The sequence below is a fragment of the Erpetoichthys calabaricus genome, chromosome 5, assembly GCF_900747795.2.
Source record: "Erpetoichthys calabaricus chromosome 5, fErpCal1.3, whole genome shotgun sequence".
NCBI classification, from domain to species: domain Eukaryota; kingdom Metazoa; phylum Chordata; class Cladistia; order Polypteriformes; family Polypteridae; genus Erpetoichthys; species Erpetoichthys calabaricus.
The window spans coordinates 61,287,750-61,348,697 of NC_041398.2; the positions used below are offsets into that span (position 1 = coordinate 61,287,750).

Genomic DNA, 60,948 nt, shown 5'->3' on the forward strand with positions numbered 1-60,948 from the left:
TTTGAGGTTTTTTTCAAGCGGCACTTTTTTATATACTGTAGGCGATACGGAGAATCTATCTAAAAGTGCAGTTTGCCAGGCAATTCGTAAAGTCTATTTGGCTCTGAAATATTTCCTTCGGGTTTTCATAGTGTTTCCTGGGCACCTGCGTGTGCAGACAAAAGATGCGTTTCATGCCACTGCAGGTAGGTAATACACAGGCTAAAACACCCACAGTTCCATAAAGAATCTCACAATCAGCCTAACATTCTCATTACCCAGGATTTCCAAATGTGATTGGGGCACATGGGACTGATCACAGTGGAGTTTGATCAAACATTATTTGGAAAATGTACCTCTCCTCCTGATGAATAATCAGACACAGTGTCTTCATCAAATATTTGACCTTTGTCAATATGTCGTTGGTCAGACACAGGTTCTAGGACCGCATGGACCTGTTTTTTGCTTGTCTGCCTTCTTATTGTGAAAAAAAAAATGCACCCGTTCTTTCATCATTTTGTTAGAGCCTATCAAAGACTTGCTGATCATGTTTTCTAGACTCAATATATATGGGTTTTTCAATCAGCGCGGGCGCGCGCATTCATCTTGGATGATTAGATCCGGCTAGACTAATCTACGACACGGCTGCGTTTGAAAAACCGACCTATCCCGGATGAGTGTCACCGGCATTAACTCATTCAAGATGAGGCATCTGATCTCGGATGATTTAAGCGACATACGAAAAATACCCCCCAGGTCATTCCGAGTCCAAGACACAAACTCAATGTGTTGAAAGGAATTGCTAATATCAGTCACATATGTTGCATACAGACATTTATTTGTTGATATCCACACTGATCCTGCAGAGGACGTTGTGCCATTTTATAATGGATCACGTCGGTGACATCACAATGTGCAACCTCGATAGCGTCTGTGAAACAAAATGGGATTGTAGTAAAGTGAAAACATAACAAAATAATACAAAATTCTAGAGATAAATTATGACAAAAGACCATTACAGAATCAACCACTGATGGTTGTTAAACTCCAAAAAAAATGTTAAAACTATTTAGAGCAAAATACATTTTTAATGTCTGTTTCATAAAAAGTACAATAAAAAAAATGTTTCTTAATGTGTGTTAGACTGCTGATTTTATTTTGAGTTGTAGAGATTAACTAACCAAGACAACAGGCCAAACTGCCCTTGAAATTCCACTGCTTGGACTGTACCAGTCAATTCTTCAAGTTACTCATGTAGTTTGCTAATCAGAAATCAACAGAATGAAGAGTCAATGTGTTTTGGTTTATCTGTGACTATTTCTCTGGTCTTAGTTTCTTGTTTATTGTTATTTAATGTAAATTATTTTGTTAATTAAAATGCTTTTAGTAGTTTCATTTCTTTAATATTTAATTGTTTTTCATGGAGCATTTTCTTGTCTGTTAATTACTTTGTAATAATTTTATTCAGCTTTAATTATGTTAATTTACTTGATTTTCCCCTTCCTCTTTATATTGAGTCTTGGGGGGGCTCGGCCTCCCGGTGGTGTAGCTGCACACAGTAATGGGGCTGCCAAAAAAAAAAACATTTAAAGGTGCACAGTCCCCATGATAATCTCTGAGTCGATGAGTTATTCCCTGCCTCTGTGGCTTCCCTTTCCTATGTTAAAACTCTGAATTCTTAAAATAAACAAAACTTTAAGCAGCAGCTAGCAATTTAAAACCTTCTAGTTAGAAAGGACTTTTGACTCTGATTTTTTGGTTTACTCTGGGCAGAGATGATCAGTTGATTTTTTTACTTTTGCTTTTGTTTCCTCTCTTGGTCCACACTCTGAACTAAAATTCTGCCCCATCAAAACTGGTAGGACACAATGAATTTTTTCCAAGCCCTGCGTATGTGAGAGGTGTTACCCAAAACTATCTATATTAGAAAGGATGACAACAAAGTCAGACAGCCAAAATCCAACATAAGCAGGCCTTCCCAGACTCTTAATCAGTGTTGCTGTGAAATATTGTGCTGGAGTTCTTTGCTGGCAAACACTCCGGAGCGAACTGAACTGCATACCGAGCACATGCCCAAGCCCCTCCGTACCTCTGTTACAGCATAGCAGATTTTGAAGACTTTTTCTGAGGTACTGTTTCTGAGTAATGAATCATCTAGATTCAAAACGTATTATTATTAGTCTGGGTTCTTTATTTCTTAGGAGCTATTCAGAATTTCATTGACATCGCTTATGGGAAGTTCGAATGCACACAGGGCAGCACTCTGTCGTTAGCCTACTTGAAGCCAATGTCAAATGAATGTGGACTCTCAACTGTGGGATTGCAACATGGCTGAATAAGATTTCTTTGGGCAGAATGAGTGAAACCTGTTAAAATTCACCAAAGGATGTTGGCTTGTTTAGATCAGTAAGCTGTTTGGGTATCCATCTCATGTAAAGTTTACAGTGCCGCAAATTATTATGGTATGTACTATGGGGACGTGCAGATCCAACAGTGCAGCAACAACCCAATATTGCTTCACTCACTCAGAATATGAAACCAATGTGGGAAGTATTTTAAGACAGAGAAGCTTTTATCTGTGGCACGTCTGCACGAGAACCACCTTTTTCCACCCTCACCAACATATGCAGTTTTTAATGTCTGGAAAACATTTGAGATTAAATCACTTAGAGATCTGTACATAGACAACATCTTTGCATCCTGCAAACAAATTACACTCCAAATGTACTTTTCCAGCAACACATTTCTTTCACTACCTTCAAATTAGAAACTTTGCTAAACAAAATCTGCCCAACTTTCCTCACCTCCCACCTACCTTTATTCCAGTCTTGAGGACTCAGACAGCATTTCTGTAATATATACATTTTATATTTTATATTTTATTTTATAGGTTTTAAAGTTCCTTTCTTTCAAAGATCCAAAAGTACAGTGGGAAAAAGATCTCTCACTCAACATCTCAGAAAAGGAGTGGAAGGTAGCTATGCACAGAATTCACTCGAGCTCCATATGTGCAAAGTGTACAATTATTCAATTGAAAATTAAATATCGAGCACTTCTGTCTTGTTTAAAATTGTCCAAAATATTTCCAGGGCAAGATCCAACCTGCAAATGCTGCAATCGAGCTCCAGCCTCACTGGGCCACATGTTCTGCAACAAATGAACATCATTTTGGACCAAAATCTTTAAATGCCTTTCAGACAGCCTTGGTGTCCCAATCCCTCCTAACCCACTAACAGCTGTGTTTGGTGTACTTCCAGATGGACTTAAAGTGGAGAAGGACAAACAAACTGTAATTGCCTTCACTACACTATTGGCACGTAGACATATCTTGTTCAAATGGAAGAATCCTAACTCTCCGCTTTTAAGTCAGTGGGTAACTGATGTTTTATATTATTTGAAATTGGAAAAAATCAAATTCTCACTTAGAGGATCTGTGCAGAACTTTTTCAAAACCTGGCAGGATCTAATCAATAACATTTTAGAATAAGCACTTAAATTGAGGAAGGGGATTCTCTCCCCTCTTTTTTATTCTATTTATTTTTTTAATTTATCTATTTACTTATTTTTACTTGTTTAAAGTTTTACTCTGCTGGCCTAGCTATCTTTCTCATGGGTGGGGGATGATTTCTTTCAAACCAAGTTTCGTTAAACTTGACTTGCTTGTATGGAATGTTATTTGATTTTAATAAAATCAATAAAATGCTTAAAAAAAAAGTGCAGCAGCAACAGACAACGTAATCCACTGGTCTTCACTGATGAAGCCATTCGCCCTGTCAATGTGGGCTTGTGTGCACGATGTTGATGTTTGACCAGATTGAGCTTTGCTGGTTTCATTTACTCTTCCACTTTAAAACTTTCAAGCTGTTCAGAAACTTTTTCGTTGAGTTATATTTTCACTTCTGTACTAAGCCAACATCCTTTGTTGAATTTCAGCAGGTTTCATTTCCTCTGACCAATTAATCTCACTATGGCATGTTGTTCAACAATAGTGCTGTCCTCTCAGTGGAGAGTCCATGTTCATTTGACCTTGGCTTCAACAAGACTAATGGCAGAATGCTGTGCTGTGCGTGTTTGAACTACCCATAAGCCATCCTGAACATGATGTATTGCGTCACCTTCTATCTGTTGCAGTTATCATGTAATTTTCAAATTGCCTTTACTATTTCGTTTACTTATATTACATGTACAAAATTAAAATGTTAGAATTATAAACAGCATTTGAAACTTGAAAGTACACCTTATGAGAAGGACCTAAGAGTTGTAGTGGACTCATCAGTAAATACATCCAGACAGAGTACAGACGCCAGAGAAACTAACAATGTTAGGTTAAAAAGCATAATGCTAATCATGCAAGGGGATTTATGCCTAAGCTTTATAACGCACTGGTGAGGCCTCATCTGGAGTATTGTGTGCAGGTTTGGTCTCAGAGCTACAAAAGTGACATCGCAGCGCTACAGGAAGTCCAGAGAAGAGCAACTAGGCTGATTCTGGGAATGAGAGGTAAGAGTTATGAGAAGAGATTAAAGGAGATGAACTTTTTCACTTTAAGCAAATGGAGACCAAGAGGTGATATACTGTACAGTAATTGAAGTTTCTTAAATTATTAATGGAATTAGAATGGTGGATCCCAGTAATTTATTCCAGTTAAGTATAGATTTCCCACAAGCATTATGACACCTTTTATTGGCTAATTAAAAAGATTACAATATGCAAGCTTTCGAGGCAACTCAGGCCCCTTCTTCAGGCAAGATCTTGCCTGAAGAAGGGGCCTGAGTTGCCTCGAAAGCTTGCATATTGTAATCTTTTTAGTTAGCCAATAAAACGTATCATTTTGCTTGGCTTTTCTCTACATTCATAATGGCTAACACGGTACAACACCCTAGTACCACAAGCATTACAAAATTTTCCTTCAGGCAGAGAACCATAGACACCTGGAATAAGGTACCAAGTAATGCAGTAGAGAGTAGGGATGTTAAAATCAAAGAAATGTGTAAAATATTTTTTGTAATGAATCAGAAGCATGTAAACATTTACAATTCTGAACTTAATGTCACATTACATTAGCTCCAACTTGGCAGACTTGCTTTTCAGTGTATTTTGTATATTGTCTCCAGCACTGGAAGGTCACATGGACTGCCCTGTGCCTCTGGTATGTCTGCTAACATGACAGCAAGGCTTCGCTAGTTAGTCCGTCTTTTATGCTTGTGTAGCTGGTTGATATTTAAACATTGCGGGCTGGGGCTTGAATTGTGTAGCATGCATTTTCATGTTTACTATTTGGATGTCTTTCTGTTTTTTTCTGATCTTGCCCTTCGCCTGTGCATTCCCTTACTCACTTCATGCTGGAACTGGCGTCACGGAAGGTGTGAAGGTGGCTATAAAGCGGCAAGTGACATGCAGCCGACTTTGGCAGTGTGTTTTCTGTTTGTTTTTTAGCCTTTCTGCCTCGTTTTAACTTGTGAAAACAGGAATAAAGTAAAAAATCATTTGAACTAAATAACACCTATTTGCTCCACACGGTTCTTAGTTTACACATGTACACTTAGTCACTTTCCATTATACAAACAGCAGGAAGGACGTTTGACATGTAAGTAAAAGCTGCCTTTAGAAATATCATTCCAAAGCTAATTCATGGAGAGAAAGAATATACAGTCCACAAACAGGAGATTGTGTCCACTACCAGCCTACCAGTACACCTGAAAGCAGATGGAGCAGCCCAGCTGCTAGCAACACCACCAGTGCTTGTAATGGTGAAAGCATCAACTGCCACCTGTCACGGCCAAAGACCACTGTTATACAGTATATTGATTATTACACTCCTTGTATTGTGTCTTGAGTCTGAAAAAGTCTTATTGTGCCCAAAGCACCCACTCCTGTATTTCAGTCTCACTTGTTTGCTCACTACTTGACAATAACCTCACTGTACATCCTCCTCGTGCTTCCTTGCCTGTGTATGATTTGATTTGATTTGATTTGCACAGACTTGTTTCATAAGACCAACATGCAATATGACAAGGAAACTGTACTGAAATCTTGTTTTCTGTGTAAAGCCAATTATGATTGTGGGGTTTGGCTGGGGATCAGGAGCTAATGTTTTGAATTTCTAAAATGGTTCGCATCTTCAAAACCTCTTAGTATTTAAATGGATTTTATTCACATCCCTAGCAGAGATTGATACTATAGGGACTTTCAAAACGCAACTCAATTGGATTTTGGAAAAAGTAAGCAAATAAGATGAGCTTATTTGGGCTATTTGGGCTACTGTCTAAATTGTTCTAATGTTCTATATCTCTTACTACACAATTCATCTTTATGACATTATTAATCATTTTAACAGGTTGTTTCCATCTTTCTAATTCACTGTTGATAGATCTGCTTTCAACCTACTGTTTAAACTCATGTCTTTACAATGACTGTCCATTTTATTTCTGTCTCGCACAGTTATTTTCTCTTCTGCTCCTTCTATCCCAGACACACTAAAAATTCTTTTCTACATCACATTTACATTTTGTTGCTTTAGCCTCGATTAAACTGAAACCCATAATAAGATACTCAGGAAGAGAAGCTTTTTCATCAACAAAGTAACTGCTTTGCATTGTTGGCATTGCCCTCAACCAAGGAAGAAGCAGTGTAGTCTTGGCAAGACAAGTCCCCAAAACCCAAAATAAACTTCCCTTCCCACCAGTACACTTTGACTCTACTTTTTATTTTGAAATTGTATTATTTTTTACTAAACCATCTAGAGAAAAAAACTATTTCTGTGTGCATGTTAGTGGTGAGTGTCAGGAGTGATTTGTGACAGATGGTTTTCAGCAAGAGTGAAAGAGAAGGTCTACAGGATGGTAGTGAGATCAGCTAAGTTATATGGGTTGGAGACGGTGGCACTGACCAGAAAGCAGGAGACAGAGCTGGAGGTAGCAGAGTTAAAGATGCTAAGATTTGCATTGGGTGTGATGAGGATGGATAGGATTAGAAATGAGTACATTAGAGGGTCAGATCAAGTTGGACGGTTGGGAGACAAAGTCAGAGAGGCGAGATTGCATTGGTTTGGACATGTGCAGAGGAGAGATGCTGAGTATATTGGGAGAAGGATGCTAAGGATAGAGCTGCCAGGGAAGAGAAAAAGAGGAAGATCTAAGCAAAGGTTTATGGATGTGGTGAGAGAGGACATGCGGGTAATGGGTGTAACAGAACAAGATGCAGAAGACAGAAAAAATATGGAAGAAGATAATCCGCTGTGGTAACACCTAACAGGAGCAGCCGAAAGAAGAAAAATAATAAGATAAATATACAGTATACACTGAATCAGTTACCTGCAATAACTTTTGCAGGCCTGAGTCATAGCTCTGGTTCATTGTAGCCTATACATTTAAACAAATACTGGCCCCTTCACTTGTTCAGCACAAGTACAAGAAAACAAAACATAAAACCAACAGTTATTCTCCTGGGCAAATATCTGCTTATGGTTCCCCTTTTTAAAAGGCATTTGCTTCTTGCAGAAATCCTCAGCAAAGTCTGTCTCTAGATGAAGTTGGTGATCATCCTCTCGCAGTAGCATTCACTGCCTGCCACATTTTTAACAGGCAATAAGGTTCAGCCCCAGGTTTTAATTATTGCGAGTACTTACCACTCCATTGGTTACCTGCTCCATTTATAGAGGGGACTAAAGCCGGGTTTATACTTCACGCGAAGCATGCTGCAGAGGACACTCCTGCTCCGCAAGCGTTTTACTATTTATACTTGTGCGCGTACTTTACGTACATCTGGAGGAATCCAGCAGGTGGCAGTGCGAGATATTATCACTGTGAGAACAGGTTCAGCTTCTCTGTGTTGTGAATTGCCTGGAACACCCATTAAATTCCGATGACACCTTACCACAATATCTCTGAACAGAATGTTTAATGATTAAACCCATCAATCCAGGAATGTGTCCATTCCAGCAAGTATTTGGCGAGAGGCAGAAACAATCCCTAGACAAGGCATCAGCTCATCGCAAGGTGAATACAAGCACTCACATACACACTAGCATCATTTTAGTGTCACCAAATCTGCATATCTTTGGAAAGAAACTGGAGCACATTGTGGAAACCCATCAGGAAAACACGCAAACTCCAGGCAGAGAATACCAGCGACGTGACTCCCTGCAAGACAGCAGCAGTACCGCTCCGCCACTGTGTCACCACCATGTGTGTAATTATTAACAGTATTCATTATTTAAACAAAATTACAGATTTATCTGTAAAATGTAACATACATACTTTAATGCATTTCATCATGAAAGTGATATCAAGTATAAATCTAAAGATTCTAAATTTGCAGAGAGTTGGAGTATCATACATTTAATGTGTTCTATGTGGTGATTTATTGCTGCTTGCTGATGCTGTCAGGTCAGGAGGAAATCCCAGAAGCTCGTAGCGATTAAAAACGACGGTCTGCTTTAATGATAAAGTTAAAGTGGACATTTCGAGATTAAAGACAAAATTTCCACTTTAATCACAAAATACACGTTTTCACCATGTCCTTAATTTTTTTTTCTCTGTGGCTCAAATACAGCACTGTACATTATGTTGCTTTTTATGAAGTTGCAAAAAAAAGACGGCACAAAAGATGGTATGTGAGACTTTTAAAATGTATCGTGTCATAACGATCGGGAATATGCGACACTTGAATATAAAAGCACCACGAATGGATCTGTATGTCGGCATTTTGCTTCACCACATCAAACCATTCATCAAACATCAAAGCGCGCACATCGATCTCGTAGGAGCCGTATAGAGGTAGTAAACAGAGACTCTGACGTCACATTCCAACTTCTATCTCACTGCCCCTCAGACTTTTTGCTGGTACTGCAACTCGTGCATGCGTCGCGTTAATTTCTGAGGACCTGCTCAGAGGATGCGTCAAATGAACGCTGGGATGGGAACGTGTGGCAGCCATGATGCGTGTGCGTACGCGTTCTGAGCGTGAAGTATAAATGAGCCCTTACTCCTATGTAACTCCAACAGGCTGTGTATTTCTGCCCTTATACCCCGTCAGGATATTCTGCTTTTCTTGTTCTTTTCCAGCAAAATGGTGTCTAGGTAGTTTGCTGGAAAGTTGATGCAGCCTGAGGGAAGCAAATACTTCAGCAAGTCCTGCATGTTCACCTCAAGTAAAAAAAAATGTAAGAAATCTCTTTTCACCTGTCAGCAACTTCTGTGTCCCTCTAACAGCATTCTTGTGGTGCATCATGACAAGAAGCTCATTCGTCTCCTTTTCCAAAGAGAAATCTTCTCAGCTTTCTTGTGACGGCTCAATTCAAACACTCAAGGAACTAAGGAACTCCCATGCATCCCCCTAATCACACATTACTCCCATCAGCCCAGGTTTCACCAGCGGAAAAGAGCCACCTGAGACAAGGGGCTCCAAACAGGCCCAGTTATCGCGATTCTGCAGAATCCTAACCCTTTGAGGAGCCAGTGGGTGACATGGACCATTCAACAAGTGGGCTATAAAGGCAGGGCACCTGAGCATCTCATGTAAGGTGGGGGGGGGGGGGGGGAATAAATGAAAACAGGCTGAGCCAGTGAAAGCTGTTACTGTCTTAAAAACATTTCTTGCAGTCTGAATGGTAGTTTAGCACTTCACATTACTGCTTTTTCTTTTCTACTGCTGAGGTTGTCGCTTCAGGGTGTATGGAGCAATCAAGATGAGGCTGTGAGTCAGAAAGTAACCTCCTGAGAACAAATCCATCTCCACTGAATAAGAATAACTCTGCCAATCTATATATTGGTTATTTTGGAAATAAATTCCAACTGGCTGGATTTACTGGTGTAAATAAAAACACATTTTGAAATTAGATGAACAATCCATGTTTATCTTACGCTGCACCTTTCTGTAGTGATCACCATCTTAAGGCTGAAGGTGAAGAGCCACAGTACAATTGTTCCAATGTATGTTTTATCATTGGAGCCCAGGCTGGTCAAGTGGATAATTTGGGGTCATGGTACCAAACTGTATAGTGGGAGTGGTAGAAAATTAGAAAAAAACAAATCAAAATCATTAGAAGTTTGTTTTAATGGGGTAGAAACGCAACAGACATTATGACTATTTCAAAATTGGGGTTTCATTGGGGAAACTGGCACGAGATTGCGGAGACTTGTCAAGCAGGAGGGTCCACGTCTTCGATATTTATTTAGTGGCTGCTTGATTTTTTATTCTTGTTTGCATCAGGGTTTAAAAATGCCTCTGATAGAAACAACTGATATCTTGGGACATTTTTAAATTTCCATGCGATTCTCAGTGAAGCCTGATGGGTTAAAGGTCGATAAAATCTTACAACAATGCCATTGCCCCCACACTCCACAAGGTGGCATTGCTAGCCTCTTTAGCTGAATTTTTCAGTCTTACTGATTATTACTTCAACCACTTTATGAACAAGAGCACCATTCATGCTTTTTAAGCGAATTCATTTTTAAGTCACATGGATGGCTCTTCACTATAAGTAAAGCTCTCCTTCCCAGTGTTTAACGCTTTGCTTTTCTAAAGAACTTTATGAATATGCTCCTGAAAAAGATACTTAATGTTTAATTATTACCTTTCAATTAAAGAATATATGGTGAAGAGCATGAGGCCCATTACTACTGCTGCTTTAGGCCGCTGAAGACCAGGGTTCGTTTCTCTGCGTTGCACATGTGTGTGTGTGTGTGTGTGTGTGTGTGTGGAAGTGGCTTGTTCTCCTCACGTTTTTGTCGGTTTTCTTTACATATTGATTCCCTTCTGCTTTGGAAAGACAGGAATATTTACATTTAAATGTATATGCTCAGCAGACGTGTTTACAAAAAGCGACTTACAAAAGAGGTCAACATCATCGGGGGAAACGTCAGTCTGGGGGACTGTTTGGGAACAAGTGTTAAAGGACAAGGTTACAAGATTGATAACCGTATGTGAAGAAAAATACCAGAGAGTTTCAATCCCTGTGTTACAAGACCTAATGGCTAATATCAGTAAGACAGAAAGTCACCAAACAAGAGTCCTTTTGAACACATTGAGGGAGTCAGCATTTCACATGGAGGTGGGCAGCTCATTCCACCACCTAGGAGATACACATGAAAACGGTTTGGACTGAGATTTGATATCACGCATTACTAGACAGCACTCATCAGCAGACCAGACCTGAATGATCAAGAAGGAGCATAGGACTTCACTAGTGTCTCTGTATACAAGCGATGACCCATTGTCTGCTCTGTAAGCAAGCATCAAGGATTTGAACTTTGAACTTGATACGTGTTGCTGCAGAGAGCCAACGCAGTGATCTAAAGACAGGAATGACATGTGCCCGTCTTGACTGGTTGAACACCAGATGTACTGCTTCATTTTGGACAATCTGCAGCAGCTTGGTGACACATGCTGGTACTCCTGCCAGGAAAGTGTTGCAGTAGTCCAGACGTGACAAGACTAAAGCCTGGACCAGGAGTTGTGCTGCATACTCTGTCAGATACAATTATTGTATAGAGTGAATCTGTTATACCAAGAGACCATTGCAACATAGTCAGTGAAAGACAGCTGGCCAACGATCACCACCCCAAGGTTACATACCAACAGGGTGGGAGTACAGTAAGTGATAATGAGTCAAGATGGGCGAGCTGGGATTGATAACAAGAAGGTCTTTGTCACGTGGAGCTGGACATGGTGTTCCTTCATCTGGTTTGCAGTATCAGTGAGACATGCAGAAATTGTAGCAGATACCATGTGGTGCTCTGGAGGGAACAACAGGTACAGGTACATATCATGAGCACACCACTGATAAGAGAAACCATGGGACAGGATGATAGGGCCAAGTGAGGATGTGTTTAGTGAGAAGAGAAGAAGGATTTATAACAGTGACTGGGGACACTAATTCAGCTTATGAGCACATGTGTCTTGTGATAGCATCCCATACGGATGTTCTGGGGAACGGCTCAGTCTAGTAGTTGATCTGCATTTGGAATAAATAGGTTCAAAAATGAATGAATAGATGGACGAAGGGTTCGTGTAAGTGTGACAAATACAACATCAGTGGCTATTGTTATTTGCTTGCAAATCTGGTTAAGTTATTAAAATAACAATGGGTTTGGATCTAGCAAGCAGAAAAATTCAATTTCTCGTAAGCAATTATATCAGTTACCAAGTGATCTTATTATGGCACCCACAACCAACACTGGATCTTTCATGAAGGACTAAACCACCGCCTTATGGCACCCTTTAAATGAAGGAGTGTTAAAGCAGCCATCTATGGATTAGCAAGATCCAACTTAAGTGGAAGAATTCAACTGCACTTCAGCAGTTCAGATCACATCACAGATGACCAAGATGGATAACCCACCTTGTGCGCAAAGGGGTGTTTCTGATGGCAATTGTGATGGCTGTGAACGAAGGTCTGAAAAAGTGATGCCAACTGGCTTTAGAGAATTGTGACTTGAAGAAGAAATAGGCCATTCCATATTTTAACCTTCTGTTAGAAAGGTGTCATTCACTGAAATACAATTTCAGTTTCAAAGGACTTGAGTGCTCTGATGTGCAATCATTTTAGACCTTGAAAGACTTCTCGGTGAGGAAAAAAAAATCTGAAGAGAATTTATTATTTTGATAATGTCTTTAGCAGCACATTTATTTGTTTTAATGGCTTACATAAGTGAGCACATTCTGACTGCCTTAAAAAATCTGTGAGCCTGGCTGCTGTTTGCAGTGTGGCCTACTTTAAAGTGGTGCACATTATGTTGTAAAACAGCACCCTCTAGCAGTCGCAGGACAGTATAGCAGGTCAGGCTTACACATTGTCATGGGGGGAAACCCTTTCAGCCCTTGAAGTGAAGACTTGTGAGCAGTAGTACATCACCCAGCACACCGTTACTGTCTATTTATGGTTATTACAGGTTATACATTTTCTTCATGCCAGCCTTTCTCTCTGGGATATTCCAGTTGGAGGAGGTGATGGGGATTTTCCTAGGTGGTGCATGGGGTTCAGTTTGGCACAATCCTCCCTGTTCATCAGCATTGTGTGAAGAAAGGTGTTAATGTCTTCCCTGACTCATGAGTAACTGGTAAGGAATAATAATAAAGCATTTTATTTATATGGCACCTTTCCCATGCTCAAAGCACTTCACAAATATTCAAGCAGGTACAAAAGGAGTTATAGCACAGAAAAACACTGAACACAAACTAATATACAGTATCATCAATCAAACACCAAGCCACAGATTATTATAAGAAACACGACATTGTGAATTAGAATAAGAATCAAGCTACTATCAGGATAGGCTTGGGCCCTCCATGTTTGAGAATATTACATTTTATTATGTAAAATCTTTACCTTTTTGATTTACCTTCGTAATTGCTTACATAGAAACTCTCCAGGCTCTCTGAGAAGGTCACCTAATGTATTCTTATTTTGTAATTCCTTGTCCACACTCACATACCCTATTCTCACTTCACTGATTTAAAGGTTACACCACATGAGATTTTTATTACTTCTCTGATTCCATAATCACGTCTGGATCTCTCATTGCTGTCAGCCCTAACGTTATTAAGTCCACCAAGAACTGACAATTGTTATCTCTTAATTTCCTTGGCTATTCTGGACTCTTTTTTCTAAAATTCCAATACCTCTCTTATTGCAGTCTTTTTACATTTTTCCTTAGAAATGCTGAAAAAGGTGTTTAGTTTGGGCCACCTGGTGACTTTAAATTGGCCCCACATAAATGAGGGAGTGTGCCCTGTCATACTCATCCATGTCTGCCATGTGCCAAAAACTGCTGGATAAAAACACTCCCTGACCCCCCACACCTCTGGAATATCTGAAAATGGAGTTATGCCCTCATCACCCAGCGCTAGCTGTTTCACTTTGGGATTACGCTGGGATCGCCTGCTGTGTCCCACTTCGTTTAGCTGCCAGGCAGCGCACTGTTGCCACCGTTTTCTTACATTTAATCCTGCATGTGCTGAGGGGTAAACGTAATCTGCCCAGGGAGCCAATGAGTGTAAGGCAAGAAGCGAATGTGGTGGACGGCACAGCATAGGGTACAAGTGCACAGCCAATCAGAGAGGGGTGTGCTGTGTGCAATCCAGTAACAGACTATACCAATAAATAAAATATTATTTAGTTTTAATTAGGTTATTTGCTGTAGATATTTTGAAAAAGTGTGATCCGGTGGCATTGTGGCCAGTGTTCATATCTTAAATCTTCAGGGGCTCGAGTTGGAGATGGAAAAAAATATATTGATGTTATTTATTTCACTGCACATAAAGGACTTAAAGTATTTTCTTAATTGAGAAATATTATTGACACATTTCCGGTATACAGTGATAAACCAGGTAGTCATACACAGATAAGCACACTTAGTGATACCAACCAGTCTACCAGTGCATGAGGACAACATGCCAACCCCTTGTAGACCCTGGCTATGTGAGTGAGGCAGGAAGGACAGCAATATGTTAAAACATCTGCACTACGCTTACTAAACTTTAAACTGATTAATACAAAAAGTGAAAGCCAAACGCGTACTTAACCTCCCCCTAAAATAGTATTAAAAGTAAGTAGGAGAGTGAATCGCACACGTGCCTCATGTTACCAGCAGCAACAGGCAATATCTTTACAAAATAACACAGTCATTATTGTGAAATAATGCCGTATTGTTTGCAAAATAACACCATCCATCCATCCATCCATTACCCAACCCGCTATATCCTAACAGGGTCACGGGGGTCTGTCGGAGCCAATCCCAGCCAACACAGGGCACAAGGCAGGAATCAAACCCTGGGTGGGGCGCCAGCCCGCTGCAGAATAACACCATAAATTTGTAAAATAATGCAATAAATGTTAATTTTATTTGTGTGGCAGGAATAAGCTTCTCACATTGGAGTAGAAAGACATAGGACACCGCTCCAATAAAAAACTCTGCTTGTCTAATTATATCAGTTTGCTTTTGCCCAAACTGGATCACAATATACCTTTATTTATTGATTAACCGATTGATTGTATTATTTGTCCTGTGAGTCTATGTCTTTGTTATGTTTCTGCTGGTATAGTTATCTAATTTTACCTTTAGGATTAATAAAGTTTATCCAATCTCATTTAATTCATTCATTTCCCACCACTTATCCAAGGGCAGCAGTCTTACAAATGGGGTCTCCACATTCCCTTCCAACTCATACTGTAGGATCCCAACGTGTTCACAGGCCATCTGAGAGATCTAATCCTTTTCAGCGAGCTCTGGGTCTTCCCAAGGGTCTCCTCTTAGCTGGCCGTGCCTGTAAAACCTCCACAGGGAGGCGTCCAGGAGGAGGATGCCCAAACCACCTCAAATGGCTCCTCAGCAGCTCTACTCCGACCCTCTCCCAGATGTCTATGCATCTCTCCCTATCTTTAAAGGAGAGCCCAGCCATCCTGCGAAGAGTCGGCCACTTGTACCCACGACTTCATTCTTTCGGTCACTACCTAAAGCTCATGACCACAGGTGAGGGTAGGGATGAGGATCGACTGGTAAATCAAGAGCTTTGCCTTCTGGCTCACCTCATTCTTCATGACTATGGATTGGTACAGAGAATGCATTGCCACAATCAATCTGTCAATCTCACCATCCTTCTTCCCCTCCGTCATGAACAAGGCCCCATGATACTTAAACTCCACCACTTGAGGTGGTAACTCACCTCCCACTCTGGGTGGTCAATCAACCTTTTTTCTTACTGAGGACCACGGCCTCATCCCTGCCATTCCACACTCAGCATCCCAATGCAGCCTGAGGAAGCCAACAGGGCCACATTGTTCGCACAAAGCAGTGATGCAGTTCTAAGTCCACCAAACTGGACCCCCTCACCTCCGTGGCTGCGCCTTGATATCCTGTCAATGGAAATCACAAACAGGATCGGAGATAAAGGCTCAGCCCTGCTTGCAGACTTACCTGCTGGGTGATATGGAGGAAAGTCCAACTATTACACTAAAATAATTTGTAATGCTATTGGCTTCCTGGTGACCAACCAAACGAGCAGAAAACGATACCAAGGAGAGTAAAAGTATTAGAAAAAAAAATAAACTACACAGGAGGGGATGAACATGGAGAACACAACATGAACAGGACAGAAAATGAAATCCTGTCGTCTACCCATGCCTCTCTTTACAAGTCCCTGCCTCTGTGGGGAGTTTCTTGGTGTCACAGCCATGAAAATCTTATGAGTGTGGCAATCATACAAGGAGTGGCACAAGTAGTTCAACATGTCAGTTGGCACACAATATATAAATGTTTCACTTTAAATGTTTAACTGATTCTTGTGGCACTTCTTTAGTTATTTCTAAATCTGCAGTTACTAAGAAGGAGCAGGCATACGAAAAATGAGTTTGACATTAAAGGAACCCACAGTCTACAGTAACTTCCAAACAACTTTTAGTAAAATATTTAAAATGAAAGATGTTAAAACAGGTATAAACATAATATTAAAAACCAGAAAACACTTTAGTATAAATTTGTCTGCATCATTTTGATTGTTTTGGTAGTTATAATTTTCTGGATCCATTTTGATTATTTCAGAATGAAAATTGCTTTGCACCATACATAACTATAACTCAGTAATGGAGTAACTCAAAGACCGACATCTGAGCAACATGTTGGAATATTCCACTTAACAAAGAAGGGTGAATCATCCACAGTAATAAAAGGGTAAGTGTCTGTGTATCTCTTTGTCTGTCTAGTTACTTTTTGGTATTTAGTACACTGTATTATTCCCTACAATGTCTTTATCAATCCAACAGATGGTGCATCACAAACATTTTTAGTAATTAAAGGAATTGCTTTTGTCATTCCAACAGGTGGTGCATCACCAACTTTTTATATACTTTATTAATCGCATGACCTTTAGAGGCCAGAGCACAGGGTCAGCCATTGTTCAGTGCCCCTGGAGCTTTGTAGTAATAAAATGCATTTCAGATTGATGCATCACAAACATTTGTAGTAATACAGTGCATGGTATTTGTCATCCAAAAGATAGAGCCCCGCAAACACTAACACTGCTTTTTACTAATCCCATACCAAAAAACATATAACACACGGACAGTGCATCAGAAAAGGCACGTTTTATTACTACAAATGTGCCATCTGTTGGAATGACAAATGCTAATGCATTACAATAGATGGTACACTGCAGACATTAACACTATGTTGATTCAACCCATCTTAGTCAGGTAGCTCAGCTAGTGCTAAAGAAAACTTTATAAAGTTATTGACTATAACACTGCGGTGGGCTGGCGCCCTGCCCGGGGTTTGTTTCCTGCCTGTGTAGGCTGGGATTGGCTCCAGCAGACCTCCATGACCCTGTAGTTAGGATATAGCGGGTTGGATACTGACTGACTGACTATAACAAATAATGAATATAATTTGGTAAACTACATAATCTATAATCCAGCATTTCAGGAGAAAAACTGTCAACACTGATGAAGCAAAAGTTGAATGCAGAACTGGCAATATGAAATTACAGGACTGTCTTTACCAGGGTAGGCTCTCCAGGCAGACACCCAGGTAGATTTAAAAATAGCTTCATGAAGTGATGTGGACTATCTGGACGGGGGAGAGGGACTGGGTATATAGAAGTGTCTAAAGAGAGTAGGGATGGAGAGATTGGAACAAGTGAACAGGACTCAAGTGGGACGTAGTGAAACAGAAATAAGGACTGGTATTGTGTTATTGTCCACTAGAAAGATCAAAACTGTGCTCATGATGGTTGTTTCAGAGACATTGCCCATGGCGCTAAAAGTAGAGCAGACTGACTGGTTTAAATAAATAGATAAGATAGTACATAATGACCTAACATATTAAATTGTTTTATATGTCACTTTTCTCAACTACAAAGACTGCCACCGTAAGGACCTTTTAGCTTAAAAGTGTTTACCATATTAAGAGAACCACGATATTAGAGGATCTAATCTCAAAATACACCTTTTAGCTGTCCATTGACTCAATGGGCCAATACACGGCTTCTCACTAATGGATGAGTAGGAGGACGCTGGCCTCCAGTGATGTCTCGCTGGTCTTGGTCTGACTCGAGTTTTCCCAAGTCCTTCTTTCCACTTAGTGGCTACTGTCTGACAGCCAGGAGGTCTTGTGGTCTCATTCTTGCCTTCCCTGGTCTCAATCTTTTTATTATTTTTTCAGTTCAGAAACATTCAGATGTGTTTGGCACTGCTGAGTTATCTGCTCTGTAGTATTCTGTAGCTCTCAGTTACTTCAAAATGCTGCTGAAAGCAGGCCACATTAGAAAGTAACACAACATTTATTTATTTATTTCTCTCTATATTTTAATAAAAAAATCTTGGGAAGAGAGACGAGACGTGACTTTCTCAGAGACATACTTTCACGTCCCGCGAGACGAGACTTTGTGCCAAGAGATTTAACCACACCAGGGGCCGAAAATAAAAGACACATCGTAACAAATTCAAAAACGTTGGCATGATACACATGCAGAGCAGGTTAGAAAGAATGGAAGTATGAAAATTCAAAAGTCTTAAAAAATGATAGTAAAGATCGCATTAGCACAAACAAATGAAAATTATTATTCAGTGAAATAACGGAACAGCGAAAAGAGATCGAATATATTGTTCAGATTTAAAATTTAAGTCGGAGACTTGTAGATCGTCTAATTCGTGTTGCCATCAGGGAAAAGTAGTGTTACTTCCCAAAGACGAGGCTTTTCCGCGAGAATTAAAAGATTTGTTGTTTGGTGAAAGTCAAATCCCGCGAGAGAAAATTTCAAACCCCGCGAGACAAGACTTTATGCAAAGAGATTTGGAAAAGTCCTGACCACATCTAAAACATTTCCAACAATGCACACAGTTCAATCATTTCTCTTTTGTGTGAATGCTATTGTCAGACACAGTTCGTGCAGAGAGAAAGAAACGATATTCACTCACGGGCAGTGATACGTTGCGAATCACGATATAATTCCAAACACGGAATAAAAATTCAATGTGATATTGACGAAAAGGTAAAAGTGAAAAGAGATCCAATATATGGACATAGGTGATATGACAGAAGTATGTAGATATTGTTTGGCTTTAAGCTTTAAGTCGGAGATTTGTAGATCGTCTAATTAGTGTTGCCATCAGGAAAAAGTAGAGTTTCTTCCCAATGAAGAGGCCTATCCGCGAGAATTAAAAGATTTGTTCTTTGGTGAAAGTGAAATCCACATATGCAAGCAGCAGAGACGCGAAGTGGTTAGCGCATAGCCAGGCAGGAGAGTTGATGAGCAAAGGAAGCAGGGGGCAAAGCCCCCTAGTATTTTTAAATTCTTCAGGTACTATATTTTGCAGAACGTGTGACCACATAACTACTGTCCTTGAGTCTTTACACTGGCTTCCAGTTAAGTTTAGAAATGATATCAAAATTCTTCTTACATATAAAGCTTCGAATGAAGCAGTTCTCGTCTCTGGGAACCTACTAAAGCTGGGTAACTTTTCATACCACTAACTTACAAATACAAAATAAAGCATCTTCACATTTGACAATATCCTAGTGCATGTTGGCCGGTTCCTGTATATACTCATGATGAGAATTTTGGTTTTATCAGGAATGTCTAATGTGAGTGAAAATGTTAACAAGTATTTTAAGTGAAAGGGATTTTATGTTGAGATGGTCACCTTCAATTTGTGATATCATTTTTAACAGTGAATGTCAGGTGTGTACCCTATAAAGTAGAGTTCAAGTGTCATGTGAGTTATCAAAGGTGCCTGCATCAGCTGTCTTCCGATACATTCTCTGTCGTGTTCAACTGGGATACATCTGATGGGACATTCAAGGTGTGAATTGTTTTTTAGTCTCGTTACTTAGCTGGCATGTGGTTTCTTTCATGTCATACCAAGTGCTGTGAGTTTATGATGGTTGTCTCTCTCTTATGGTCATCTGCTGCCCATCATTTGTTTATCACTCACATCAAACTCCAATCCAACTTCCTCCTGATCCAAGCACCACTGAAGACCTTGACACTGATGAGTATGAGAGGCAAACAGTTCACCAGGACTGAAGATCGGTGTGCTGCTGCCAGCAGATGATTTTAAACCATAGGTAGATAATGGGGACTACAACGTTACTGCGACTATTGGCCACACAATGCCTTTTATTTGGGTTTCTTGAAGGTCCTCCTCCTGGCCTTTGAAGGTATGGGTCTCTTCTTCCCTTTTTGTCCCAAAGTGATGCCATGTAGAAAGTTCTTGTCCAACTCATTCAAGAATATTAAGGAATGCTTCTCCACATTCACATAGGCTGTTTATATATCAAAGTCAATACAATCAAAGTTTATGAGCTGAACATGTAACATTGTTTGTCTTCTTCTCTGCTTTATTTTAAGAATTTAATTCATTTTAATTAATACATTTTAGATTTTTTTTTTCTTTTACATGCAGGGGGTACCGGAAATACATGCCCTGCTCTAAACTGTTCTGCATATACAATGCTGAGTATCTGAGATGCTGTTTCGCTAAACAATCTTTTTATCCTGGAAATACATTGCCAGCTCCAGTAAACAACAGAAATATCTAACATTTAACTGTAAGAACACTTTTTGTGATAATTAGCTTAAAGATATAGAATTTTAATGAATAAAGGGAAGATGTGAATGAGATTCCAAAGTAATTTACATTAAAAATTAACACAGTTAATGAAGACATGCTGAATGGATCAAACTCATCTGACGCTGCTTATATGCTGGTTTGGCGCCGCTCCATTTAGTGATTGACAAACATCTGCAAGACATGTTTCAAGCTTTTCAAGATAAGGATGAAAATCCTGATAATCCTGTTCCTCGCTCCTGATCCTCTTCCAATGAAAATACAGGACACCAGAATGCCTCCAGCCATAACAAGCAAGACTCTTGTTGTCTCAAGATAAGACAAATTCCCTCATTAACTGTAATAAATTACCTGCCATTTATTTATTTACCAAGCCATTATATTGTAATAAATGTGAATGTTAGTTAAAAAACTGAAATAAGTGGAAAATTAGCAACACTTAGTCAACCTAAACAAGTTTTTCCTTTCATTTTTATGCCAGGAAAATGCTCCTCTACATATTGTTTTGCTATATGGTGAGTCAGGATAGTTACTCACATTTACTTCTCTCAAACTGTGATGGCATTACTTCACTTATTACTTCTTAAAAAAAATAAATCTCATAACTAATTACTTTTACGTTACTCTCTAAACCCATGCTATTGTTGTGATCCATTTACTGATATTAAACCAGGACCCTTCATCAGTGACGTTACCTGGTCATTGAATGTTTCTTTGCAGCCTCTGAACCAGGCTATCTATCTATCTATCTATCTATCTATCTATCTATCTATCTATCTATCTATCTATCTATCTATCTATCTATCTATCTATCTATCTATCTGTCTATCTGTCTGTCTGTCTGTCTGTCTGTCTACACATTTATACCCACCAATACAGGTTCAAATAAAGGTTGTTTATTTGCACAGTGATCTTCAATAACAGACAATCACATTACAATATTAGAACACTGGAACAATCTTGACGAGAACAGGCCAATCAGCCCAACAAAGGACGCCAGTCCTATCCATTTAATTCTTCTAAAAAAATATCATCTAGTTTTGGAAGTTCCTAAAGTCTTACTGTCTATCCTGCAGCTTGGTAACTTATTCCAAGTGTCTATGGTTCTCTGTATAAAGAAAAACTTCCTAACTATTAGATTAAAGTTTCTTTCCTCTTCTTCCACTCCTCCAATGAGTTTCGTCCTCTTCCTCCCACCGGGAATACTTACGATGTCACAGCATGGCATGGTGATAGCACTTCCAGGTTATGCAAAAGCTCCTCAAAGTAGGGAGACCTCCTGACAGTGCCCTCCGGTAGCACCCAGGGATCAATCTAATCAATTCATCCAAACATTTACTCTTTATGTCTCTCTCTCTCTCTCATATATATATACATACATACATATGGGTCATATATATGCAGTGGCCCAATCATATCACTGCTACCTTGCAATAAAAAGACCATGGGTTCATCTACGGCACAAAGCATTTTAAGTAGTGAGAAAAGCTCCCAGTAAGTGTAAAGAATTATTATTATTATTATATTACCAAAAATGCATTTTATTTCAAAAGGGAAACAAATGTTATTGCTAATACTGTGGACTATTTTGTTTTTATGCACTTTGAGATGTGCACTAGGTCACATATGACAAAAATGTTTATTTTTGATTTCAAAAGTGGGAAAAAAAAGTATTGCTGGTACCTCAGATTGTGTTCAGTTATAGCTTTTAATTGTTTTTATACACTTTTTGATGTGCCTGTGTCAGATGTGACCAAATTTAAAAAGGGAAACAATAATTAAACATTAGATGTTTTTAAATGTACGTTCAATTGTGTTTAAATTTTGTCATTACCTGCTGTTTACCAGCCTCTGAAAATGTCTGGCCCAGCTAAATTTCTTGGTTTGAAAATCTCGCCCAACTGAATTTGTAATTAAATAGCACAGGTCTAAGCTTTGAAGTCCAGGCTGAAAACTTGCTACTTTAGTCTAGCATACCCTGTCTAGAGCTGCTGATTACCTTTGCATACTGTATTTCTGTTCATTAGTCATTTGTACAAATATATAAGTAATACAGTAATCCCTCACTTATCGGGGAGATAGGTTCCAAGGCCGACCACGATAACTGAATTTCCGCGAAGTAGGGACACCATATTTATTTATTTAACGTGTATTTGGATGTTCTTAAACCCTCACTGTATTGTTTACAACTCACCCTTTACTCTGTTAATAACAGGGACAACTGCTAAGCAATATGAAATCGGTAGATAAGTTTACACTTACTGTATAGCGAAGTACACGTAGCAGCTTGTAGGCGGTCATGACTTCGTCGACCTTGTTGAAAAGATTCCTAAAGCAGATTCCATCCAGACTACTGCCTTATCACGACCACTTGCAACTCATTTTGCGCCCTGGTTAAAGGACACTGCGGCCGTAGATCTTATATGCCTTTCCTCCTTTTTAAATAAAAAGAATCGTGGACTCATTGATGCTGTAATGGTGCCCTGCAGCGGTGTAGCTGTTCCCTTCCTTCAACATATCCAAAACTTTTACCTTTTCTGCAATCATTTGCATCTTCTTTTGGCGCTTGAACACGGCCCCTGAAGCAGTAGCACGTTAATGCTGAATGAGTGAGATGAGACTTCCTGGTTAATGCAGCACTCCGTCGCTGAGCCAATCAGCAGCACACAGGAACTTAACTGCGTGCTCTGATTGGGTAGCTTCTCAGCCATCCGCCAATAGCACCTCTTGTATGAAATCAACTGGGCAAACCAACTGAGGAAGCAAGTACCAGAAGTAAAAAGACCCACTGCCCGCAGAAACCCGCGGAGCAGCGAAAAATCCGCGTTATATATTTAGATATGCTTACGTATAAAATCCGCGAAGTCGTGAATCCGCGAAAAGTGAACCGTGAAGTAGCGAAGGATTACTGTACAGTGTTTATAAACCATTACTAACCCTCCTCTATTCTGTTTCTCTGTTTGGGTATCTTGATGTGGCCCTTGGTGCCACAGCTCTACTGCCCATGGAAAAGTCATCTCAGATAAACAATCATGAAACTGAAAGATTCTGTGATCAGATTGGTTGGCGGGCATTGACGGCCAGTTGGCCGAGATTTCTATGTGTCTAACTTTGTCTTTGACTTTCTCTCTAAAAATTGATGGTGGGACAACCAGCCACTGAAGTTTATATTATCCTGGGATGCAGCTGAATGGAGTTTTTCTGTTCTTCTCCTCCATTGCCAACTGGACATAGTTCAACTACTAATTTGTAATGAGGCGCTTTAAAGTGGTGATTTATTTATTTTAATTCAGGAATGCTAGAAAGGCACTCAGCTTTGACCTGGCTCACGCCTTCACTAACAGAGACATGCAAAGAGTAGTTTAACCGAAATCAAGAACATATTGTCTAAATAAACAATAAATAATGAATTAAATACAATCAAACAAGTACTGTGTACATAAAACCCACCCAAAACTACAACAATATTAATAAATATGTTTTAAAGATTTCTAGTAGAAAGGAGCACTCCCTAAATAAAGACATTTTCCACCTCAGACAAAACCCCATGAACAATCAAGCACAGTACAAGAACATAAATCCAAACAAAACAGTAATCCGATGGGTGAATGGAATTATAATCCCATTGAATACCACAGCGGTGAAAGTGATGACAATGCAAAGCACACAAGACGATTGTAATCCTGATGGCTTCTTATGACTCCCCTTTAAATTTTGTGACACAATTTGTTTCTTCCAGCAACCCCTACAGCAGCAATTGAAGCTGTCAAATGGGGTAGTACTGCCGAGGATGCTGGAATTTGCAGTCCATTTAAGGAGTGCTACTACAAATTAATGGACTGATATTGTTAGTTTGCATTTATGTTAATCAGTTTCTACTTTGTTTTCTTATTAACAAATCTGTATCTTTATATGTACTAATTCTGTATTTAGTACACTACACCCCTAAAATTCTGGGGGGTTACATTCCTAGAGCACCCGCGAATTGTGAAAAACCGCAACTTTTGGATGTGGTTAAAAAATGCCTTTTAAATGCCTATTTTTATAGTTTAAACCCTAAATACAGTATGCCCCCAAAGCACTTTAATTTTGTTGCAAACTCAGCTTAATACATTAATACATTTTCTAAAAAATTACCTTAATACATTACCTAAAAACAGAATGTAAAGGTAAACCTGTATGCTGTGCAGCACTGTACTGCTATGTCTCCCGCGGTGCTAGAATGTAAAATACTGATGTTACCGCTATACGTACTGTAATTAATGCAAGCGTGTTTTCTTTGGTATTCACTGTCGTTTTCTTTGTTATAAGTAGAGTAAATACATAATGATTTCATTAAATTAAAATACAGTAAAATGTACTGGTACTCACCAATGATGAATGATATTGATGATGATGATGATGAAGCAGCTGTGCAGTACAATGCAGAGGATTTAATTTCAGAAGCTTCAGGAGGAGTTGTATCTTTGGATGGGTCTTCTTCTGGTGGGGTTTCATGCTGGCTTTTCTTTATAGGTTTCAGGAACATTGTGATGGGAAGTTGTTACATTGTCTCCTGTAGCGAACTGCTGGTACAATTTCCGTGTTTTCTCACATATGATGTTACCGTCCAAGGGGATGTTCTTCTTTCTGCAGTCGGTGATCCACAATGCCAAGGCAGATTCCATCCTGACAATATTTTTATTCCTTATGGTCGTTACCTTTTTGGCACTATCACAGAAACTTACAGATACGGTACTCCTGATCGCAACCTCGTTCTTCTTTGTGTAGCGTGTGGTGCTTTCATTAATGCCATAGTGGTGCGCTACTGCAGCTTAACTTTTTAGTTCCCGGAGCAAATCCAGTAGTTCAACCTTCTCCTGGAGTGTTTTAAACTTCTTCTGGCGTTTAGGCTCAGTGCCAGAAGCCTTAGAAGGTGCAGAGCATTTCGACAACATCTTGTGCATTTAAGAATAACAAATTGAATAACAAAACGGAAAACACAAAGACACTCAGCTGGAGACGTGTCACAGGGCAGCAGTCAATCAGCAGCAAGGAGAAATGAATAATGCTCTCGGATTGGCTACTTTCACCATCCCAAACCACATTTCCCTCAGCGGTTGCTTCCTGTTCTCTCTACAGCACAGTATTACCACGAAAAATGCCATAAAAAATTGCGGAGGATATTTGCGCTTTCCGCTAACAATTAATAGTTAGGTTCTAAGGAAAAATCCGCGAATGACTGAGTCTGCGAACCCTGAACCGCGACTTCGTGGGGGTCTACTGTAATTAATATAACCTATTTTTGCATTTGGTTCACAGAATTCTGCACCGCACTTGATGAACAGCGCTATACAAATATAAGTTGTATTGTATTTGTCATTTCTGCTTTTGTTTTTTTAATAAATTTCTCTCCACCTCAAATTTTATCTTCTTGTCTTGCCATAATTACCGCTGGCACTTTGCAGACTTAATTCTAACCTGTAGTTTGCCACTCCTTCTATTCTTGTGGACTACACTGGCCTCATATAAGTAACCTAATGGCCGCCCATCTCTGTTTCAGCACCCCACACTGTTTTAGAGCTGAACACTTATTATCATCTCTCTGTTGACTCTCCTTCCAGGTGAGCCGGTGTTTGTGCTTCTGTAGTTGGTGACTCTAAATTGATCTTTCAATGGACTGGCACTGCCAATCTCAGTGACCCTAATCTGGAATAAGCGAGTGCCAGGATGGCAAAATAGCAAAGGTGGCTTTTTTTTGTCACGTTTCTTGTTCAAAGAGTTCTAGCAAATAGGAAAATGAATAACCAACAAACAATAAGCTGAATAACATTTTGTTTTTTCATCAAACTGTCAAACTTTAAAACTCTATTCCACTGTTTTCAGAGCCTTTCTATAGTGTCTTCCGCTCCAGAAACAGCGGCTAATAAAAAGGTCTCCATGGCAACGATGCCCAACACTAACAATTACCTGTGTGCTACTGACGTCACACATCATCCCTCTACTCTATGTGAAGAGGTAAAGCTCTGTTTTCATATCACATTTGAATAAAATCACAGGCGATCAGAGCAATCTAGGCATTCAAATGCGAGTGCTCAATTAGTGTGTCTGATCCATTAATAATGGCCATGAATACGGGCACGTTTACTTTGCTACAAATTTCCTTCCCGCCTGTCACAGCAGGCATTCCATGCATCATGTCACTTATGTGAAAAGCATGCCGAGGTGAGAGCAGGAGCACAAAGGCGGAAAAGTGAGAACAAAACAGTGGGGAACTAAACCGTCACGGGCAGTCTGAATTGGCCTATTCTTCCCTGCATTGCTGATAAGGCGGCAGCGTGTTTTCCTGTCCATTTTAAAAGGGGCCCCTTTTGTTAGCGTTCCGAAATTGAATTCCTCTTACAAATAACAGTTAATTATTTTAATTTTTTAAATGTGTAAAGAAAACATTAAAACGGTCCTACACCCACAATAAATCCGAAATGAAATAAAAAATCATATGAGTGCTCCAAAAATCACATTTCATTAAAATAGCAAGAACTCTTCCACAGTATTCATTAAGATTTAGTATAGAGCAGCACAAGAGGAGATACCTTCATCATACTATGTGTCGAGTTAGAGCAAGTCCTCTGAAATAAGGGGACACAATGCAAGAACCAGCACTGGACAGAACGTCCTCCCGTGTCAGGCCGCAGTCAAGTGCACCCCTTGAGACAGTTACGCGCAGCTTGTTTCATGTTTCTGGTCAGCCAAACTGGTCACCTCTACCAGGAATCCATACAAACAAAGGGAGACCAACCAACCAGTCCCACATATAGTGCCCCAGCCCAATGCAGGTCCAAGCAATGGGAAGTGCTGTACTACAAGTCAAACCAATTTACACAGCACCCCCTTGCTGATTTCCTCTATTAACTGCAGATTTTTGACATTGATGTGGACTCACTTTAATTCTATGGATTGTAGTCTTCATGCTGTCCCAGTTATACTTCAGCTTCAGGTCACAGATGGACAACTAGACATTCAGCTTAAGAACTTTCTGATAATTGTTTTAATTATAGCAAGTCATCAAGGTCCTGTAACAGCAAAGCATTCCCAACACAATGCCACCACGTTTAATTCTTGGTGTAATTGTGGAGTGTTGTATCTAATTCATACTGAAAGTAATTAAATCCATTCAAATGTTACCATTTTTGTACCATCTGTCCTTAGAATGCTCCCCAAGAAGGGTTGGGGATCATCCAGATGTTTACTGTTACATTAAAGTTGAGCATTTATGTTTCTCTAGGTCAGCAATGGTTTTGCCTTGACACACTCCAATGAAGCCTACTTTTGCCCAGTATCGCTGAACACTGACCCTTACTGGAGCAAGATACTGTAAGCCTGCAGATCTTTGGATTTTCTTACACTGCATATTTGGACAAATACTCACTACTGTCCCACAAGTGTTCCATTAATTTTCTTCTGATTCTGTTGTGGCTTTGGGTCTGCCAGTCCTGTTCCTGTCAGAGTTTCCTCCAGTTTCTTTGGATGGTGTAGGAAACTGTACTCACTGACACCTTGGCTTTCTTTGCAATTTCTCTAAAGGAAAGACCTACACTTTAAAAGGATATACTGTGATGGTCTGTCCGTCTATCTTTGTTGGTCACCTTTTTTCTTGCCATTATCATAGCAATATACAGTCCACATAATGCTTCCAAGCGTAGTATCAACACAGTTTGTTCCAAGACTGCTTTTACACAGAAGGTTTGTAAGTAATCAACAAAAACTGGAACAACTGGAACAACTGGAATTGTTTGCTTCAACTTTCAAGGTGTAGTTAACTTCCATTGCTGCAGAAAGGCTTTAAGTTGTCAACCTGCTACTTATGCTCTGGAAAGGGTCATTTTGTATATAAAATTATATAAAATGATAATGAGTTTAACAGTTTACCACTTGTATAATTTCAAGTTATTCACTGAACTTGAACTCCTTACATCTCTCTATTATAAAAGGAAATCCTGAGACAAGACCTTCTCTGAGATAATTTCAACTCATGCAAGAGATAATTTCAGGTCCTGCGAGAAGAGACTTTTTGCCAAGAGATTCTGACAAGTCCCGCACTCCTTTACAAACATTTACAACCACACCCACGGTCCACTCACTTCTCATTCGTGTCAATGCTATTGTCAGACACAGTTCCTGCGCTCTCCTGCGAAACAAAAGACAAAGAGTAGAAGACAAAGTAGAACATCGCAAAGAGGTTTAAAAATGTTGGCGCGATACACATGCAGAGCAGGTTAGAGATAATGAAAGTACTAAAATTCGAAAGTCTCAAAAAACTGATAGTAAAGATCGCATTAGCGCTAACAAATGAAAATTATTACTCGTTGAAATAACGGAACAGCGAAAAGATATCGAATATATGGACATAGGTGATATGACAGAAGTATGTAGATATTGTTCAGCTTTAAACTTTAAGTTGGAGACTTGTAGATCATCTAATTGTGTTGCCATCAGGGAAAAGTAGTGTTTCTTCCCAATGAAGAGGCGTATCCATGAGAATTAAAAGTTATGCTTGGTGAAAGTGAAATCCACATACACGAGCGGCAGAGACGCGAAGTGGCTGGCGCAAAGTGCCCGCCTGGGGGTTGGCGAGCGAAGTGAGCAGGGGGAAGAGCCCCCTAACTTTCAATAAAAATGGAACAAATAGGGATGTTCTAAAACTTTTGAGCAGCGGTGTATATTGAACATGTTGAATCATACTGTAAGTGAACAAGAATTGTGTGACTCGTTCACAGATGGTGATTTAATTCGCAAATCAAGTCAACGAGAATTGTGCACCTAGAGTTTGAAATAATTCATTACTGTTATTTCAAACTCTAAAAAATCAATGAATGATACATGCCCTTTGCAGTAAATAACTCATAAAAAGGTGCACATTAAAGGAAAGTTGAAAGCAAATTATTGTTAGTATTAGAATGACTATTTTTTATAAAGTTCAATTTAGTGTTATTAATTTGTTAAAAGTACAAAGATCAATAAACATATTAGTCTAATATTATCTGTTGTAACAGTTGAGGCTGTTATCGACCTCTCGAACCCTCAGGTACCACGCCAAACACCAGGTAAAAGTCCAAGACTTTTTATTTTTATAATAATACTGTGCACTAAGCACCCTCCACTCCACACTACACATACAAATACCAATAATCAATAATCCAATACAATAACCATTCCTCCTCTCCCAGACACTTCGCCACCCTTCCTCCCAGCTCAGCTCAGTGTCTGGGCTTTCCCAGAGTCCTTTTATACCCCCTGACCCGGAGGTGTTTCTGTCACACAATCCACAAGTTCTCATTACTTCCGGGTCAGGGTAAAAGTCTGTTTCTTCAACCCAGAAGCACGTCGTTTCTTCTTGTCATGTGATCATGACGCACTTCCGGGTTATAGGGCACGTAAGAGTCTGACAGCCTCCCTACAGCGACTCCCGGTGGTCCCCAAGGTATCCAGCAGGGCTGTGTATACAAACTACAAGGTCCATAAGGCCCTGCTGGAATTCCCATGCTGTTGGGAGGGCTCCACCTGGTGGCCTGGAGGTGTGGGCCGGAATATTTAGCTGGCCATCCATCACACTGTGTATATTCTGTTTAAAATAATTCTGCTACAAACTGAATGAAACAAACAATTGATAAATTCTAATACACCGTACACTGTACCATATTGTACTAATATGAGGAATGAGAGAATCCTTAGTGTTAGAGTTCTCATTTGCCGGTAATAATTCAATTTGAACACAAGAGAATCACAGAAGAAGTGAACAAGAATCACGAATCAGATTTGAGGTACATGCACATGTGCTTTAATGATCTGCCAGCATAACGACAGACAGTGACAACATCACATGTGTGCTACAACACTCTTGTTGAGCTCTGTTGAATCGATTCGTTCGTGCTCGCAAATCAAATCACTTGTTATGCATGCACATTAGCGGTCAGCAGCACCACACCAGGACATGAGGGGGCACTGTCACTAATGGTGTTGTTTCTGTCCACCCACAGCTCTGAGAAACCACCAATGCAGGCAACTGACTCCGCCCCTTCCACTCCACCGACTGCAAAGCCGAGACACTCCCAGAAGGGGTTGTCTCATTTTGAGATGAGAAGACTGTCAGAGGGAGCTCCAACCTGATCCTGTGACTGCTCTACAGAGTTTGATTCTCCTTTCTGCTAAATAGGCAATACGGCCTGCTTCTGTTCGAGTTTCATTTGCTCCACCATGTATATGTTTATTATGGTGAACTGTTTCCTTTTTATAGATTGAGTGCCCATAGGAAAAAGGATTGAAATAAAATGACAAAAATCATAGAAGACGGAAACAGATGAGAGAGAGAGAGACAGAGGAACTGGGAAAATTACAAAAAGGACAAAAAGTAAAAACAGAAGTGTAACTTGTGTGCATTGGCTCCTGATGCTACTGGATTCCCTTCCTTATACCGCACTATGCCAGTTAATACGTGGAGGAGATGTTGTCAATGTTATAAAGTCCTAAAGAAGTGAGCCGTCCACCCTCAGCACAGATATCGCCCCCGATAACTCTTCCAGTGAAGTGCATCGCCTCGGCATTTCCCTGATCGCTGTTCATTCTCATCATTTTACAGTCAAACTGTGTCTGATCTTCATATTTTCAAGGGCTGTCTTCTCCATTAATGTGTCCATGACCTGGAGATATATCCTAGGTCAAAGAGAACTTTATTGTCATTTCAACCATATACAAGTATACAGATAGACGAAACTGAAATATAAAAACACACAGGACTCACTGTATTCATTACTGGTCTGCCTTTTTTTTGTGTTTTGCTTTGCAGCCGAATGTCTCCCATGTCACCTTCTAAGCCAGGAATTTGTTTTCAGAAACCATTACCAAATTTCACTTTTCTTGCAAATCAAAATTTCAGTTTAAGAAACGACTGAATCATTTACTGTGACTGTTTCCCAGCCTACACACAAAGGAAAGAGGCTGCAATGCCCCGCGCGTTACAAAGAAGAGGCGCTTTGATCTTTTTCCTCTGCCACCTGGCTGATTGCACGCCATTTCAGAAAACACTTAATGCTTGTTGAAATTCACAGACGTCTTTGTTTGTCTAATGAATCTGCTTTGACATCCAACATGTTTCAATAAGAAGACGCACTACCTTTCTTTGAGCTCCATCTTGCTGACACCCACCCTGTAGCACCTTCTCCACCTCAATGTGTTCAAGGGTGGCCCCTTCTGCCTCGACATTCAAATACAAACTGAAGAGCCACCCTTAAGGATGTGCTTCATCTTTCACGCTGTCTCCGTTTTATCTTCAGAAAACACGCTGGAGGGTGAGGGGCACCAGAACAGAAAGAGCAGGGGTCAGATTGGTGAGGGGGTGGCGTGCAAAGAAGGGAAATGGAAACATAAAATGGAAGGAAAAGGGTAGGAGATTTCTCAAAGAATCCAGGTGGAGGGAGGTAAGAAGGCTAGCGAAGTGCCAGGCGACTGCTGGGTTACGACGCAGAAGGATGACAGCAGCTAGTCGGAGTGTTGTTTTTAACACTAAGGACAAGCATGTGCTCAAGTCAAGCTCTGGCATGTCACGGGCACCTCACATTTCCTCCACTCCGCCATCTCCTGCACGCAACGTGCAAGTTTACCACTGAAGTGCTGCCCTATGTCCAATTCAGAACCTGAGAGAACTTTAAGGCGGAATTCTCAGAATAGACACATGGTGCGGTCCCAGGCCAATTCCACAACCACGTCAAGCAACTAGAAAATTGCAGTGGTTTACTAGAAATAACTCGTATGACTTCCACATAGTCATGGGGTCGCGATTCAAAGTCAATCACCTGGAGCTGTGAGGCAGTGGCACCCACCAAATGTACCTTTGCGCCACACATGTCACACTATAGCACAGGTAACCTGATATTTGGAACCATTAAACTCTTCTGGTTTGATATTTCATGTATGACGTTTTCAGCACTCCATACACCCCACGCTAATTCCAGATTAACCAAGAAAATGTTAACACGCTCCGAAATCAAAGGACAATTTGGCAGTGAGGGATAAGAGGCGGGCCGATTATTTAATTTTATATTCTTATTCTCGCTTTACATTCCTGAAGCAGTAAGCAATCAGGGAACTCAGCAGGAGCCCAATCAATACCAAAAATGTCTTTTATTTTTTTTGAATGCTTAAATATAAAGAAAATGGAAACTTAGAAAGCAGAAAACTGTGACATTTCAACACTGAAGAAGTTAAGGTCCTGGCACATATGACACAGGCTTGCCAGTGGTAGAGTGGGCATCATGAAGGGCAAAATACACAGAAGGCCACACCACTGAAGTTGGCAGAATACCTGGATGAAGAAAGTACAGTAAGGTATTGACAGGGCAGCCAATGGCACCAAGGAATCGTGAAGGACAATATACTGTATATAAAAGAAGGCAGCCGGGGAGCCGAAGAACAGCTTGGGAATCCTGACTTTAAAAAAAAAAAAATAGACAACAAAAAGACAGCCAAGAAGATCCTTATTTATTTTAATTTCTAGAACAGATCAGGGGGGTATTTTCCATACTTTGCTTAAATCATCCAAGATCAGGTGCCGTGTATCAGATTAGTCTAGCTGGATCTAATCATAGGAGATGAATGCGCGCCCGCGCTGAGTGAAAACCCCATATATATTGAGTCTAGAAAACATGATCAGCAAGTCTTTGATAGGCTGTAACAAAATGACGAAAGAACGGGCGCATTTTTTTTTTTTCCACACAAGCGGAGCAAGACCTTTCATTCGAAGGACATGAAGAATTTCAAGATTTAATATGCACAAAGGGTAACACTGCAAAAGCAGCCCAGACCAGAAAAGACGGCTGGCAAAAAGAGGCCGACAAATTAAACGCGTGTGCACTGTACTTACTGAAAGCAGTGTTTCATTTCCTAAGTGTCAGATTAATTATTATTTAATATGTCATAATTCCAGATCAAACGTGAGCACAAGGAGAACATGGGAACAGGTTAAAGTAAAGTACAAGAATATACTTCAAACTGGTAAATATTGGTATATAACTATTTAAAGAATTGTTGACATAAAGAATCATATATAATGTAAAGAACATTAATTTTAAAGCTAATAAGAAGGCAGACAAGCAAAAAACAGGTGGAGGTCCACGCGGTCCACACCTAACCCCTGCAGAAGAGTTGGCTCTCCAGCAAAATCCCCATCACCCTGTTTCTGAGGGCATTCCAGGGGGAAGCTCCTCCTCAGAACCAGTGGTCATTTCATTTCAGGTAAAGGATGGTCATTGCATATATTTGTCCTCAATGTGTGCCATAGGTATGTTCCATATAGCCCTCTTTTTTTGTTGGATCAGTTGCAGGGAATGTCATATCCCTAGAACTTGTGTCTGACCAACGACATATTGACGAAGGTCAAATATTTGATGAAGACACTGTGTCTGATTATTCATCAGGAGGAGAGGTACATTTTCCAAATAATGTTTGATCAAACTCCACTCTGATCAGTCCCATGTGCCCCAATCACATTTGGAAATCCTGGTAATGAGAATGTTAGGCTGATTGTGAGATTCTTTATGGAACTGTGGGTGTTTTAGCCTGTGTATTACCTACCTGCAATGGCATGAAACGCCTCTTTAATCTGCACACGCAGGTGTCCAGGAAACACAATGAAAACCCACAGGAAATATTTCAGAGCCAAACAGACTTTACGAATTGCCTGGCAAACTGCACTTTTAGTTAGATTTTCCACATCGCCTACAGTATATAAAAAAGTGCCACTTGTAAAAAACCTCAAAGCAATGCCTACTGTCTGTGTGGTTGTGAGAGCCCGACTTCGCCGAGTTTGACTTCGAATATAAGGTGCTAATAAATCTTTGAGGTACAATCTTCCCCCTCAGCTAAAGCGGAATCTTTCGAAAAGAATTTCCTCCAGGAGCAATAAAGGATCTTGCCGATCGCTCAAAACCCTCTCTATGTGAAATTCTCTTTGTATAATTTGTGCACCAATATCAATTGGTCGCTCATTCACGAACGGCGAAGCCATGACTGGATGACTTCCAAGTATCGTCACTGATTACGTGTGTAAACTAATCCTTGTGTACATGGAACAAACCTGCTCCGAGGAGGTTTGAGGATTAGGATGTGTTGCTATGACAACACTTCCAGCAAGAGTTTCAAAAAACAGACAGATCCAGGATCAGGCCAAATCGTCAACAATTACATCCAGCTTAACAACTAATCCACGTACGAAAAATACCCCCCAGGTCATAGGCTTTTAAATAAGACAAAGATTAAGGTTTTGGCCCCATTGGTTTGTGGGTAACTGCATGAAAGACACACAGACCTTAGCAGGGTTTTTTTTATATATATATTATACTGCGGTGGGTTGGCACCCTGCCCGGGATTGGTTCCTGCCTTGTGCCCTGTGTTGGCTGGGATTGGCTCCAGCAGACCCCCACGACCCTGTGTTCGGATTCAGCGGGTTGGAAAATGGATGGATGGATAGATTATATTATAATATATATATACACACATACATACATACATACATATACACACACACACACACACACACACACACACAGTACTGCGCAAAAGTTTTAGGCAGGTGTGAAAAAAATGCTGCAAACAAAGAATGCTTTCAAAAATGGAAGTGTTAAACATTTATTTTCATTTTCAACAAAATGCAGTGAATGAACAAAAGAGAAATCGAAATCAAATCAATTTTTGGTGTGACCACCCTTTGCCTTCAAAACAGCATCAATTCTTCTAGGTACACTTGCACACGGTTTTTGAAGGAACTCAGCTGGTAGGTTGTTCCAAACATCTTGGAGAACTAACCACAGATCTTCTGTGGATGTAGGCTTCCTCACATCCTTCTGTCTCTTCATGTAATCCCAGACACACTCGGTGATGTTTAGATCATGGCTCTGTGGGGGCCATACCATCACTTCTTGTTCTTCTTTACGCTGAAGATAGTTCTTAATGACTTTGGCTGTATGTTTGGGGTCATTGTCCTGCTGCAGAATAAATTTGGGGCTAATCGTACACCTCCCTGATGGTATTGCATGATGGATAAGTATCTGCCTGTATTTCTCAGCATTGAGAACACCATTAATCCTGACCAAATCTCCAACTACATTTGCAGAAATGCAGCCCCAAACGTTCAAGGAACCTCCACTGTGCTTCACTGTTGCCTGCAGACACTCATTATTGTACCGCTCTCCAGCCCTTCGACGAACAAACTGCCTTCTGCTACAGCCAAATATTTCAAATTTTGACTCATCAGTCCAGAGCACCTGCTGCCATTTTTCTGCACCCCAGTTCCTATGTTTTCATGCATACTTGAGTCGCTTGGCCTTGTTTCCATGTCGGAGGTATGGCTTTTTGGCTGCAACTCTTCCATGAAGACCACTTCTGGCCAGACTTCTCCAGACAGTAGACGGGTGTACCTGGGTCCCACTGGTTTCTGCCAGTTCTGAGCTGATGGCACTGCTGGACATCTTCCGATTTCGAAGGGTAATAAGCTTGATGTGTCTTTCATCTGCTGCACTAAGTTTCCTTGGCCGACCACTGCGTCTACGATCCTCAACATTGCCCGTTTCTTTGTGCTTCTTCAAAAGAGCTTGAACAGCACATCTTGAAACCCCAGTCTGCTTTGAAATCTTTGTCTGGGAGAGACCTTGCTGATGCAGTATAACTACCTTGTGTCTTGTTGCAGTGCTCAATCTTGCCATGACATGAAACTGTCTTCCACAACCTTACCTTGGTAGCAGAGTTTGGCTGTTCCTCACCCAGTTTTAAGCCTCCTACACAGCTGTTTCTGTTTCAGTTAATGACTGTGTTTCAACCTACATGTGATATTGATGATCATTAGCACCTGTTTGGTATAATTGGTTGATCATACACCTGACTATAATCCTACAAAATCCCTGACTTTGTGCAAGTGTACCTATAAGAATTGATGCTGGTTTGAAGGCAAAAGGTAGTAACAAAAAATATTGATTTGATTTCGATTTTTCTTTTATTTGTTCACTTTGCATTTTGTAAATTGATAACAATAAACAATCATATTTCTGAAAGCATTTTTTGTTTACAGCATTTTTCACACCTGCCTAAAACTTTTGCATAATAGTGTATATACTGTATATATATATATAAATAAAAGATTTACTGGATTGGGTCATTTCCAATATATTCTGGTGCTTTCTTTGACAATACAAATGTTATACAATGTTATACTTAAAACACTGGAGGCACAGGTTTAAGATAGTCTGCTACACTGATCTTCCTCTATAGGGCAGCTGCACTTGCTTAGGGTTCAGTGCAATTGTGAATGTGCGGTATGGTGCTATGCATTAGGTTCAGCAGCAAAGCCAGGCTTAAGATGGAGCACAGGTTTAGTCCAATGTTACAAACTAACCACAAGATGAACTTGTCTTAGTGCAGTAGTTTCAGTTTCATTCATTGCTGGGGGCTTCCTTATACACACACCTACACTGGGCCAATTTTGAGTTCTAAGTGAACTTAATACACACAGATTTGGGGGATATAAAAAGACAACCAGTGTACAGTATCCAAATACAAAAATCTCACAAAAATAAGGAGAAAGTGCAGATGCCAGATATAAAAGGACTAAGGTGGGCTTTTGATGCTGTGAGCTCACTAGGACACACTGGGGGGAAAAAAAGCTGTTTGAATGCCCTGTTTCTCCACCAGATGGCAGTAATGCACATAAATATCAGCTTCTTTAAAGTTGAAATGAAAAATTGTGTAGTGGATTGAAATATTACAGTGCAATGGAACAAAACATTATTAAAATCCACTTTCCATTACATATGTGTACTTACTAAGAGTTCTTGGAGTACAGATCAAGTTTTGAAATGGTACCGAGTCTGTTTGCCAGCCCATCCATTTTGAGAACCTGCCTTATCGAGTATTTTGACACTGGGACCTTAAAACAAATTTACTAATTTACTGTGCTGTGTAATCCCTCATTGCCCCCCCATTATCTATATGCACGGCTACAACACCTACTCTTCTGTGAGTTAAGGTTATCGTAAATAATAATTGACAATAATTACCATTTAACTTTTTTTTTTTCCAAGTCTTGTCTTTCAACGTGGTATGCGTTTACTGCACGTCTGTTGATTTTCAGTGTTTCCTTCTTTCTGTCGCTTTGTTAACATTGACCCTCATGAGATTCTCCGTAAATGGACTCTCCGATAAAATCCCTTTACTGATCCTGAAGCCTTAGTAAAACCATATCAGGCATACAAAGGGTTACATGTTGCCCCACAACTCCAGGAACTTGCACAGAATATTCTCAAACACTTCTGGAAATAACCTTTGCACAATGAACCCAAACCTGTGGTGCTTCACAGTTACAGAATTATGGCACCATTATTTACATACACATTTTCAATCTATCAACTCAAAGATCTGTGTGTAAAACTAAGTGGGGACACTAAATTGACCACTGTGCGTGGGGGTTTGACCAAAGGGCAGGGGCTCCTGCTTTGACATTAAACATCACTAAATCAGGCTAGGACTGGGCATAACCCCGGAGCTCCTGGAGGTCAGTGTGACTTTACAGTCTTCTGGCAAAAGTCTAAAAAAGACATACTAATTGTGAAGCTAATCGAGCATTCATACAGTATAAAGCTATGCTGCTTTAATAAAAAGCAAAAACAAAAGATACCACTGACTTTATTTTCTAACATAAGGGGAAAAGATACTCAATCTACAACAAGCTGGCACATTTACATAAATCTTAGGAAGTTGGGGGCAGTTGCAGTGCACTCCTGTCACCAACTGTCGTGTAGTCTGACATATCCAGCAGCTCTGTCCAACCAGTCTGTGACTGATTTTGTATTACGTGCTAGTGCCCAAGTCTTTTCGAATAATGCTCTATTGACCACCAAGTCAAAACTAGAACTAGAACTTGAACTGGAACTGGACAAGTCTCACTATGTCTGCCGTAAAGCTAATACAGTCTTCAACAGTAAGAACATCATACTTGCAATAAAACACGGCGGTAGTCGTGTGATGGTGTGGGGATGCTTTGCTGCTTCTGGATCTGTAAAGCTTGCCGTTATTGAAGGAGTAATGAGCTCTGCAATTTACCAGAACACCCTTCAGTAGAATGTCTGGCCATCTATCTGTATGTGACCTGAAGCTGAAGCATACCTGTGTTATGTAGCAGGACTAAGACCCAAACACAAAGGGCAAGTCAGCAGCTGAATGGCTCCTAAAAACAAAATTAAAGTTCAGTAGTGGCCTACTCAAAAGTCCTTAATTTAAACCAACAACCTGAAATGAGCACTTCACACTTGTAAACCTACCAAAGTGTCTGAATTAAAGCAGGTCGACAAAGAAGAATGGACTAAAATTCCTCAACGGCAATGTGAAGGACTGTTATCAAAATACAAGAACCATTTAGTTGAGATGATCGCTGCTGAAGTATTGAAAAAAAATGGGGACCGTTACATTTTCACATTGGTAATTGGGTGTTCAATAACTTTGCTTTTTGAATAAAGAAAGTAATGATTTAAAATGACACACTAACTAGCTCTAATACTGCATTTTATTTAAAGGTCTGTGGCCACAAAATATGCCAAACTAGATATAAGGCATATTTAAAGGATGTGGAACCGAGTACTAGGGGGGAATAACCCATTCAGATACAACCTCCACACAGGCGACAACGCAAAGCTAGTTTTGATCTAAAAGGCAGAACCAGTCCAAGCTGTCTCACCTTGAAATGAAGAGCAAAAATAGGGTTAAGACGAGACAAAAATATCGGATGCCACTCATGTAATCACATAATTCTACACCGGACTCGAATGAGCTAAATCAATCAGTTTACTCCACAAACTCCACCAGCTCTCTGCCTTTGGATCCTGTCAAACAAATTAAAAAATATTCCATTTAAAAAAGCAGTAGGAATTCAAAGTACATTACTTACAGTAGTTGAACTCCATTATTCCAGGAGTGATTTGACAGCAAACACTTCTGTTATAAAGAAACAGACTCCATGCTTTGCCAGTGGACTTTTGAGTGGGTGTAGTGTAATAATTAGAGGTTCTGTTTTGCTCACCCTTAACAATAGTTAATATGCTTTGCTATTTTACGAGCTTTTCAAAACATTCCAAGAAGTGTTTTTGGTATCCAGAGGGTCACTCTCAATATCTCATAATCACGGCTTTTATTTGCACACCAATATTATATTATTCAATTAAAATATGTACTATAATAATCTCTGCTGAACCACAGCAATGCAAGCTTTAGACTGAAGAATGATTCACGGTTGTTGAAAATTATACTTGCAGAAGAAAAAAAAAAATACACCCTTTCTCAATTCTGTTGTTATACATTGTAGGAAATTAATGAGAGATCTGTTTCACGACCCACCAAGGGACACCAGATTAATGTAGGAAATCAATGAGGGATCTCCATTTTGTGTCCATTCAGGGACACCAAATAAGTGAAGGAAATGGTGTATGAAGTCTGATATCATCAATAATCAATTCTTTAAATTTAGCAAATGCCAGTAATCTACCTTAATAAAAGGACAAGTGTCAGTATATCTGTATGTCCATCTAGTTGCTGTCTTTATTATATGCCATTTGGTATGGGATTCATAAAAACTGTGTTAATATTACTACAGCACCATCTGTTGGAAAGAAAACAGTGCATTTTATTACTACATGCATTACAATGTACATTCCAATACATGGTGTCCTGCACATTTTAATGTTGAATGCCACAGAGAAGTCAGAAATCTGCTCATCCACCTTAGTGAAACAACAAGTGTCTATGGGTGTGTTTGTGCATCTGTGTGTTCACCAGGTTGCTAGGGTTAGGAAGAACATTTTTCAAAACAGGCAAAATTTGTAGAAGGTTGAAAAAAACTCAAACATGACAATAAATATACCAAATAAGGGTCTAAATCTATGAAGATTGGTCTTAATTGCCTATTCTGTGGTCTGACATTATATTCCGGCAACAGCAGCACGGTAGTGATTTTCTTGCACTCGTCACAAAAACAAGGTAAAGTGTACATACCAGGCAATGAGGCAATTGCTAGATTATGGGGAAGGGTGTTCTGCAGTCACAACTTTCTATATATTGAGTCTTCCTTTGAAGAAAACATAGTAATGTGCACGATGGTGCGTTTTCACTTACAAAATATGCAGCTTCTCACATTTTTAAAAAATACACTGCACTCCATAGAATTGCCTTTACTAGTGTGGTATGGATTGTGAGCTTTATGCACCTGCGGAAATTAACACAGGTAAACATAGTAGTGTGAATGAAGTTTTAGGAACAAGTTTTCCTCGTTTTCCACCCCACAAAAACAAAAAAAAAAAAACACACAAAACTCTTTAGTGAGTTTCATATTTTGCAAATAAGAAAAAAAACCTGAAAACTGTCACAGGTGGCGCAGTGGTAGTGCTGCTGCTTTGCAGTAAGGAGACTGTGGAAGATTGTGGGTTCGCTTCCCGGTTCCTCCCTGTGTGAATAGCGCTTTGAGTACTGAGAAAAGCGCTATATAAATGTAATGAATTATTATTATTACAGGAAACAAACTTGCCTGTTCTGATCATCACTAGTCATTGTATTACATTCACATGTCATTCACAGTAAACAGTCTTTGAATTTCTCCCAGTCAACTGACCAATATTTATTCTCTATGGTGTCTGATATCACACAGAGGGATAACACTTTTGAGGTGTCAGGAACATGTTCTTAGTGTAACAACATCATTTGCTAATCTTCTCATGTGCTATTTTTTACTTGTTTACATGTTTTAATCATTTTGCAAGTTTGCTTTTCATGGGTGCTACCTTTTTTGTTAAGGAAATCATATATGGGAATTTATAAAAGGCCGCCACCATGCACTATGCAGTGTCCAAAGTTCAAAATAAACTTTATTAAAGAAAATACTTTAAGAACAAGTACATTATGAAGAAAATGCCTTTGGTTTAATCCCGGCTTCATTTCACTCTGAACTGTTACTATTGATCTAACATCTTCTGTACCAACCATTTGGCTAATGTCTCTATCATTCTTAAGCATTTCCTTGCAAAATTCACATTACTCAACACCATGATATCTAAAACTGAATTTCAGGTCTTTTTCATGACACACATCACCTGTAGTATATTAAGTTGACTGATCTTTAGATATAGTTTGACTAGACAAGACTGAATGTCAAAGGCCATATTACGCTGTGCTGTAAGAAATTTAATGATAGCATGATACTTAATTTTGCAGTTTTTAACATCCAGGGTAACTTGGTTCTGAAAGAAGAAACATACTCTAATACAGTGTTTCTCAACCTTTAAGTATTTGCGACCCGAGTTTTCATAACAGTTTTAATCGCAATCCCCTTACGTTTTTTTGAAAAGAGCCCACTAATACCAATTTGTTCTTTTTTAATTAATGGTATATCATAGATGCATATTTTATTATACCTACTTAACTTTTATTGACATTTATCTAACTATATTTATTATTCTAATATCAGAATGTAGTTTAATATGTTTTGGTTTCAATAAATGTATTTTTCATATTTTCAATTGTTTTCTTTTTTTCACATCTTCGCGCCACCCTAGGGAGGCCCACCCCACAGATTGAGAACCACTGCTCTAATATATGTAAGTATATTATTCCAGCAGAGGTGCAAATTGTGTCTTTGCTCAGGTTTCTTGCAACAGGAATGTTCAAAGAGAATTTACACACTTGTCAGGATTACCACAACCCCAATCTGTGGTGAATCTTGCTTGATTTTGGTCGCATTCTTCATTGCTCACCACTGTTACAGACAATGGGCATTTCATAAATCATTTGTAGGTACATCTAGGAAATAATTCTACATTCAGATTTAGGATCATAGTACACATTTTTAAATGAGGCCCAAAAACTTTTTGTTATTTATTAAAATAAATAAATACAATTTTAAGACAACTCGCCTAAGATGTTTAAAGTTAGCTCTGTGCTGCTGTATGCTTCAGGTGACACTGGTTCAATAAGCACTGTGTCCATCATAAATTATGTCTTTGTATACAGTTAATGTTTTTTCTAACATTTTTTTCTGATGAATCAAGTGGGCCATGAGACAGGTAGAAAAACTTTGTGCCAAATGTTTAGTGAAAATTCAGGAACCGTAACACCTCTTTGTAAAAACATATCCATACACATCTAAACACAGTCATCACACTGCCATGGCTTTTTATTGTTCCCGCTCTTTCAACTGTATGCATCAAGACTTTAACAAGTTAGTCATTCACCATGTAAAATGATATTTCTTTTTTTCCAGAATGCATGAGTGGTAGTAGCAATTAATCAGATTAGCACTATTGTTGACAATTGCGGTTCATAACATTTTTTCTATTTGTAAAATATCAGGACCTTGTGTTCCTCATGTGATTCCCACCATTTTTTTTATTCAAATAACATGCATCAGTCAGAAGAAACAGATGGCTCCAGAAATATAGAAATTTTCACACGCTGCCAGGGTTTTAACTGAACAATCGGGCATTGAAATCCATGGAATTAAATGTCCTATAAGAAATTGAACTATGACAGAACATCCACAATTGCACTAACACTACTGTGTTAAATGTACCTGCTCTCCAGTCTTAATCACAGGACAGTTAAGAAAACCAGAATGAGAAAAAAAAAAATATTAAATGTAACTGAAATGCTGATGATAGAGCACAGATCTTGATTTTCAGGTATTGATTGCTTAGTAAGATTATTTTAAGATTGAAAAACTGTCATAAAAAAATCTGAGCACAGTTAAAGCAAGTCACTTGTACAGTACTGCCTCTTCATGTATACTCAAATTGCAAATAACTTTAAATACGAGAATACTATAGATGGATAGATTTTGTGCAATTGTGACTGTTATCAACACACTGCGAGTTAAAACAACATTCCTGAATGTAGTAAGTATGATTAAATTACCCATTTTTTAACCAACTCGTTCCACTCAGGATCACAAGAAACCCATACTATTCCATTAGCACTTTGTGCATGGTAAGAAACGAAAACACAACAAAGAACCCACACTTGCTTCTAACTAGCCAAATAAAACATGCAAGGAATAATTTAAATGTAAGAGATGGGTATAACGTGACAGTTTTTAAAAACCATACAACCACCTGTCATCTTAAAAGTCCAAATTTTGTTTCAAAACCAAGGATGGTGTAAATTATTCCTTCAAGTCTTAATGGCAATAAAAGAACAATTTCAAAAACAGCAAACTATTCACAAGTCTAGGGCTGAAGCCTAACCCTGCAGCACTGGGTGTAAGAAAACCAATGTGGTCAGGGAACCAGTCCAACATACAGCCCATTTTCACACACTCTTTCTTGCACAGGTCCAATATGGAATTACCAAATCAGCCAAAACAGTGTATCCTTTTGAAGAGGAAGTTATAGGAAGAACAGGTTAATTGCACACAGGCAAACTGATGTTGGATTTGAATTCAGAACTCTGGGTCCATGAGAGAAAGCATCACCCATTATGCCACATTAATTTCAAAATTGATCATCAAAAGTACTTTTGAATCCCCACCAACCCCCACACAGAATAATGCCAAAAAAATGTGACTATTCTTTCTTATCACAATAAAGCTCTTTGTAAGCACCATTGTTACCCTTGCAGATTGTAACCAGGGAGAAACATTTCAGTGACTGTATACTTGGAAAAACTGGGTTTAGAAAATTGGTTAATGGACAGAAGAGTGGGTGGATAGATGAATGGATATCCAATAAAGATGCATAGTTTAACAATGGAGTCCTCCCAGACCTAGAAAATTAAACACCAAGAAACAGTTAGTACCCAAAACATGTTTATTAGAAACCTCTAAGAATGTCAGATCAGGCAACCCTTTAGAAGGATGCTTCAATAAACAATCTGCGCTCATAATAAACAGATCAATTTCTTCGCTGTCATTTTGTGAGACAAAAGAAATCCTTTATATGCAATGTTTGAAATTAAAAAGCCAAACTGTCAGAAGATGACTGTAGTTAAAAATACCTTGCTCTGTTTAAAATACCTGCATTTCAAGTGATACATCCAACTGTGTATTTCACCTTCTCTCTCTCAAGTGAAGGGAATGCATCTTGTAGCTGCAGTAAATACCCAGGCCACGCACTCTCTCTAATCATAGAGCATATTAAATAATCACAGATACACAATTATTACAGTTATTTACAAAAAAAAAAAAAAAAAAAAGGCTCAACAGTGAATTAAGTGTTAGAGAATGTCTGCGGTAAAGATTAAAAATATATTTTTGTGAGAGCCTTAATACTTGCAATTTTTATTCTTTGGAAGGGAAATTATCAATATATAAATTTTCAGTGCAGATGCAAGTAAATTTTGTCTAAAATAATATCTATAAAAAAAAAGAAAGAATGTCACAGTAAGGGAATACATTATGCATGTAAGGACCCATGGTCAGATCGTTAAACATCTCAAAATACCCTGAAAATAATGTCTGCCAAAATTAAGAACATAAACCTGAACTGCAAGCTGTGCGTCTCAAACAGGACTTCTCAAAACAAAAAACAAACAAAAAAAAAAAAAAAAAAAAAACACTCCACTGCAGAAATGCTGTTTCAGTAATCTTCGGCCATTATTAATACACAGAGTGCAGACCAGCCAGTAAAAGGATGACTTCCTTGGCCCTTTCCTGAACTGTCATTATACTGCTCCCAAACATAACCAGTCTCTGTATACTGTCTGTATATATTTTGTACCACATTAGTCCTCAATTCCTGATAAAGTGATGCAGCAGTTTCTTTATATGGACCATCTACATTGGCATAGTAATGTAATGCTCTGATAGCCAGATAGTTGATATTGATCCAAATAGGCCCTCTCCAGTAAGGAGCATCATGTTCAGTGTTTCTCTTCATGTAGAATGGATCAGATTTAGAAAGAGAGCGTAATCCAAAAGGTGTCCAGAGTTTCTGCTCATCATGAATATCCTTGAGGATATGTTCAAGTTTGGGAGAATCTGGCTGAAGAACCTGCAGCAAGAATGGGAAAAGACTAATATATCCAAAAGCATTGACATACTGCAGTTTGGGAGCTTTGCGCACAGATCGTACCAGCCTAGCAGTGGGAAGTTGATGCCTAGGCTGACCTGGTGGTATATAAACCTTCTCTCGTTGAAGAATCACCGATTGTGTGTGGTTTCCATAGTCGGCAAAAGCTTTTAGCTGCTCTGACCAGTGATGTTCTTCCAAGACCGAACTATCACTTAAGCTCATATAAGTCCTCTCATATATTTCGTAAGGTTCTCCTAACAATTTAGCAAGGTCAGTCATAATCCTTGAAATTAGGGTCATCCAGCAATACAGGTCTACATGCCTTTCATCCTGTGACGGATGAGAGGCCCTTGGATAATCATCTAGGCCTGATGTCAAAGTCTTCGGATTAAGAAACAAGTCAGTATCCTTGTCACGGCCCCTCCACCTATAAGAATTTGCAACTGGCCCCAACTGTGTAGTATTGTACCACTCAAACCAAGTCTGTAGCCTAGGAAATAGTCGTTTTAGAAAATCTTTGGTCTTCTTGTCTATTTGCTTACTTTCTAGATCTGAAGAGCCAATTAGCTTCTGTAAGGCCAAGAAGAGAGTGGGAGGATTAGCATTTTCGTTCCTTTGAATGATAAACTCAGCAGGTACCTTGCTTCGAGCCTCATCATCTAAAATCTGTTCTCTAGGAATCCAGCCCTCAACATTCATTAAATCCAGCCAGTGACCTATGGATTCTTGAGTGATATCAGGATCCCACTTATTTACAAGTAGTTGATGAAAGCCCTCATCCCACAAAAATCCTCGGGGAAAGAAGGAACGAGAAGGCACTGCAGTAAACAGAGGTCCTTCAGGGTACAAAAGAGGATATTCATTGAACTTAGACTGAACAGCTGACTGTCCATTGAAGTAACCTAATCCACCAAGCATGTTGCTCAGTGCTGCTTTGCTAAATTTTATTTGCGAAGGCGTATGACCCTTCTTCTGAAGGCCAAAGATTTTCTCAAATTTTTCGTCAAATGCAGACTTCTTCTTTTCTAGCTCCTCTGTTAGCACTTCTCCAGCCAACTGATTTGGCCTCTCCTTGAAGCTAGCAGACTCGAATAATACTTCAATTTGAAAGGGTGTCTGCACAGTTACTTGATGAACCACAAAGTCACTTTCTTTCCGCTCTTCTCCTCGTTGTTTCTGCTGTTGTGGAGATGGTGGCTTATATGAATCCACAGCAATATAATGCCGCTTCTCACCTGAAGGAGAGCTGTAGACAAATCTCCCACTCAAGCTGTTCTTGACTACCTCTGTTAGTTTGTCCAGGCCCAGACTGACTGTTGTTAAGTGGTTATAGCTGAGAACAAAAAAAAGTAAACAAAAATAACAAATGCTGAGAACTTTTTTTCAATCATACACACGTTAGAATGGGTATTCTAATGTAGAAACTGATAAACTGAATTCTAAGTAAAAGTTGATAAAAAAAACCTTTACAAGCCTCAAAAAGCATATTGTAATTAAAGTATTTTATTGACACAAGTGTGAACATGGTACACACACTTGAAAAAGAGGCTGTAGTAGAAACACAATTAACATACACCCAACACAAACCACAGGTAACATTTCTTAAAAGCAAGTATTGATTACCTTCTAAAGAAAAAAGCTTTCTAGCCATTACATATGAAAGTATATAATTAACTAAATTAATCTGTAATATAAATACCTCACAATGACCTCCTGAAATGTGGAGAAAAGGAGTATAACAGGAGATTTCAACCAAATCAGGAAAGGATGATTAAATAGAATAGTGCTTTTAAGGAAAATCTGCCAGTTGAAAAATGTATTGGATTAAAAAATTCTTGATTACAAAAATTATCTTTTTGCTGGCCATGTACGTATTATAAAATTTTTTTCATACGGTTAATTTCATTAATCCTAGCAGAACTATATAAATATGGTATAAACCAAAATCACATTTTGATATAAAGTGTCTTTTAGGTATGGGTTCTCATGTAGTTATTTAAACATTAACAACAAAAGCATTGCCTACCTGAGCTGTGATTTACCTAGTATAAAAATATTTAACTATTTATAAATATCTGTGTTTTGCATCTATAAAATAAAACAGATATTTTATTTCACATTAAACTTTTTACAACCACTGTCCTGAATCACTTTTTTTAGTAAAGAAAAGAAGAAGCTTTTATTTTCCCCTCATACAGCAATCTTCTCCTTGCACAAGTGATGATAGTAATGTGCAAATCTTAAAAAACCCTCACTTTCTGAATATTTCCTAAACTTTAAATACATATATTTTTATTAGGAATAAAGTTTTTTTTTTGGTGTATACTGGTTTTTAAGGGTGTCTCAAGCAAAAGCAACAAGTTTAAATTAGGCACAAAATTAAAATCGTATAAGAAAATTCATCAGTATGTGCTTCTTTCATCAATATAAACATTGATGTTAAATTTGTGATAAGTATGAATAATGAACAGCACAATAGTGCAGAGAGCTAGCCATTTCTGAGTACTTGTACCATAGTCAGTCACCTGACTCAAACAACCACGTCACGGTGGGGAACTGCAGTTGTTTATTTAGTAGTCTGATGGAATTATTGAACAAAATGCATTTTTGTAAATAGTTGGTTAAATCATAAGAAATGTTACAGCATTAATGGAATTTAACAGCTAATGCAACCACCTTCATTTGCAAAGTTAACAAGACTGTGAATGCATTTTCCGTGCCAAATAAGTTTAAAAAAAAAAAAAATCTAAATCCATTTTGGTTTTCCACATGCCACTACAATATTAAAAAATAAATCAAGTTAAAAATTTAAATTCCTTGCAAAATGTTTTTAAAAGAGAATTCAAAATTACCAACTTAAAAAAAAGATAATAATTAGTAACATTTTAGTTATTTTATATTCTTTAGCAAAGAAAATGGGAAAAGGGGAGGTACACAAGCCCTCTACATACATACCTTGCAAACTTTTCAATTGTATTACCACCAGCAGAAGGTTTCCGAAAAGTAAGTTTAAATTGGCCAAGCTCCTCTGAGGAGCCTGTTACTGAACCAAGACGGTTTTTCTCTTCAATGTGTGGCTGAAGTGACCCCTGACCATCTGCTGCCACGTAAAACAGTAAAGAAATCACAGGAGCCTGAGGCGAAGTGCTCTGTAAATTGTTAAAAAAATAAAATAAAATCTAACAAAGTTGCAAGCAAGTTTTTATATTTACGTACACTTTCAAATTGCCCATCTCATTATCTAATTAGACTAAAGTATTGGCAAAGAGAAATACTCATTAAGAACAGAATTATGCCTGAGTGGAAAAACAGGGCAAATTTGAGTGGAACTGTATAATAATAATACAAGTGCTTGAAATATGAGCAAAATTTTTTAAAAAAATTTAAAAAAAGGATCATGGGGGAAAAAAAAAATCAGGTGTTATTTAAAAATACATATAAAAGAGAATCCAAACATGTAGAGCAGTTATAAAAATAATTAAAGCCTTCACTTTCAGAATTGTAACTAATTTGCATTATAGTATGGTACGGAAGGGTATTCCGGCCAGTCAAAAAAAAAAAAAAAAAAAAGTATTATTTCGCAAAATAATTGTGTTATTTGGCAATAATTATTGTGTTACTGCATTCTTTTGCAAACATACTGCCTGCTACAGTAGTAGATATCATTGTGTACATGCATGCTTCAGTCATCTAATGAAGAAGAGAGTAAGCATATGGGCAATCTAGTAACAAGAACTGAACAAAAGTTCTAGATATAAATTTAGTTTTAATCAGTTAAAGTTTATTAAGTTCACTACAGACGTTTTAGCATTGACAGTGTGGTTGTGCAAAGCTAGCATTCCCACTTCAAAGCACCAGGGTCTGCATGGGGTTGGCACATTCTCCCTTTTGGATTGATTTGAATCAGTGTGTGCCTAGCTGGGGGTGTTTAACTGTTTTAATGCTTAATATTGGAAAGATTTAGTAGTACAGATAACAATAACAAAATTCCAAATGTTACTTGCATTTTAATAGTATTGGTAGTACCAAATAAAAGTCAGTACTCGACTTGTGTGACTGCAAATAGGTAAAATTACTTCAGACGGCACAATAATGTGATAAAAATGTAAGGAAAAACTACATATGTAAATGTCTCACAGTGGTGATGATACAGCACTGTATCGTAATGGTGCGTACAAGCTGTTTCAGTCTGAGGATGAGTTGATACTACTAAATGCTAGCATTTCATTGTGCAAATGAGCTTCTTCTTATAAAAACAGCAAGCCTTCCCTAGTTGCATATGAATTCCAACTAGCAACCGTGAATGGAACTAAGGATAGAGAATTACCTAAAAGAAGAATACAGAGCAAGAGTTAATTTGGCACTCAGCACTGTGTCTACAGTATTAACAGATGTCAAAAACAAAAACATAAAAAATTCTGTACAAAAGTGCTTTGTGTTCACTGCAATGGAATGTCAGTGCACAATTGCATTTATTATTATAAAACACACACACAAAGAGGCTTTGATTTTTGCCACTTTTATTTCATTATGGAGGTCATTCAGAAAAAGATTTTTGCATGCTTTTAGACTACAGCAACTTACTAATTGTATGCGAGTTGTAATTGTTTAACTTTGTGTCATGAATTTCTAAAAGGAGCTGAAATGATGCAGAGATTAGACACTTTTAGTACTATTTTCTACATAGTCCTGATAAGGGAACGCAGGCTTCACATTCATTTGCTGATTGCAATAAACACATCTACAGCTGTTGCCCTGCAACCATCCATCCAGTGGCGTATACAGCTTAGTGTCGAGGAGAAAACCTCACACACATCCACAACTACCCACATATGACTTCTGTTTTTTTTTTTTTTTGTTAAACCAGCTAATGATGCAAATGTAAATCTTACAAAAGCTTGTAATAAAAACAGCTTTAAAGAGTTTGTTTAAAAGAAAATATCCTGAATTCCTTTGAATTCACCAGTTCAACAGTACAGATATAATGATGCTTGAATTTTTACTTTTAGTATTAATCTTAAGCAGAATTTTTAAGTTACTGGAGATAAAATATTACAGAATAAATTACATTATGTGCACAAGGCAAGACAAATCAGGTAGTCCATGCAGATATTCTTTATAAATCCAATGCTAAAACTTCCCAAGATTATAGCATAACATTCACTTGATGTTACTGTGGGGCAATCCCCATGCCTATTGTAAAATTAAATTCAAGCCCTGTACTGTATTTTGATGTTTATGAAGGCCATACTAGTTTACTTAAATGATGTATCTATAACTTCTTGAAGAAAAAACTTATTTATTTTTGCTTTTACTATTAGTATTTATGTATTTTATATTTTATTAATGAAAAAAGCACTATTGTTCAGTAGAATAATGGAGGTACTTGTAATAAAACAAAACAGGTTTCTGTTTTTGCTGTGGTATTGAATAGGTATCAAGTATTGTGAAATTCCACTTGTATTGGTATAAAATACAAAAATCTCATTAGTAGTACTTCTCAAAGACCAAAAATGTTTAGTCATTAATGTGCTGTAAAGAAAATAACATCCATCCTCTTTTCATTCCAAACCTGAGCCTCTGAAGAATCAAGGTGTGAAAAATGATGCTGTGCCACCTGATTAGAACTGTTACAAAATATTTATAGCAAATAACTAGACTAAAATTAACGTAATACTTTACTTATAATAAAGCTTGTTACTGGATTGCACACTATGTAAACAATTTTCTGACTGCCTGTGCAAATGTGCCTGGCAAAGACCCAGCATAACCTTGCACCACGTTTGCTTCAGGCACTAAGATAATCCCTGGCTCCCTGTGACCCTAAACTGGGTAGATCTTAGCACATGCAGGGTTAAGTTACAGTATTATATCTACAACGCCTGATCAGTTCTTGTCACCCAATTGCACGTGACTAGTCTCTCCCCTCACTAGCTGTCTATAGACATCTGAAATATATGTGTATGCATGACGATACTGACCACAGCAGGCAATATCTTTGTGAAATATCACAATAATTATTGTGAAATAATGTAATTCTTTTGTGTGAACATACAATTACTGCTAAGTAATGCAATACATTTTGAGTGGCAGGAGTAAGCTTCTGTACTATGGGACCTTACTATATTTTACCTATTCCAAAAACTACTTGGCCAATTTTTAGAGTCATTTTTTTAATAGCAACATTTGACAAATACTAGAGGTGCACCTGTCATAAACATCCATACATGGAAAACAAAAAAATAAAAATGGAAGAATGAAACATCTGTTTAGAAGCAATGCTTTCATTCAACATGTTAAACAACTAGTAGCTATGCATGACTGCAGCTATGCATGCCCTCTAATAATATTTGAAAAAGTTGTAGCATTAGACTACATTTGCTTATAACAGGTCAAATTTTTACATGGGAATGTGATGAACTAGGGATACAATTTAAGTGTTGCGCTTTATATGATGAAAGTCTGATGAATTTCAAATAAAGTTACCCAGAAAAAGTTAGTGAAAACTATACTACACAACAAGGTTACAAAAAAATACATCACAAAATACAAGAACTTTTTTATAATAAAGAGTAAATTCAAACTGAATTTTCAGTAATAGTTGGGTTACCTCCAACTGTATCATAAGATACATAAGAACAACTCTTCAGTATGCTTCATTAAGCCCAAAAACCATCCCATTTTATAAGTAAACGTGATCAAAAAAGCTCTTATCTATTTAAAAGAGAACCCATATACAATGTATCTGCAGTGTTTTGATTTGGTATTTAACACCAGAAACACATAACTCCAAAAAGCTTTTCTTGCAAGAGGTGAATGCAACTGTACAAACAGTATTAACTCTAATTTTTTAATGGCTAAAGTTCACACTTATCAAATACTACAGTTAAAGGATATGCAATTTGACAAATAAATGTAAGTTGTACCTGCTGCTTGGCTGTAATTCTCCAGGTCCAATCTCCCCCATTGTCACCTCCAGCTCTCTTCACAAACTCTGTGGTTAATGTGAAGTCCACATCCCTAATCTCCTGAATGCCAAAACTCGTACCATCATGCATCAGCCAGCCATAACTTGGCAAGTGATCTCCCTGCTCACAATTGTGTCTAAGGCTTATGTCCAATCCTCCAAACTGCCGCAACCACATCATCCCTGAATAAGACAGAAAGATAACTTAAGAATGAGAAAAATACAGCTTTGCAGAATTAGAAGCATGCTTCAGTTTTGGACTTTATCAATAATTAATAGTACCGGTACCAAGTGGAAAACATTCATAATAAAGTGTCAATATATAAAGTTCAATGCAAATGTAATTCAAATTAGACCATCTGTGCAAAATCAGTTGAACTTAGTAAGATACTTTTTAGCAGCTATTAGATTAAATAAAGTATATGGTATTGATTAATCATTCTGTCACATCTCCTTTGAGGTTCTTTTGCCCAGTCTTTTTTTATAAAACTGCTTCCATTATTGCAGATTTGTTGACTGCCCTACTTCTGATCTTGCCAGATTGAATTTATTAGACTGAAATCTGGATTTCAACGTAGCCACTGCAAATAATATTTTCCTCTTAGTACTATCTTTGGTACATCTGTCAGAACACTTAGGATCACTCTCTTAATGGAGAATGTTAAAATTGTTCTGTTTTCTGATAAATAGTTCAACATGACTCAGAATCTACGGTTTCCTTAACAATCACGCCCTGTCTAGTACCATGAACAGAGAGGTAGCCCCAGACAATAACACACCCACTACAGCATAATGACTGGCACAGTACATTGACCAGCAGACTAGGAGTTAGAAATTAAAACTCGGTGTGTTCTGTCCAAAAAACATAATGATCAACCTATAAATGAAGCTTACAATATCAGTGCTGTTGTGACTTATACAAGTCAGAAGTTAGCAAAACTTTCAAAATGAAAGAATCTAAAATACCCTTCATAAACAGTTGTAACATGGACAGACCTTTAACCACACCAGACATTAACCACACCAGACAAATGCAGAATTACTTTTAAAGAGAAAATTGTTAATTCATGTTTTTCCCCACCCAGATCCCTAATAAAAGAATTTACATATCACATCAATTTCTAATTAGCACTAATATTTTGCTGAAAAATTAACTTTTTGAACTTCTGTAACTGTGAGGCCTTTATTCAACATATCTATACAATTTGCAAAAATCTAGAAAATTCAATAAAAAAAGTACTAGGATTTATTTTATTCACCATGTTTGAATTAATCTAAGGACTCCTATTTAGAACTTTTTCATTTGCTTATTAGTAATAAATTTGTGGTTATATGTCTATATGGGCAACACTTCAACCAGCATTGCAATGATGAGCTGCTTTTAAAAACAGATGTAAACTTAGAGTTTGAAACAAACAAGACTATTGATTAGGATTTTGCGGTATACAATAAAAGTACTGAAAAACCCAAAATTTAAAATGGGACTGTGGTAGCATTTTAATGTAAGCTTTCCCCTCAAACTACTCCTGGAGAAAAACATGCTTAGACATGATGGACTGCAAATGACTTCACCGGGACACATGACAAAGCCCCCAACTAACTATTACTTTGATGCACACTAAATGCTATCAATAGCAAAGCAGTGCATAGTGTGGCATGATGGTGTGGCCCACCAGAGAGACTGGGGGGGTTTGGCAGCTAATCAATTATTGTCTTCAAAAACAGTTCTGGTGTTCAAAAACTGGTTTTGATATTAAAGTAAAAAATTTTAGGACTGATTCAACACTACTATCCATCCACCTGTTATTGAATCTGCTATGCTGAATTTAGCGTCAAGTTCATCCATTCAACGTCATGCATAAAACAAGGACTAACCCTGGATAAGGAATCAGTCCACCACTGTGTACAAAAAAAGGATTAACCTAACAATGTCCAAAGCAAGATTTGAACCCAGGACTCTGGAACTGTGAGACAGTAGCACTAACTAATGTACCACCATTCCTCCCAATGTCTGCTTATTTTTACATCTCTTCTGCTAAGTCATCTTTCGCTTTACTGCAACTGTTCACTTTTAGCTAATTTATAATATTACTCAAGCATCAAATTTCATACACACTTTTTAAGCCTACAAGAAAATAAGCATACCTGTTACAATTGATCTGGGACTCCGAGTTTTCATTCCAAAATAAACCTGAGGTCTATAGGAACCCCAGAATCGCTCTGGACACACAGCAGCTGAAGTACCATTTTCATCTATAATTTTCGGTGAAGGGTGAAGAGTGATGATCCTTTTTGCTAAATAGGAACGCATATACATGGCATAGAAGAACCAAATCAGGCTAAAGATGCAAAGTCCTATGGAGATATTGATAAAAATCTTGGCGATATCTGGCTTTTTCTTCTTTTCTTTTCGATGCAAGATTGAGTTGGTAAATTCCTTTTTTTTGTCTTCCTTTCCATGAGGAATAAAGTCACCGACATCTTTACTGCTGTTTGGGACAATCCGTCTTCCATGCCTTTGTCTGCCCATAATTCCCTTTAAGACCTGTAATGGTGTACAAATATTAGTGCATTGTCATCTTCTGAGAACACCTTAGAAGTCATTTTTTTTTGCAGCAGTTTTGTCAGAAATGTCAGGAAGAAAAAAAACAAAAAAAAAACACTTTCCTTACTTAAAAAATGTTTGAATAAATATGAAGATAAATATGAAGACTATGATCTCAAACCTGTCCCAAATCCCTCAAAATTAGTGAATATATGTTTTAATCAATAAAACAAACCCCCTGTCCTAAAACAAAATCCATATTTATATTAGGTAACATTAAATTTAAACATTAAATATAATAATAACAATTTCAGATTTTTGTACACATTGGGGTGTACATTGGGGCTTTCATATCAAATATCACATTATTCATATACAATTCTAATGTATTTTCAAAAGTCATACAAAAAGCAGAAACTGACAATCTAAAAATATGGTTGGTATTACGTTGGACTAATTTCAACACTGTGTTAATCTAAACAAACACCATGCACTACTGCAGATGTTTTTGCACATTCACAAAAAGTCTTTTCATATTTTTTAATAGTCAGTTTGTCGCATCATTAGTAAAACAGGCAAATTTGTGTTTCTTAAACATTAGTCCTTCGCAGCACATTTTAGGACAGTTATATTTTCCTTTGTTACCCTGCTTTCAGATGTACAGATTTACTAGGAACAGATTTTTTTTTAAATCACTAGCACCCTAAAAGTACTGTTTTTTTTCCTTTCCTGTGTTTTTCCTTTCTGGCTCAGTTTTAAACCAAGAAACCTAAGTTACTGTCATTTCATACTAAAAGTGATATACCTCCACTGTAACCATGCAAAATGTGGATTTCTTTCTCATTAATGACAATAGAAAATACATACCATATTTCTTATTTTCCTAATGTTACTCTAACAACTTTAAAAATAATATTAAAGAGCTCTTTCAGGGTCAGCAATGTTCATTAAGCCACCTGTTTCTTATTTCAAATAATGAGGAGCAATGAGAAAAAATAGATCATCTATATTACATTTTAATACAACAGTAAGAGTGTTAAAAGAGAGAAAGACTGAGACTCAGTTGAGTACCAACCCTTCTGTTATTCCCTGACCACCTATCCATGCTACTGGCACTCAACTGACATCCTGCTCTATAAAGTCTGGTCCTGCTCTCCTCAACTATAGCCTGTGCTTTGCTTTAAAACTTTCCTCTGTAATTTTTTTAATGTAGATGTTTACAGATATATGCAAAAACTCACTTTAAAGCTGGTGAATGTGGAGGAAATAGTTAAAGATTATTGTAATGAAAAATTAGGTACATTCAATTGTTTCATCTCAGAAACTTTTACAGACTCGTAGTGCCTACATTTATATAAATGGCAAATGGGCAGTGACATTGTGTCATCTGGTTTCTACAGCAAAACGAAAGCCTTGCTGAGGGAAAAGAGCTATTTCATCTGGATGACCTTATTTGTCAGTGCAAATTTGTCCTGAATCTCCTCTCTTGATCACGTTACTTTGTAAACACCGAAAATCCTGTTTTTGTGAAGGGCCTCATTTTCAAGTGTCACATTCATTTCACTTTTCACCTGCATTTTTGAAGCAACAGTGAACATAAAGCACTTTATGTTTTACAAGCATACTACAGAAAAAAAAATAATACCAATATAAAAAAAGGACATAAACTACAAATGCACACATAACACCTTAATTGTTTATCAATATTTGAATATAGTCAAATATATGCTTATTTTTTTTTTTTTAATATGAACATTCAAACCTTAATTTCTGGCTAATCTGACAGTGCTAATTAAGACATTTATAAATTAATTACACTGTATATATTAAACATGATTCACTTTAATTTACAGTAATGTAATGTAAACTAGGTCAGAATAAGACAGTGATTGCCAGGTTTTGGTCTTTTGGACTTCTACTCAACATGCAATGATTTCCATCCAACAAACTGTTCGGATGGTATCTGGTCCCAGGCACAGTGGGCTTTCTTTTCAACAGCACTACTGTTTCTGCAATCTCCATGTCATTGGGTTTTACATTGACATTCTTTGAAGCTACTGAAAACTTTGAAAACTAAAAGAGAGCATCTGAAATGTCCACTTCTTTATATTGTATCTCCTTCGCGTCATTCAGAATATCACATTCTTGAGTATACTCTTTGACTAGTAAAAAAAAAAATGGCAAGAACCTTCTGCAGTTGACATTTGGAGTTTGCACAACATTATACATCTACTAGTACTCCCCTGCACATCAATTATTTCCTTTCAACTGTTGTTCGCTTGGGGCAACAAAATTTTTGGAGAATTTTAGCCTATACAGCTATAATTACTTGTGTAATTTGCTTTATTCGTTTATTGTGGGGGGTTTTTTCCACATTTGTTAGGCTTCTAAATTATAGGATGAATTTTTCCTGAAGTGCAAGAAATGCTTCTTTAAATCTACTCCATTACTTCTCCTCCATCTTCATACCCTAAAGGGTTTACCCCAATGCCATGGTTTATCCCACCTATTCCAAGATTAAACTAGAGAAATATAGAAAACTAAACATATTTTGTTACCAATTAAATTTTAAACAGCTGCATGCATCTCCGAAACCCTGCATTCCAAATAATTCAGAAAATGTATGCATGCTATAATATTCTGGGAGTTATTTAGCCGGTATCAAAGACAGCGATATCACCCTTTTGTAACAATGAATTGTGATGTTGAAGGAAAATGGCATTTAAATAAACATCCTACATATGAGGAAGAACTACAAAAAATAATTTGTAACAGCTGAATAGACAGAGTTGGGTTCTAAACTTACTGCTTAAAATCATAATCTTGCCAATTAAACACTACTAAATATTTTAGTAGTATTTTTTTTAAAGGAAAATGAAAAAAAATTGTTAAGAGCATTGTACTCTTATCATTGGACTGGAGAGTGGGAACATGTCACGTGTTAGTAAGAACTTCATCTGACGATACTACTACTACTATTTAAAAATAACAGTAATAACAGGCTGCAATTACAGTGTTTACAAGAGTGCATAAAATACAGGTTTCTTTACAGAATTGTACAATATCATGCAGTTAAAAAGCAAGCACAAATTGGGTTGTTGGGGCTAACATAGTTTTCAGAGACACCAAGTCAATGAATGTAAAAATTGCACTAATGCCCTTTTGTTAGTTGTTGGTTGAGGAGGGTCTATGATTAACTGTAGTTCATTTTCCTCAAACACAGATTTTAACTCTCCATTAAGGCATTTCAAAGAAATTAAAGCATGAATGTGTGTGTGCCAACAACTGACACTATGGGAGATCCTCAACCACAAGCACAACTCTGCCGACTTTTCAATAACTTGTCTTGGGAATTTGCTTTGCCATCAGAAGTGGCGCTTTTTGAAAGATTCAGACTGTTTTAGAAAGTATAAATCAGTAAATGAATATTTCAGTGTTTTACAAGAGCAAACTCTAAAAATTCACTAAAGCTGTTTAAATCGGATCTTTAGAAATTTCAAAAATTTGTTTGGCATACTCTACTCAAGGTATCTTGACAAAACTATAACCTTTTGATAGATTTCAGAACACGTACTCTTCAAGGAATTGTTCCACTGTGAATCAAAGTGTTTTTATACCCACAGACAGGTGACCAGGTGAAAACTGTGACGAAAATATGTAATTCTGCATTTCATGCAAACGAACTTAAACTAAATATTAAAGCTTTACATGTAAGAATTTAAACTTAGATGCTGACAAATTCTAAAGTCAAATTAACTTGTCTGTAATTAACTATTCTTGACGAACTGAAAGTTACATTTTTTTGCTACATCACGTATTGAAAAGTCGTATCTATATTGAACGTCTATTTTGACCTTGTAATTTAAAAATAGCACTTGTATTCTTATAATAACGATATTCCATTTGTTGTTTTCCTACCTGCTTCTTGTACTTTGTGTAGGATCTTATGTGCAGCGTGCAAAAATCAAGAAAACAATTATGTTCATGATTAAGATTTCCAAGAAGTATATCCAAAACACAAGTTGGCAGTTTCATCTCCACCAATGGTGTAACTGGCAACTGATCTTTATGGGCTCCAACTGCAGAACTGTAAAATTTCCTTAACTTTGAATTTAGATGTTTACTCTCGATTGTGTGCACTGTTCCCTATGTACTTAAATACAATTGCATATTATGTAGTACAGTACTTTCTCCTTTCTTAGTAAGCCATCCTCAAGAGTCTGCTAAATACAGAATAACAAGGGCATAAACAAATGAATCATTATGACTAATAAACTGCAACATACATGTAAACTGTCTTGCAATGATTACAGAAAGGTGTCATAACCAACACTTCAGAAGGCCAGCCAACACTGAGACAAACAAAGCACTCACTGTTGCTCCAATGTCTTGCAAAGCAACTGAATGGTGAATAGCAACTTAGCTGCATCTCATCTGCTCTCTGGAAATATGCTCCTATAATTTTATCAGGTAACAATCGAAGACTCAGCTCTTCACTTTTACCTTCCAGAACTACTAAAACCGGCATTCACTTTCTGAAATGGGCACTAAAATGAAAGATTTTACAGTGCTGAAGGGTCTCATTTAAACAGACTGCCTTATCACTACTATTTATTCTTTTCATAGCCCCAGTCAGTCACTACTGCATTCATGTTTCGTCTTCCACTCTGTGCCACAGTGCTGCCCTCGAGATCAGTTAGTCATTTGGAAATGAAAACTACCCTAACTGCTTCGACTAGAATTTGAAAAACTGGATTGTTAACTTTTCAGGAAAACAAACAGTAAATGTGCCTCACTTGTCGCATTCCTCCATTTTACTTTACCGCCCGCTTTCTTAGCTGAAAACGTGTGCCCACTTGTGTGTGCAAATCGTTAAACCGACGTGTACTTTTGTTTCAGGTGTTCCACCCATTTACGATTTGGTTTATTTACATTTCTTGATTCAAAATGCATTTTTCAATCTTTAAGGTATTTCAGGTATTTTCGCACTTGCAAAATTACCACCTATAACTGGCACTTTTCTTCTTTTTTCAAAACAATAACAAATATTTAACGGAAATGCGATTAAGAGCTATTGGAATTGACCTTTCAACTACAGTGTTTCACCAGCGTGAGCACTAGCAGATTTTACAACACACAGTAGACGGAAGAACCCTTCTATCGCAACGTATCGTATCGCTAGGCGTTTCAACTCGTCAACCAACACGTCTCACGCGTATTTGATGTTTTCGTGACCAATACATGGAATAAAATCTCATTGAGTGATTATTTTCGTACAACGCGGGACGCACTTACACCAGCAGGCACACTTGGTACACGTGAAAGCTTCGAACCAGGTGAGCAAACCGACGTCCTACTGCCACTCACCTGCGGGTCAACTCATTAGGCGTAACGAAGAGAAAAGACCACCCCTTACCAGCTGTGCCCACTCCTGCCGTGCATCACTCCAATTCACTTCCTGCCCGAATCAATGGACTCCAACACGCAGCCAAGCCGCAACTGCCCGTCGCAGACGTGTTGCAGCTCTGAAGCGCAGGCGCGCGTAGTGGGCGTAACACGTCATTGGGTAAGCTCTGAGAGGGGGCTGGGCTTTGTGATGCGCGCTTCCGTCCAGTTGGACATTTATAAATTGGCGCTGCTGAAGAAGAACGTTTATTAGAAAGAACCAATTTGTTCCACGTTTTTAATTGTACACATATTCCATTTAGCATATTGTTTCTTGATTCTTACTCAACATTCGTGCTAATAAAAATGTGTAAATTGCCACATATAACGCTGCATTCTAAATACACGGAATAGAAGTGTGTACGTCTAAGTTGTGCTTTGAATA

The 60,948-nt window shown here is 38.2% G+C and overlaps 1 protein-coding gene across 3 annotated transcripts; it reads right to left on the reverse strand.

Annotated features, from left to right (window-relative positions):
- Positions 1 to 44,389: 44,389 nt before the first annotated feature.
- On the reverse strand, positions 44,390 to 60,657 carry mogs (mannosyl-oligosaccharide glucosidase). 3 transcript variants are annotated; one of them, XM_028801556.2, is made up of 5 exons: positions 60,535 to 60,657; positions 54,719 to 55,118; positions 52,533 to 52,756; positions 48,562 to 48,755; positions 44,390 to 46,939 (listed from the first exon to the last, which is right to left on the reverse strand). In XM_028801556.2, the coding sequence occupies exons 2-5, from the start codon at positions 55,101 to 55,103 to the stop codon at positions 45,172 to 45,174; spliced, it is 2,571 nt and encodes an 856-aa protein (XP_028657389.1). In that variant the 5' UTR covers positions 55,104 to 55,118; positions 60,535 to 60,657; the 3' UTR covers positions 44,390 to 45,171. The 3 variants fall into 3 exon arrangements, with proteins under 3 accessions (XP_028657389.1, XP_028657391.1, XP_028657390.1); XM_028801558.2 differs by having other exon boundaries at positions 60,486 to 60,638; XM_028801557.2 differs by lacking the exon at positions 60,535 to 60,657 and adding an exon at positions 60,414 to 60,480.
- Between the last annotated feature and the right edge of the window lie 291 nt (positions 60,658 to 60,948).

What these genes read in the sequence shown, in the direction of transcription:
- mogs (XM_028801556.2), bottom strand. Translation starts at nt 55,103, where the DNA reads ATGGGCAGACAAAGGCATGGAAGACGGATTGTCCCAAACAGCAGTAAA. An exon ending in TCCCAGATCAATTGTAACAG is followed by an intron (nt 52,757 to 54,718) that starts GTATGCTTATTT and finishes TGTCTTATTCAG; the next exon opens with GGATGATGTGGTTGCGGCAG. An exon ending in ACAATTGAAAAGTTTGCAAG is followed by an intron (nt 46,940 to 48,561) that starts GTATGTATGTAG and finishes TTTTGTTCTCAG; the next exon opens with CTATAACCACTTAACAACAG.